The sequence below is a fragment of the Sander lucioperca genome, chromosome 10 (genome assembly GCF_008315115.2).
Source record: "Sander lucioperca isolate FBNREF2018 chromosome 10, SLUC_FBN_1.2, whole genome shotgun sequence".
NCBI lineage: Eukaryota > Metazoa > Chordata > Actinopteri > Perciformes > Percidae > Sander > Sander lucioperca.
In genome coordinates this window covers 8,137,612-8,199,631 of record NC_050182.1, presented here as the reverse complement: position 1 = coordinate 8,199,631, position 62,020 = coordinate 8,137,612, and the positions used below count along the sequence as shown (strand labels likewise).

The following is a 62,020-nucleotide window of genomic DNA, read 5'->3' as shown; positions in this document are numbered from 1 at the left end:
GACAGACAGAGAGAAAGAGAGAGAGAGAGAGAGAGAGAGAGAGAGAGAGAGAGGAAGGATTAGACAGACAGAGAGAAAGAGAGAGAGAGAGAGAGCTAGAGAGAGAGAGAGAGAGAGAGAGAGAGAGAGAGAGAGAGAGAGAGAGAGAGAGAGAGAGAGAGAGAGAGAGAGGAATAGACAGACAGAGAGAGACAGAGACAGGGAGGAACGGAGACAGAGACAGAGCGACAGAGAGAGAGACAGAGACAGACAGAGACAGACAGACAGAGAGAAACAAACAGACAGACAAAGAGACAGAGAGAGACAGAGACAGAGAGACAGACAGAGAGACAGAGACAGTCAGACAGAAGTGGAACACTAAAGCTGTAGACTAATGTTCATATTACTGCCTGTAGTATTCAAGTCAACTGTCTGTGAAAGGGTTGTCATGGTAACGTATGAGCAGTGAAAACCCCCTTTGAAGTCTGTGATGAGATCTCTTTGATCTTTAATCAGGTTAACGACCGTGTCACCTGCTGAAACTGTCAGCTGGCCACACTGGAGCTGTTCAAAGACACAGAGCAAGCTCTCAAATAAAGCCTCAGACTGCTAAAACGATAAGGGCTACCGGTGAAATGATGTAATCGTGATCACCACAAGACCTTTGTGAACGTATTGATATAAAATTTATGTTGATAAACTTAAAAATGTGGGCATATCAGCGATTTAAAAAAGTGTTTCGCTCTGCGTTTCGCTGGGAAATGTGGAGGACGTTTAAAATGGCCGTGAATGGAGGCAGATGTGGAACTCAAAATGTTATACCGCAGCAATAAACACTCAGAGGTCTTCTGTTGAAATGACATTTCAGAAAACGATTTCCAAATGTAAATGTGTTTTTTTTCTCCTTTTTTTAATATAATATATAAATTTTCAGCAGTTTTATGGAAAACATGTCACATGAATACGAAATATTGAATGTGTGACCCTGTTATGAAAAGTAAAATAAATATTTAAAACTTCTGATTCTGTTTCATGACACGTTCTTTGTCACTTCTTCAAGGTTTTTGGAGCTGCTTTAAACGTTTTGCCATATTTTTTGACATTTCTATCTCTAACCTTTTTTTATATTTCTTTCACTTTTTACAACTTTTTCATCCGTTCTTGCTGATTTTTTCGTTGCTTTTTGAAGAAGCCTGAGGTTAAATGTAGTTTTTGACATTTTCAACATTTTTTCCACAGTTCTGACTGCTTTTTCCGTTGTTTTTGTCATTTTTTTTATCCTTTTCACATTCCTGCACATCCTGAAGACGCTTGAAGTTAAATGTAATGTAACATATATAACTGTGACGTAACGTAGTGTAACATTTCATTTGTTTTTCTGTATAATCTTAGTAATGAAGTGTGTTATGATGTGATATTCCAGGTATCTCTCCTGCTGCTGACTCTAGAACTCATCTCTCTCCTGTCATTCAGGTAAATATACTTTACATTATTATTCTCTCTTTAACACATTTAAACTCTGGATGTTTATATCTGCAATCATTCAGAACTTATTCTGGCTGCATCAGGACTTTATGGATTTCTTCTGCAGAAAGATTTAGATTAATAATCCTGTGTGCAGTTATTCTGAGCTGTAGAAACTCCTGATGTCACTTAACAAGTTCTTACATCATCAGACAGTCAGGAGACATTTATAAAACTAAAGACATATATATATGATCATATAAAGAGATGTTAGATATGTCAGAGTAAAGTCTCTACCAGCTTTTCTAACTCTGTATTCTCCAGATCAACATGAAGATCTCTATCTTTGCTGGTGTTCTGCTGATCTCTGCTGCTCTGATCTCTGTGGACGGACAAAGTTGGGCTCAGTTTCAAATTAAGCATATCAACGCTGGGATGACTGCTGGCCAGTGTTCCACGGTGATAGCAGCCAGAAGAATCGTGCAACCACCCACACAAGTGAACCAAGGATTCAGCTGCAAGACTTTAAATACCTTCATCACAGGGAATGTGAACGCCGTCCGAGCCATCTGTGCTGCAGGAGGAGGAACGCCACATGGCAACAACGGTATGACAATTAGCACAGCTAGTTTCCCAATTATTGACTGTAACCTGGTGAATCAGAATCCACCTGCCGTTCCCTACAACTGTCAGTACAAAGGTGTAGCTCTTGACAACAGAAGAATTATAGTCAGATGTGAGAACGGAGAACCTGTTCACTTTCATGGAAGTCAGTAATCTGTTACTACCTGATGAACCAGAGTAATCTGTTACTACCTGATGAATCAGAGTAATCTGTTACTACCTGATGAATCAGAGTAATCTATTACTACCTGATGAATCAGAGTAATCTATTACTACCTGATGAATAAATCCTGTTGAATAAAACAGTTCAACTCTTAACAACGTGTGGTCTCGTGTTTATTATTATTATTATTATTATTATTATTATTATTATTATTATTATGAGGAGCTATGAGCTGATTCATGACTCAGCACTTTCTCACATTAAAGCAGCTCAACGTGTTTTACAGTCTGACAGTCTCAGCTAAACACTAACGAGACATACAGCAGATTAATATGATCATATGAATAGAATAAAAACTATAAAATAGAATAAAAGCAGAACATTTCCATCAGAATATGTTAGAAACACTGAGGAGCTGAACTGGTTGGAGGCTGAAATGTGTGAGGAGAAGGTGAAGAGGTGAGGAAAGGGTTAAATAAGATGGAGCTACATTAGGTCATCCTGCAGAGATTAATGTTACTGGAGACTAACAGCAGCTAATGTTAGGGTTAAATAAGATGGAGCTACATTAGGTCATCCTGCAGAGATTAATGTTACTGGAGACTAACAGCAGCTAATGTTAGGGTTAAATAAGATGGAGCTACATTAGGTCATCCTGCAGAGATTAATGTTACTGGAGACTAACAGCAGCTAATGTTAGGGTTAAATAAGATGGAGCTACATTAGGTCATCCTGCAGAGATTAATGTTACTGGAGACTAACAGCAGCTAATGTGGTGACAAAAGTTAGGATTTACATTCTACTGTCTTGTTAATATTAATACTGCTCGCTAGGGGTGTAGCAAAAAAATCTATTCATATTTTATTTATTTTTTCTGTTTTGTAATGGCGTGTATACCATAGCTGCCAACACTCCCGTTTTTCCCGGTTTCTCTCGTCTTTTAGCCCTATCTCCTGGACCCCCCCCCCCACCCCTCCCGTAATTTGCAGCACGGCCCAAACTCCTTCATAAATAATCAGTGTTGGGAATAACGCGTTACAAAAGTAACGCAATTACAGTAATGTATTCCTTTTTGCTGTACCGCAGTAATATAACGCATTACTAATTAAATTTCGGTAATATTATACTCGTTACAATCTCAGTAACGCGAGTTACAACGCATTTTAACGCAACATTTAGTGGTGCATTGTTTTTTTTAAGAATTCACCAACACCGCGACACATTTCTTCACAGGAAAAAAAAAAAGCTGTATTATTTTCCTGTCGCTGTATTCGATGGTTGAGATGACTGCAGAGACAGATACATTTGCGAGATGGATATTATTTTCAGGAGTTATTACGCTGCGTTGAAGTGAGCTGTCCTGTTTCTGTTCCCGTGGTCAGAACCAGAACCAGAGACGGTACGGACAGCATGTATGTCCCAACAGGTGACGGTACGTCAGCATGTATGTCCCAACAGGTGACGGTACGGACAGCATGTATGTCCCAACAGGTGACGGTACGTCAGCATGTATGTCCCAACAGGTGACGGTACGTCAGCATGTATGTCCCAACAGGTGACGGTACGTCAGCATGTATGTCCCAACAGGTGACGGTACGTCAGCGGCTGACAGATATAAACATGTCGGGAATTAATGCTGAGGCTTGCTACACGTAAATATCATTACATTTTATCAGCCGTGGAGAGTAACTATGCCTGTAGTGGAATGGCTCCGAATGACGACCAAAAGCGCTTGTCTTTTACTGTGACCATTTACTGTTCAATATGTTACAGTTTTACAAACAACAAAGTGAACAACTTGAGCCTGACGGACATGTTGCTTCTCAGTAAGCTAGCAAGAGTAGCTACACAACAGACAACTTCCGTGTAGCCTACTTCAAAATAAAAGCACTTCCTGTGAGGGTTCGCAGTAAAACTAAATTACTGTTAAATAAGGTTGTGTAGGCTACCTTTTCACAAATCAGCTGTAAATCAAGTACTGTAAATAATGTTAATAGTGAGTTTTAATCACACTATAATTGAACATTTCCTTTACAGTGTTTTAACCTAAACAACATGAATTTCTTATTGAAGTGCTATAAACAAACATTTTACAACAATGCCGTACTTTTGAGTATTTTCATTTTCTCCTACTTGTCTATTATATGTTTTACTTATCTATTTTGTATAGCTTTAGTTACTTTGCATATTTATATTAATTATACAAAATATGAATAATCTATGATGTATTAAAGTGGATAAAGACGAGACTTTATTGATCCCGTGGTGAAATTCACAAGCTAGCTGCCAAATCAAACTTCCCCTGTTATTTTGGTGAAAGTAACTCAAAAGTAGTGTAACGCATTACAATTCAGAGACAGTAATATTGTAATATAACTAATTACTCTCAAATGACAGCAACTAGTAATCTATAATGTATTACATTTTGGAAGTAACTTGCCCAACACTGTAAATAATCAGACCAATATGTTTGACTAATGTTGACCAGTTGCCAGATCTGGTATGAAACGCATCCTATTCACACAATCCACCATATACAATGTTCAACCTGTTAGTCCTGGCAACCTATAACCCTCAACCTGGCAACCTATAACCCTCAACCTGGCAACCTCTAACCCTCAACCTGGCAACCTATAACCCTGCATATAACAATTTACACCATGCAGAGATAGGAGCCGCAGAGATGCCTCACTCTGTCTGATAGAGCAGGAAATAAAAACAGCAAACGTAGTGACGATTATAAACAGAGATAGGAGTGTAGAGAGGATGGTCACTCTGTTGTAGATATAAAAACAGAGATAGGAGTGTAGAGAGGATGGTCACTCTGTTGTAGATATAAAAACAGAGATAGGAGTGTAGAGAGGATGGTCACTCTGTTGTAGATATAAAAACAGAGATAGGAGTGTAGAGAGGATGGTCACTCTGTTGTAGATATGAAAACAGAGATAGGAGTGTAGAGAGGATGGTCACTCTGTTGTAGATATAAAAACAGAGATAGGAGTGAAGAGAGGATGGTCACTCTGTTGTAGATATAAAAACAGAGATAGGAGAGTTCATTTCATTTCTTGAAGAACTTCTTGTTGAGGAGGAAGATGAGCAGGTTGACGTTGATTTTGGCTTTGTCGAACATCTTCATCACGGCCACGCCTTCATACTGCAGCTGCAGCAGATCCTAAAAACATCTCACACACACACACACACACACACACACACACACACACACACACACACACACACACACACACACAGAGACACACACACACACACACACACACAGAGACACACACACACGTTACACACACAAACTCACACACACACACTCACCGGCAATTTCCACTGGATGCGGAACGTCTCCGTAACGTCAACGGAGTCATTAGGTTTCCATTAAAGTCAATGTGTGTATAATGTGTGTATTATGTGTATAATGTGTGTATTGTGTGTATAATGTGTGTATTTCCACTGACTGCAGAACGTCTGCGTCCCGACTCCGTCCCAGCTCCGGCGGTCCCAGCCCTCCGGAGCAGATACCAGAGCTTCTATTGTTGACGGACGACGGAGAGCTCCGCAGCAATTCAGCACAATTCAGATAGTGGGGAAAGGAAGTCGAGCACAGAAACAAAATAAAACATCCGGTAACTTTTCAAAGTAAAATCCACCCTGCTCACGGCGGATCATATTTCCCTTCACTACACCTTGAAAACACAGCTCAGAGTAGTTTCCCCTCTACTCCTCTGGATGGAAACTAACTGGTGGTGGTTTTGTGGTTCTGTTAATAGAAACTACATCCTGTTATATCGCGAGAACATACGTGAATTCGCAAATCACAAATCTGGACCTGGTGGGTATTGATGGACGGCGGAGCACGCAGCCGTTCAGCAGCGGAGCCGGTCCGCAGACGTTCTGCATCCTGTGGAAATCCACAGTAAAAGTGTGAAAACAACTTCTTAACTTGAATGTATCGTGTGTGGTGTGTGTCTCTATGTGTCTGTGTGTGTGTACAGTACGTGTGCGTGTGTGTTTGTTTTAATGTGTGTGCTGATTTTAATGTAAAGAACTTTAAGCACAAAAACTTGACTTTGACATTAAGAATAATAACTCCTGATGTAAAGGTCTGTGCTAGCTGCTAGTGAAAGCTAACGCTATACCTGCTATAGAAACCGCCTCAGTATTGTGTTTCATAATATAAAATAGTATATGTTTTAATTTAAAAAAGTATTTTTCAAAGTTAATGCTTCTCTATTCTTGCAGTTAATCATTTACAGTAAGCTGCATCAGAATAAAGTGTGAAAACATCTTAAAGTGTGAAAACAACAACATCTTAACTTCCTCTTTTTGGTTTTTCAGCATCAGTCTTTGTCCGTCAGTAACGTGAGTATTTAAATTAGGATCAGTGGGTGTAACAGCTGAACCTGTAGCTGAATGTTTACCGTATATGGAGATGATATTCAGCTGTTTGTTTCAGAGACAACCTCTCTCTGTGGGAGGATATAAGACTGCAGATTATTTCATTTCTCTGTCTGAACATTCTTCAGATTTGCATGGTGTCAGAGTTCTGCTCTTCTTCATCTTCTTCATCTTCTTCATCTTCTTCATCTTCAGACTTTGTGCAGTTTAGATTTTAACATTCAATCCTTTCTACTGAAAAGAAGTCGACCAAAGGACAGCAGCTCCTTCTCACCTGATCTTTCTCCACCAACTCTACGGTAAGCGAACACTAAAGACTCTGGCTCCTAACATTAGTCTTTATCACGTTTTGTTTCCGATGTCTTCGTCATCTTATTTGTTGACTTTTTAGTCACTTTTTGCCACTTTTTCTGACGTATTTTTCAAGGTTTGTCATTTCTGTTGTTTGTCACTCTTCGACATTTTTGTCGACGTTTTTGTTGCATTTTTGACACGTGTTCTAAAGACCCTTGAAGTTAACTGTGATATCTCATAGAATTATGTTCTATTCTTGACCCTTTTGACACTTTTTTCGGCACATTTCTGACCTTTTTGACATTTTTTCTCGCTGCTTTTTGACAGTTTTGTCACCACTTTTTTAGTTAACTATGATGTAACAGTTAACTGTGATGTAACGTAGTTAACTGTGATGTAATGTAGTTAACTGTGATGTAACGTAGTTAACTGTGATGTAATGTAGTTAACTGTGATGTAACGTAGTTAACTGTGATGTAACGTAGTTAACTGTGATGTAACGTAGTTAACTGTGATGTAACGTAGTTAACTGTGATGTAATGTAGTTAACTGTGATGTAATGTAGTTAACTGTGATGTAACGTAGTTAACTGTGATGTAATGTAGTTAACTGTGATGTAACGTAGTTAACTGTGATGTAACGTAGTTAACTGTGATGTCCATCCATCCATCCATCTTCGTCCGCTTATCCGGTCTCGGGTCGCGGGGTAGCAGCTCCAGCAGGGGACCCCAAACTTCCCTTTCCCGAGCCACATTAACCAGCTCCGACTGGGGGATCCCGAGGCGTTCCCAGGCCAGGTTGGAGATATAATCCCTCCACCTAGTCCTGGGTCTTCCCCGAGGCCTCCTCCCAGCTGGACGTGCCTGGAACACCTCCCTAGGGAGGCGCCCAGGGGGCATCCTTACCAGATGCCCGAACCACCTCAACTGGCTCCTTTCGACGCAAAGGAGCAGCGGCTCTACTCCGAGCTCCTCACGGATGACTGAGCTTCTCACCCTATCTCTAAGGGAGACACCAGCCACCCTCCTGAGGAAACCCATTTCGGCCGCTTGTACCCTGGATCTGGTTCTCTCGGTCATGACCCAACCTTCATGACCATAGGTGAGGGTAGGAACGAAAACTGACCGGTAGATTGAGAGCTTTGCCTTCTGGCTCAGCTCTCTTTTCGTCACAACGGTGCGATAAATTGAGTGTAATACCGCACCCGCTGCGCCGATTCTCCGACCAATCTCCCGCTCCATTGTTCCCTCACTCGCGAACAAGACCCCAAGGTACTTGAACTCCTTCACTTGGGGTAAAGACTCATTCCCTACCTGGAGAAGGCACTCCATCGGTTTCCTGCTGAGAACCATGGCCTCCGATTTAGAGGTGCTGATCCTCATCCCAGCCGCTTCACACTCGGCTGCAAACCGATCCAGTGAGTGCTGAAGGTCACAGGCCGACGATGCCATCAGGACCACATCATCTGCAAAAAGCAGCGATGAGATCCCCAGCTCACCAAACTGCAACCCCTCTCCACCCCGACTACGCCTCGATATCCTGTCCATAAATACTACAAACTGTAACTGTGATGTAACATAGTTAACTGTGATGTAACATAGTTAACTGTGATGTAACATAGTTAACTGTGATGTAATGTAGTTAACTGTGATGTAACGTAGTTAACTGTGATGTAATGTAGTTAACTGTGATGTAACATAGTTAACTGTGATGTAATGTAGTTAACTGTGATGTAATGAAGTGTTTTATGATGTGATATTCCAGGTATCTCTCCTGCTGCTGACTCTAGAACTCATCTCTCTCCTGTCATTCAGGTAAATATAATTTATATTATTATTCTCTCTTTAACACATTTAAACTTCTGATTCAGTTTCAGCCGCGAGGACAAAAACTCAAAAGTTAGTTTATATTTTCCCTTTATTGTTTGGTTCGTCTGTCTAACTTCATCTCGCTGCATCAGAACTTTATGGATTTCTTCTACAGAAAGAAATCTGCTGAACCTGTATATGAAATATATTTAAGCCTGTGTGCAGGTATTGTGTGCACACTATAATGGTAATAAATATAATCTTTTTGGGATTTTATGAGCTCTGCAGAACTCCAAAGAAATTAGACATTTATCAAACTAAAAACAAATGTTACATATGAAGTCCATAGATTTCTTTAATTTTAAATGAAAAAACAAATCGGATAATTCTGTTTAAATAAGTTTAAAAATGAATAAAAATACTTTTTTTATGCTTTTTCGACACTTTTTTTAAGATAATATTTTGGGCTTTTGTTGTGACATCTTTAGACAGGAAAGAGAAGAGGGGGGGGGGGGGACACGCAGCACAGAAAGAAATGCTTTTTCTGTCTCTAAGACGTTCAAACTTCTCTTCTTGATGTAGATTCTGTCTCAGCTTTGAGGATGATGATTTCTAGAACTTTTTGATGCTTTTCTCTGAACTTTTTTTTACCCTTCTGACTCTTCAAACTTGGAGCAGCTGTGGCTCAGTGGTAGAGGGGTCGCCTGCCAATCAGAAGGCTGGTGGTTCGATCCCTGGTCCTGCAGTCCCATGTCAAAGTGTCCTCGGGCCAGACCCTGAACCCTGAGTTGCCCCCCCGATGCTGCTCCATCAGAGTGTAAATGTGTGTGAGAGTTTATCTGATGAGCAGGTGGCTCCTTGTACAGCAGCCTCGGCCTCAGTGTATGAATGGTTCCTGTACTATGTTAAAGAGCTTTGAGTAGTCGTTAAGACTAGAAAAGAGCTTTATAAACACAGTCCATTTACTTCAGGGGCTCCTTTCTTAGCAACTTGTTTGACCCTTTTTCAACATTAACTGTATTTGTTAGATATATATATTTATAATATAAAGAGATGTTAGATATGTCAGAGTAAAGTCTCTAACAGCTTTTATATGATAATATAAAGAGATGTTAGATATGTCAGAGTAAAGTCTCTACCAGCTTTTCTAACTCTGTATTCTCCAGATCAACATGAAGATCTCTATCTTTGCTGGTGTTCTGCTGATCTCTGCTGCTCTGATCTCTGTGAAGAGAGTACAGCAGCAGAGAAAAGAATCTGCAGTTGAAAAGTTTGAAAGACAGCATATCAAAGTGGACATGAACAATAACGGCTGCACCGAGGCGATGAGGAATAAAAGATTCAAGGAGAAAAATGGCAACTGTAAGCCGACAAATACCTTCATCAAAGCGGATCTCACCGTGTCTGTGGGAGTGACGGAAGGAACATTGGTGGTAATTATTATAAAAGCAATAAAAACACATTTAATGTTGTTGTGTGCTCAGGAGCTAATGGTAAATATCCCTGTGTGTACAATAGTTCAGCAATCAACAACGTGTACATTGTAACTGAATGTGATGGAAACAGGGAACCTGTTCACTTTGTCAGATTTGAGAAGTCAGGTTTAACCACCTGATAGATCAGAGTAATCTATTACTACCTGATAGATCAGAGTAATCTATTACTACCTGATAGATCAGAGTAATCTATTACTACCTGATAGATCAGAGTAATCTGTTACTACCTGATAGATCAGAGTAATCTATTACTACCTGATGGATCAGAGTAATCTGTTACTACCTGATAGATCAGAGTAATCTATTACTACCTGATGAATCAGAGTAATCTGTTACTACCTGATGGATCAGAGTAATCTGTTACTACCTGATGAATCAGAGTAATCTATTACTACCTGATGAATCAGAGTAATCTATTACTACCTGATGAATCAGAGTAATCTATTACTACCTGATGAATCAGAGTAATCTATTACTACCTGATGAATAAAACCCATGTGACAGTTTAACTCTGGGTCTGTTTTAATGTCGTCATGTTCACTCATTCATAAAGAAAAACCACACATCCAAACTGCTAAATCCCTCATATATCCTGCAGAATGAAGCACTGCAACCAAAACTACATATATCAAACTTCTGCACCAAATGGCTCACACTTCATTCATATTACCAGATGTTTGTCTAACCAACTACACACTGTTGGGCAAAATGAAAAGCACTCTCATCTTTAGTGTGCATCGCCATAATACTGAAATAGTTCAAATTGTAGAAAGTTCTTCAAATTGTTCACAGGCACAAAAATATTTGCAGATACACACACATGCTGTTGAACAAGTCAGAGCAATATACTCACAGCAGATATATTTACATTGGACTGAACAAAATATGCTCACAAAAAAAAAAAAAATGAAAAAGAAAATTGCAGAAAAAATTTGCAAAAAAAAAGAAATGTGCTCACCTGTGGTCTTTTCATGGTGTTTACTTCCTAAAGCCCAGTTTCTGTCTGTACCAAGGTCTACTTCACTAAAACAGGAACCCTGTAAAACGGTGATCCTGTTGACTATGAAACAAGTTGAAGACATTTAAACTTCTCTGATCAAACAGAGAGGAACTTCTGTCTTCTGTTCAATAAAATAAAACACATTTGACTCACATTATTTACACATTATATTCTAAAAGTTTCTATTATTACATCTGTGAAGCTGCAGGATAGAAATACTTTAATATACAGAAACCTGATGTTGGTATTCTCAGAAAAAGATAAAGATCCTTTGAGATTGTTGGATGCACACTGTAAAAGGTTAATGCTGAGTCTCCCAAATCAGTTTTTAGTCTCTCAAACATGGAGATTTCCTGCTTTCTTCTAATTTATAATAAAATAAATATATTTTGGTTTTGGACAAAACAAGATGTAAACATTACACACTTCACAATAGCCTTTTTGGACATTTTTCAGTTTTTATGACATTTTATAGAAAATGTTCTGCAGATTAATCAATTCTTACCGGCTTCTTTTTAAGCTTAAAGTGAAATTCAGATTTCTGAGTTTAAACTTTTTGTTTAAATATACAAATGAGGCATTATCTAACGCTAAGTTTTGGTGAATTCAGGAGAAATCTACAGACACGAACAGACAGAGTGTAGTAACATGAATGTTTCCTAAAGAAGACATGTTATGGAAGATTAATAAAGGTAAAGATGATGTTTCTGTCTGTTAGTGTCTCTCCTTAAAAACAGCAGCATCATAAACATCAACCATTTAGAGATCAGAGCTGAAGATGAAGAGATTATTTTAGTTTGTGCTCCACTTGTGTTCAGTCTGTTCTTGTTTCTGACAGAATATAAACTGTGAAGAGAGTCAGGGCTCCATCTGGTGGAACAATCATCAACTCATCCTCACACATACACATTTATCTCTCTTCATTGGTCCCTTTTTGGTGAATGGTTTCCAGAGAGATCAGGGGGGTCAAACTCATCTTAACTAGGGGCAACACTGGAAACTGAGAATCCCATCGAGGGACACGTAGAGTTCATTAACATGCTTTTATTTAATCAAAAAGTCTTTGACTGTATTACTGCAAGTCTCAGTCTTCTCACCTACAGTTTGGTCGACATAAAGCCATAGGTAAAGTTTAGCAAATCTATCTGAACAAAGATTAGATGTTTAAAGCCGACTCCCAGCAACCTGTTTCACACCCTGAATATCAAACTCTGCTTCTGGGGTCGGTCTTTCAGTCATTTAGTGTCTACTTTCAGACATTTAGTGTCTACTTTCAGTCATTTAGTGTCTACTTTCAGATATTTAGTGTCTACTTTCAGACATTTAGTGTCTACTTTCAGACATTTAGTGTCTACTTTCAGACATTTAGTGTCTACTTTCAGTCATTTAGTGTCTACTTTCAGACATTTAGTGTCTACTTTCAGTCATTTAGTGTCTACTTTCATTCATTTAGTGTCTACTTTCAGTCATTTAGTGTCTATTTTCAGACATTTAGTGTCTACTTTCAGTCATTTAGTGTCTACTTTCAGACATTTAGTGTCTACTTTCAGTCATTTAGTGTCTACTTTCAGATATTTAGTGTCTACTTTCAGTCATTTAGTGTCTACTTTCAGACATTTAGTGTCTACTTTCAGTCATTTAGTGTCTACTTTCAGTCATTTAGTGTCTACTTTCAGACATTTAGTGTCTACTTTCAGTCATTTAGTGTCTATTTTCAGACATTTAGTGAAGCATTGATCTCTAGCATCCAAACAGGACATTGAACTCTGAAGAACAGGCAGCAATGTCCTCCTCAAAGAAGTCTTTGCTGCAAAGATGGTTTAAAGAGTCTTTGCTTGCTGCTAGCCGTTAGCTTAGCAGAGTTCATGGACAGGTTGTTCTGTTCCTGCCTGGTTTTAGGAAACAGGAACTTCAGTTGCACATTCTGATAAGATTTGATCAGATCCACAGGAGAGTGACTGTGTTGATATTGTTCCTCCATATGAAAGATTGTTGAGAAAAACTTTCAGCTGCATTACATCACACTGTCAACGTCTTTCTTCTCACATGTTGTAGGTGAGAATTTATACAATAAAAATCTGCTTGTTCTCATGAAAAAAAGTTTCGAAAAGCTAAGACGATTTAAGGTCTTTAATTCATATGATTTACATGTTTTTTTGTGCTGTTTGCACCACATTGACGGCTGCTGTATAAGAGTGCAGCAGGCTGCGTAAGGAGGATTTTGGGAGGGGGGGCGGGGGACATAGAGGAATTTAAAGACAGAGAGCGGAGTTCACTTCCCGGGGAAAACTAAAGACTTTCAGCCATGAGATGTTTGTTCCTTAGGATTGTTTATATCCCAACCACGATATTTTTCATAATCTTAACTAGTCCTTTTGGTGCCTAAACTTAACTTTCGTCGCTGCATAACGCTCACTTTTTCTTGCCTAAACATAACAGTAATCTCCGCTGAAATGACTGGCAGCTGGCGGTGCTCTGTAGCCGGCTCACAGTCACCTATTCTATACTCTCTCACCTATTTGGCTTAAACAGCTAGCGCAAAGCTCTGTAGCTGATGTCACGTGACCAGTTGGCGGTCTCCTAGTTTTCGTATAATATCATATGTTTTAGCGTGCATAACTTTTCGTACGATATCATTCGAACCCGTTCATGAGAATACGTTTCTAACTGTTTAATGTAAAACACTTTGATTTGCCTTGTTACAGAAATGTAAGATATGAACAACCTCACAGTCCAGGGGTTAGACATACAGCCTAATGGCTTGGTTGACTAATTTGCAATTGGTGTATTTTGACTGAAAAACTAAAAATAAACTATTTACAAAGAGGATCTTTATTTTAAAACACAATGTTCTAGTTTTTCAGTTGATGAACGTTAATAGAAAGAGACTATGACTCGAGAAATCGAGAAAATCACACCCCCATCCAGGGGTGGTGATATCATTAATAAACTCCTATGCAGGGAAGCGTTTTGGATACATAGACTCGGCACTTTAGAACCTCTAGGTTTAAATGAAGAATTTTATTTAACTTGCTTTCTCTATTGTCAAAGGATGTTAAAGTAAAGTATTTAAAATGAATATACTTTCATTCCCATAGTATTGTGAACATTTTATGTTTGTTATCTATCAACATTGTTTTTAATCACTTTTGACCTGTTTGTGGGCATTTGCCCTTTAATGACTGATTAATGAGTGTAACACCTGGGTTGAGATGGGTGTATCTTCAGGTAGCCAACGCCCCTCTTACGCACAATCACACCTGTTGATGATTATTATTAAGGGCTTCTCTGCCCATTCTCTCCAAGGACTCTGATGAAGATGTAATCCTACATTGAAACGTTACTGTTATGCACCTTAAGAAATAAAACTATCAAGTAAGAAGACATCTGTGTTGCGCTGGCAATTTTTTGTTACATTAGACGACGAATCGAGTCGGGCAGCAAGACCCTCTTCTGAGACGCTCCCGGTATGGTACGGCACGTGGTGGAGGACGGAACAAAACCAGAACGCAGCGCAGATGTGCCTGGTGGAGAATCAGAGTAAGATGTATACAGCTTTGTTTGGGTATATGTGTACATATACACCATGTGATTTGGCATTGTTAGTACACTTCTACCTCAGCCTACTGCTCACAGAAACAAGCCATTTTGCATATTTTGCTGAAATAGACACCTGTGTGCAGTGGTGCCATGCCGACCATCTCATTCAACCATTTCTAAAACTGAGGAAATGGTCGTGCCATGAGTCAGAGGGTATCAGAGGTCATACGTGATGAACCAATCAGGTCTGCTCCTACAGGTACCTTGGCGTTCATTTAGACAACAACTTCAGCTGGAAGGCCGCATTGAAAGTGTTCTCATTTACAGCAGAGATTATACTTCTTACACACACTCAGGGTGAATCAAAGGGTTTATATTATACCAGGCTGTATTACAGAGCAGAGTCCGAAATGGGATGTCTGAAGGTATGGCCATTTCTAAAAACATCTCATTTAAAGCTTGCTTGTCAGGTGACTGCCATAAAGTTTGAGGAGAGGAATAGAAACCAGTCTATCCAGGCAATCACAGAGAATATGGTCTGATCTATCTTTGTTCTCCATGCCAAGAATGAGCTCTTATCCTCTGGAAGAAGATATAGGGTACCCCAATGTAAACTCCACCTTTGTTAAACTAGGCCTCACTGGGTCTGTTTTCTTTTTGTGCTTCTTCTACTGGAGTTTAAACATTGTTATTGGGAGATGCTGTTAACTTTTTCCATAGCCTCATGTATCCATGTGGCAGCAGATATAGGGTACCCCAATGTAAACTAGGCCTAATTGTGACCTACCTCAGTTAAAACGTTGTTGAGTGTTGTGTAATAGCTAGTTGTTATCACTGATTGTGAAAGATGTGAAATATATGTAAATTGTGGCTGTGATGATGTGGCTTCAGTATGGCCATATATCACTTTGTTGGGTGGCTTGTAGCTTGGAGGTAGAGAGGTCACCCCATAACCACAAAGTTGGCGGATCAATCTCCTGCTCCTCCGGCCACATGTCAAAGTGTCCCTGAGCAAGGCACTGAACCCTGAGTTTCTCCCTGGATGCTGTATGTATAGCTGTCCACTGCTCCTAATACCTAGGATGGCTTACATGCAGTAATAGTATTTCAGTAAGGAATACAATTTATAAGTTTATATTGGTAAGTGTATGAAAGCTCTATGATAGAATACTCTGTTGGTGAAATATGGTCAGTAGTTTACGGTAGCATTTTTATGTGACAAATTACGGACATGGCAGAAGACTTGTTGGAGCGTGTGAACACAGCATCCCTCTTTCATTCATTCATCCAGCTTATTACAGTCAGTTGTTTACCTGCAGCGTGGCTGTGTTTTAGCAGTAGAACAGGTGAGTTATTACCTGCAGCGTGGCTGTGTTTTAGCAGTAGAACAGGTGAGGTATTACCTGCAGCGTGGCTGTGTGTTAGCAGTAGAACAGGTGAGTTATTACCTGCAGCGTGGCTGTGTTTTAGCAGTAGAACAGGTGAGTTATTACCTGCAGCGTGGCTGTGTTTTAGCAGTAGAACAGGTGAGTTATTACCTGTTACATGCACATAATATTTCGATTTTTTGTTCTGTTTCCGAAAAGAGAATATTCCTCCAAGCTGTAGCCGTGTTTAACAGGATGTTTCCAGCGTGTTCCAGTGGTGGAGGACTTGTTGGTGTGTGTGAACACAGCGTCTCTCTTTCATTCCTTCAACCAGCTTCTAGAAGAGATTGCCTCATATCCAAAAACCTGTTGATATCTGAGTCTTTGATAATGTTTAAAAGTAGTTGTGTTTCTACTTCTTATCGGGTCCGTAGCCCTGCAAACTGTCAGCTGGTTGGTTTGTGTCCAGTAACCATAGCAACGCACAGAGCTGACCGTACGGTCACAAAACTGTCACAAACTGCAGTAAAAACCTACCCTGGAAATCCAGAGTTCTCACGAGAGTACAATTTGAATTTGCTCAGCGAGTCACTCTGGCATCGAGTAATGCTGCTAATTAACTATGCCCTTGTAGCCGAGCTGCACCAATCACATCGGTGTATCTGATATAGGCAGGCCAGAGGTGTATTGTTGTGATTGGTCATAGTGTTATCCAATTGCGTGCAGTGAGATTTGCAAATGCACGCTTGGTGCCGCCCATCGAGTTGGGCCATTTTCATTACTCGATGCCAGACCCTTAATCTTTCAGATGTGGGTCTGGATTTCCAGGCTAGTAAAAACCCAGACTGAGACGCAGATTCTAAATGTGCTGTAAACATGTTCAAAGAATGGTTGAAAAACCTGAATTATACCAGAATATCACATCTTAATCTGGAAAAAATGTCTCAGCACCAAAACTGGGGCACTACAATATGACAGACAGCAGTGTTTGTCAGATTAAAACAGACAGAATTTCAGACTGTGACGGCATTTAACTGCTACTGAAACCTACAAGTGGGTTAAGAAAAAGGTTTTCTTCTGAATATCCAACCAGAATATGCTGTCAACATGTATCACATTCAGAGTAATAGTGGAATATAAAGTGTATGTAAACATAGTGTAGCTGCTGAGTCACAACATCACAGCATGAATCTGATATTATCCTAACTTCTCTTCTGTATAAATGTGTACGTGTCTGAACCGGTGACCTGTAACCAGTGAACTGTTTATTCTAATATATCTGATTATTTGAGGAACAAAAAAAATTGTCTTTAGGGTAACGAAAGGCGAAAAAATTTCGGAAAAAGCAACAACTTTGTGAAAAAAAATCCAGAAGGCGACAGAAATGTTGAAATAAATTGTCTAAAAAAACCCTTGAAAGAGGCGACAAAATAAGCAACAAAAACATTTTAAAAAAGGATCTTAAATTTCAGAAAAAGCAACAAAAACGTCCAAAAAATGCAACAAAACTGTGGAAACAGCCTAGTTTTGATAATTGGGGGGGTTGTAACCGCCCCTCCCCCCTGTGAAGTTGAGACAGCTGCATTGAACGGGAACAAGCAGGACAAAGGTTGCAAAGAAACTCCTGCACACTGTCTTTACAAAAAAACAATGAATGTAGTAGTTTTGGTTGAAGAACATCTTTAGGCATGTATATCCTGACCTTTGACCTGCCTGTAACCAGTGAGTCAGGGGGAGACCGTCAGTGTAGCTGCTGACTCACAACAACACAGCAGTCTGATATTATCCTAACTTCTCTTCTGATGTGGGACCCTGTGTCCATTGGAATGGTCATGACATATTTTTGTCTCTAAACCAATAAATACTCTGTAATTGAATGATGTCAGCAATGCTGGTTACTGATTGGACCCTGATTATCCAATCACAATCATGTTATGACTTTGAGCACGTTCTGAGAGAGTGACAGACATCGGACAAGACAAGCATGGCGGAGTAAGAGTAAGTGCCCATTTTCAATCAAAAATATAAATTTATGTTCATGCTGGCCAAACAAATTTGCTGTCAGTATAATTTTAACTGTTACAAGTGATAATATTTGAAGTTATTTTGAAAATATATCATATAATTAATTTATAGGATTTTTTCAAAGTCCTAACGCTCACATGTTTAGTGTCAGTATATAAAGAAACAAAATATGGTGTCATAGTTTATTTATTCATGATTACAACATTTAAATATATATATTTTTTTGTACATAATGTTCTTGTAGAGCAGACCTGGGCATTGTACGGCCCACGGGCCACATCAGGCCTGTTGGGCAGCGAGAGGAAAAACCATGCCGCTGGGACAGCAAGGGTCTCTCACTTTGCCAGGCCTCCTCTACAGTCTGACAAAGAGATGGCCAAAAAGCCTCAAGGAAGCTGTGATGAAGTTGTAAGCTGTGATGGTAAGGTGGCACTGGTCAAACGGTATGACAACAGACCAGTTGTCATGGCCTCCAACTTCGTCGGTGTGGGCAGAATGAATGAAGTGCACAGGTGGGACAAAAAGAAGGCCCAATTTGTGATGGTGTCCCGTCCAGAGGTGTTTAAGCTGTACAATGAAGGAATGGGCAGCGTTGACCTGATTAATCAACTTGTCAGTCTGTACAGTACAGAAATTCGGTCAAAAAAGTGGACCCTGAGAATGATAACACATGCTTTTGACATGGCTGTGGTCAACAGTTGGTTGGAGTACAGGCTGGATGCCAAGAAGGCCAATATCCAGACCAAAGACATCCAGGATCTCATCCATTTCAAGATGAATGTGGCCCAGTGTCTGGTGAGAGTCCATAAAACAATGGCAGCAAAACATGCAAGACCCAGTATGTCTCCAGATTCACAGCGTGTCCCCCACAGACCAGCTCACAGACCAGTTCAGGATGTAAGGCCTCTATGTGAAGTTCAGTATGACATGGTTGACCACATGCCAAATTATGATGAAAAGAAAGAGGCTACCAGATGCAAGATGCTATACTGTACAGGAAAGACACGTCTCAAGACATATTTGTTCTCATTGGCCTTTGGTTGCTCTTAGAGGTTTTTAGCATTTTAATAACATATTGTACTGTATTTTCTTGCTTTTCTTGCTATTTTATTTTTATTTGTGTTATTTTATGACTCCTTCATTTTGCTTTGTTTTTAGTAGTTGTGCTGTGCACTTCAATTTGTACAGCACTTTGGTCAACTTTGGCTGTTTTAAACATGCTATATAAATAAACTCGACTTGACGTGACTTGACTTTGTGACAAGTGCAACATCCACTTCTGCTTTGTGCCACACCGAAACTAATTCAAGGCTGCTCATCGAAAATGAGTATACATGAAAACATCCACAAGCTGATGTCTTCTCAAGTTCAAGTTCCAGTTCCATTCCAAGTAAACGTGCTATCAGTTCATTAGCCTACTATAAAAAGTATGGTTATGTGTTTGAAGTTCCACGATAGTTTACTGAAGGAAAAACTGATTTTTTTTTCAGGTAATCTTATCTACAATCAGACATCTATTGTGTTCATGTGCATGTTCAGATTGCGTCATTTCTCTATCTTCTTGCAGGCTCTGGGTTTTCCTGGTGATGACCTCACTGCTGTTCCCTACCCATGCTGAGATACCCCTATCAAGTTCATGTGCATGTTCAGAACTGTACACAGACTCAAAACCATACAAACATCCAGTTCCAGATGTTTAGGTCATACCTGATTGATTACTATGTGGAAAAACTCAGCCTTATTTTCTTAAGTTTTTATGACATTTTACGCCCATCTCGTCGTGGCGTCCATTGGAATGGACATGAAAAAATACTATTAAAAACATGAGTTACCAAAAATGTGTTTTTTTCCACTTTGTTTTTATGTTGGAGAGGAGTCAGAATCAGTTAAAAAAGAAATGCGGGTCTGAAGGGGTTAAATGTGTACGTGTCTGAACCTTTGACCACCCTGTAACCAGTGAACTGTTTATTCTAATGTTGGTATTTGATCAGTGGGGGTGTAACGTCTGAACCTGTAGCTGAATGTTTACCGTATATGGAGATGATATTCAGCTGTTTGTTTCAGAGACAACCCCTCTCTGTTGGAGGATATAAGACTGAGAAATTATTTCATTTCTCTGTCTGAACATTCTTCAGATTTGCATCGTGTCAGAGTTCTGCTCTTCTTCATCTTCTTCATCTTCAGACTTTGTGCAGTTTAGATTTGACATTTCTACATTTTTGGACCTTCGTACCTGAAACTTTCTCCACCAACTCTGCGGTAAGACGAACTCTGACTCTTCCAACTTTTAGTATTTCATCAACTTCTTCAACATTTTTTTTACGATTGTTTTGTTGTTTTTTTCCCAAAATTTTTGTCACTTATTTAACATTTTGGTGGCATTTTTAAATTCTTTTTCAATTTTTGTTGTTGGTTTTTGGACAATTTTTAAAACGTTTTTAACCTTTTCCCCAACATGTCACTTTGTTTATTTATTTTTTGGGGCACTTTTTTGTTGACAATTTCTGTTACAAACATAAAAAAATAGAATTTATACTCATGTTTTTCTTTTCAACATTTTAGGCACTTTTTTCCGACTTTTTTGTTGTTGTTTTTTGTTTTATGGAGAACAAAAAAAAAACTTGTCGTTAGGGTTACAAAAGGCTAAAAAATGTCGGAAAAAGCAACAACAACTTCGAAAAAAAAACTCCAGAAGGCGACAGAAACGTTGAAATAAATTGTCCAAAAAAAACCTGAAATAAGCAACAAAAACATTTTAGAAAAAGATAAAAATATCAGAAAAAGCGACAAAAACTTCGGAAAAAGCCTAGTTCTGATAGTTGGGGGTTTGTAACCCCCCCCCCCCATGAAGTTGAGACAGCTGCATTGAAGGGGAACAAGCAGGACAAAGGTTGCAAAAAAATTCACACACGCTGTCTAACTTACAAAAAAAAAATGAATGTAATACTTTTGGTTGTAGAACATCTTCAGGCTTTTATAGTTACGCAGTGTTTCTTTGCAAACTAAAGTCTCTACCAGCTTTTATATGATAATATAAAGAGATGTTAGATATGTCAGAGTAAAGTCTCTAACAGCTTTTATATGATAATATAAAGAGATGTTAGATATGTCAGAGTAAAGTCTCTAACAGCTTTTATATGATAATATAAAGAGATGTTAGATATGTCAGAGTAAAGTCTCTAACAGCTTTTCTAACTCTGTATTCTCCAGATCAACATGAAGATCTCTATCTTTGCTGATGTTCTGCTGATCTCTGCTGCTCTGATCTCTGTGGACGGACAAAGTTGGACTCAGTTTTTAAATAAGCATATCAAAGATTGGATGACTGCTGGCCAATGTTCCACGGTGATAGCAGCCAGAAGAATCGTGCAACCACCCACACAAGTGAACCCAAGAATCAGCTGCAAGACTTTCAATACCTTCATCAGCACAGATGATGTGAACGCCGTCCGAGCCATCTGTGGTAGAGGAGGAATGCCACATGGCAACAACGGTATGAGAATTAGCACAGCTAGTTTCCCAGTTGTTGACTGTAACCTGGTGTTTCAGAATCCACCTGCCGTTCCCCCCCACTGTCAGTACAAAGGTGTAGCTCGTAACAACAGAAGAATTATAGTCAGATGTGAGAACGGAGAACCTGTTCACTTTCATGGAAGTCAGTAATCTGTTACTACCTGATGAACCAGAGTAATCTGTTACTACCTGATGAATCAGAGTAATCTGTTACTACCTGATGAATCAGAGTAATCTGTTACTACCTGATGAACCAGAGTAATCTGTTACTACCTGATGTATCAGAGTAATCTGTTACTACCTGATGAACCAGAATAATACATTACTACCTGATGTATCAGAGTAATCTGTTACTACCTGATGAACCAGAATAATACATTACTACCTGATGAATCAGAGTAATCTGTTACTACCTGATGAATCAGAGTAATCTGTTACTACCTGATGAATCAGAGTAATCTATTACTACCTGATCAATAAATCCTGTTGAATAAAACAGTTCAACTCTTAACAACGTGTGGTCTCGTGTTTATTATTATTATTATTATTATTATTATTATTATTATTATTATTATTATGAGGAGCTATCAGCTGATTCATGACTCAGCACTTTCTCACATTAAAGCAGCTCAACGTGTTTTACAGTCTGACAGTCTCAGCTAAACACTAACGAGACATACAGCAGATTAATATGATCATATGAATAGAATAAAAACTATAAAATAGAATAAAAGCAGAACATTTCCATCAGAATATGTTAGAAACACTGAGGAGCTGAACTGGTTGGAGGCTGAAATGTGTGAGGAGAAGGTGAAGAGGTGAGGAAAGGGTTAAATAAGATGGAGCTACATTAGGTCATCCTGCAGAGATTAATGTTACTGGAGACTAACAGCAGCTAATGTGGTGACAAAAGTTAGGATTTACATTCTACTGTCTTGTTAATATTAATACTGCTCGCTAGGGGTGTAGCAAAAAAATCTATTCATATTTTATTTATTTTTTCTGTTTTGTAATGGCGTGTATACCATAGCTGCCAACACTCCCGTGTTACCTGGGTTTCTCCCGTCTTTTAGCCCTATCTCCTGTATATTACTTATATTCAGTCTAAATTAGTATCTTTTGACTAAATACTTAAGTTTTAATGGAAACAAAAACAGGTAATATGACTGAAATCAGAGTAATGTACTAATAGTTGTGATAAAATGTACAGAAAATACATGAATGAATAAATAAAATGAGACATTTTGTGGTGTTACTTAAATACTGTGAATATTGCACAGAGTTTGGTTGGTGACTGATAAATCGTCCCTCTGAGATTTAGTGAAGTACAAGTAGAAGGTAGCAGAACATGGAAATACTCAAGTAAAGTACAAGTACCTTAAATGTGAGTAATTGTACTAAGTTAATTTCCACCTCCGGTTTTTGGGAAATCTTTCACATCAAATCTAATCTTATCAAAACCAACAGAGTTTGGTTGGTCACCAACCAAACTCTGTACAATATTCTGCTGATTTAAAGAAAGAATAAACATCTTTACCCAGCTGTCAGATGAATGTAGTGGAGTAAAAAGTACAATATTTTCTTTTGAGTACAAGTATCTCAAATTTAAGTAAATGTACTTAGTTAATTTCCACTTCCTTCAAACTATGAAGCCGTTCATTTAAAGAAAAAACAAGTTGTTTATTTACAATATTTTTATTTATTTATTACTGAAGGGGGCATGTGGCCCTTAGAGGGTCCACAGAGTCCCTTAGAGGGTCCTCAGAGTCACTACACGGGGTCCGGGGCCCTTAGAGGGTCCTCAGAGTCACTGCAGGGGGTCCGGGGCCCTTAGAGGGTCACTGCAGGATGTTGAAGACCCCTGGTTTAGACCACATGTGTTAAACTCCAGTTTGATGTTCAGGCTGTGAAACAGGTTGCTTGGAGTCAGCTGGGACTTTGAACAATGTTATTTTAGTTTTGCTTGATTTGCTAAACTGTCTGATGACAAAGAACTTGTTTAGGGCTTTATGTCGACCAAACTCTAGGTGAGAAGACTATACGAGACATGAAGTAATACAGTCAAAGATATTTGACTTTTTTGTGAATAAAATCCTGTTAATAAACTCTCCATGTCTGTCTCTGGATGTGATTCTCAGTTCCCAGTGTTGGCCCTCAGTGACAGTGAGTTTGACCCCCCTGGTTTAGACATTATAGTGTTATATCTACCGTATGTATGCATGGACTGCTGTCAGCCAGTAACTCCAAACGTATACAGGCGGGGATCAAGACCTGAAAACTGTGAAGGCGGGTTTGCATTTACACCCCAGATTTGGGGATAATAACATGTAAGAGACTTGTCTCGTGTCTTGTGTTTTCTCTCTTAATGAAGAGAGATAAATGTGTATCTGTGAGGATGAGTTGAGGATTGTTCCACCAGATGGAGCCCTGACTCTCTTCACAGTTTATATTCTGTCAGAAACAAGAACAGACTGAACACAAGTGGAGCAGAAACTAAAATAATCTCTTCATCTTCAGCTCTGATCTCTAAATGGTTGATGTTTATGATGTTTTTAATGTCTCCTGCTTGTTCATGGTTGTGTGTTACCAGTTCTCTGTGTCCTCTCTGTTTAGTTTTAGTTCTATCCTTGTTCATGGTTGTGTGTTACCAGTTCTCTGTGTCCTCTCTGTTTAGTTGTAGTTCTATCCTTGTTCATGGTTGTGTGTTACCAGTTCTCTGTGTCCTCTCTGTTTAGTTGTAGTTCTATCCTTGTGGATGTTTCATGCTTCAGTTTCCTCTTTTACTTTGTAGTGTCTGTTGTTCTTGTGTCATGTCTTGTTCTACTTCCTGTCTTGTGTGTTTTCCCTCCTCTGTGATTGGCTGCTGTGTCCTGATGTGTCTCACCTGTTCATCAGCCCTCATGTCACCTGTCCCTCATTACCTCGTCTATTTAGTTTCTGTCCATCCTGTGTCTGGTGTCAGATCTTTGTCTGTTCTCCCTACGTCTCTCTGCTCCTTGTGTTCTGATTCCCTAGTCTTCAGATTTCTGTTGGTGGTTGTTGAACTCCTTTAGCTTCCTGCCTCAGGACTCCCGTTGTTATAACCGTCTTCTTTAATAAATCTTCTAAATCTTCCACTAAATCCTCCTTTCTGCATGTTTTGGGTCCAAGCCTGCGTCCCTAGACGTGACAGTGCTCTGCTCTGAAGCCGGGCTAATAGACAGAAAGACCTTCAGTTTGTCATTAATCAGAGATTGTAGGACCTGGGACAGACATGGCAGTTTGGACATTGGTCTAAAGTTGTTGAAATTGTTTTTATCACCTCCCGTTTGTAAGGATACAACACGCGCTGTTTTCCAAATGCTGGGAACTATACCAGAGGAAATTGAAAATATGACTTTTTTGCTCTGAGAGAAAATGTCCTGAGAGCTTAAATAAGACAAAGGGTCCAAATTGTCTCCAGTACATTTCCTGGGATGGATGGTAAGCAGAGCATCTGTAACTACACTAGCAGAGACAGGATGGAGGGTGAATGTCTGGCTGTGAGGAACAGTGAATTCATTGTCATCAGTTGGAAGGTTTCTAATTCCCCATTCTTTAAAAGGTGACCAGCAGCTTCATGGAGTTGGTACAGTGTGGAGACTCTGCCTTCTAGTTTCATGATTCTTTCAGCGAACCGTGCACAGTCAACACAACCGGACGGGGAAGAGAGGGAGCCATGGGTTGTACGTTAACTGTGGTGTCTGGGGAGCAGCGAGAGGAAGAGAGGAGGCCAGCACAAAGGTCCAGAGATGCCCAACAAGGTAAGGACAAGAAGAGGGCAAATGCAGCCATCAGGGAAGCCCCTGGCCCTAAGGCCTGGATATATTAGCTGCAGCCATCTTACCTACCCGTAGTTAAAAGCCAGTATATCTGGGCCTTCACACGCAGGGTCTCCGATTACAGAGCCAGCAGCGTTTATCAGGTTGTAGCCCGGTGGCCTCTCAGGAAAGACACAAAGCAGGAAAACTTACCGGCCAGGCCCAACAAGTGGGCCGGATGAGGAGATACAGCTTCAGACTGTTGTTGTCTGCAGCGTTGCACTGAGGTCTTCCAATCAGATGGTCCTGGATGGTCCCAGATCCAGGTTTAAAACTAAAGGTGGCCGAGCCTTTTCACCTGCTGCTCCAAACCTCTGGAATAGTTTACATATTCATATAAGAACTGCTCGGACCGCTAATAAGTTCTAGTCCTTGCTTCAGACAGAGGACTATTCCTTTTTCAGTTCAAGTTGAGCTTTGACACCTTGAGCTTTTTCTACTGTTGGTTATATTGTATTGTGTATTGTTTGTGTATATTATTAATTTTGGTTTTTTTAGCTTGTTAAGCACTTTGGTCAACTATGGTTGGTTTTAAACGTGCTAAATTAATTCATTAAACAACTAATAGATGAAGAAAGCAGAATTTGGACTGAGCAAGACCAGCGAGCCATCATGACATCAGTGTCATCATGTAGTTCCTCTGATGAAGTCAATGATTTCTCACACAAATTAACACGCAATCAGCAGCAGTAGTTTGGTCTTGTGAATAATTAGTTTGAGACTTGATTAAGAAAAGTTATAATGTGCTACACAATAACATTATCACATTATATTCTAAGTGTAATGAAAAATCCATAAAGAGAAAAAAGATATGAGAGAGTGAACACGCAAATTATGTTGCTTATGTTTAAAAAATAAATTCTGAATAATAATTTAATTTACTTGTTGTTCGTAGTTCCATCCATCCAGCTGCTTTTGGTATTTCTTCAGGATGTCAGCTGACCTATCTGCAAAAACCAAATGATAATGAAATAAATAGATATTTTAAACTAATACAATACTAATATATTATCACTAAAGACATTGTTAAAACTAAAACTAAAAGTATGGAGTAGTGAATGAGTAAAAACATACATATACAACGTTATATAAGTTCTTATTGTCTCTTGTTGTGAACATGCTGAACCTGACCCCATCTGAAAGCAGCACTACCATCATCAATGTTGGCATTGTGAGATCATAAATGATGTGACATCATCAGTGACATCACAGAACATTATCTTGAGAGTTTCTAACTAGGACCTGTTACTCCCATCAGGTTGTTTTTTAACAATGCCACGCAGACGCAGACACGCTGCTCGCCCCGTTGGTAGACGTAGGAGGACTCGCAGGTCCTCCCATGTCCACAGACGGAGGAGAGTTGTCAGACGCAGACGCTAGGCAACGCTAATAAACATGTAGTCTTAGGGCCCATCAAGTGTAATGATCTCATTCTTTTTTAAAGGTGTGTGGGTTCAATTATCAACACATGAGTCATCACAGGAAGTGGTGACATTGATAGTGGGAAATAATGTCCTATGCATATTCTTTCATGTCTTATATGATAGTAGTTGTTATTCTGGATTCATGGTAATGGGCTGTATGTGCAAGTGAAGACTAGTGAGAAAGGATGACAGCTGGACATTTGTGTATGAGATGCCAATTGTTACGTGTGTGTGTGTGTGTGTGTGTGTGTGTGTGTGTGTGTGTGTGTGTTTCTCTGCTGTCTTGTGTCCTGACCCAGGTACCACCCTCTCCATCTGATTGCGATCAGGTGGATTGATGTAAAGCTGCAGGGATGAAGGCAGACGGGCGGTGGGCCATATAGCCGAGCAGAGTTGTGTTGCTGTCGGTCGTGAATCAGAGCTGGGGGGTGCTCTGGGTCGGGTCATTTACGGTTAAATAGTGTTGCTGGCTGGATTGGTATTTTGTTTAGTTTTACTTCCTTTCTTTCAGGGTGGTAGTTTTGTGTTAACATTGGATTTATTTACGTAATAATAAATAGTTTAATCGTACAATTATTTGTTTCCTTTCCTCCTTTAAACACCCGGCTTATTAATAATTGTTGCTCCCCTTTTCCCCTGGACACTACAACGGGGGACGTAACACCAATACTGCCTCAAATTGATCAGTTGACCTCTGACCTCAGACTACAGTAGATAGATGAGATGGACACCACCCTGCTGTGGTAGAAACAGGCTGTGGCAGCGTAACGTCTTCACTATATGAGAACAACGTTGGTATGTTCAAGAGATGTCATGAATATCTGTTTGTTCTGTATTCTAGAGAGAGAGAGAGAGAGAGAGAGAGAGAGACAGAGAGACAGAGAGAGAGAGAGAGAGAGAGAGACAGAGAGAGAGACAGAGAGAGAGACAGAGAGACAGAGAGAGAGAGAGAGAGAGAGACAGAGAGAGAGAGAGAGAGAGAGACAGAGAGAGAGAGAGAGAGAGAGACAGAGAGAGAGACAGAGACAGAGAGAGAGACAGAGAGAGAGACAGAGAGAGAGAGAGAGAGAGAGAGAGAGACAGAGAGAGAGAGAGACAGAGAGAGAGAGAGAGAGAGAGAGAGAGACAGAGAGAGAGAGACAGAGAGAGAGAGAGAGAGAGACAGAGAGAGAGAGACAGAGAGAGAGAGAGAGACAGAGAGAGAGAGACAGAGAGAGAGAGAGAGAGACAGAGAGAGAGAGAGAGAGACAGAGACAGAGAGAGAGAGAGAGAGAGAGAGAGACAGAGAGACAGAGAGAGAGAGAGACAGAGACAGAGAGAGACAGAGAGAGAGAGAGAGAGACAGAGACAGAGAGAGAGAGAGAGAGAGAGAGAGAGAGAGACAGAGATTGATTTTTACAAAACCTTTATTTTCAGAAAAACGTTTTCTTTTCTACCAGAACATCATACTTGTTTTTAAATGCACAAAAAAATAAATAAAACCACATTTAAAAATAACAATCTCATAAAAACACAGAATGAAAGATGAGCTCCTCGTCCTTCACAGAGCACAGAGCCGTGGAGAAACACCACTGGTCTAAAAACTGCTGCATGTCCTTCATCAGAGAGAGGAACCTGAAGTCCACTCTCACTCTGGCCTTCACCAGAGACACATACAGCTTCGTCAGCTCTAGTCCACTCACACTTTTAATCTGGTTTTTCCTACTTTTATAAATTGACATTTTTGCCTGACCCACAATAAAATTCAACATTTTCCACTTATTTGCATTTTTCTTTCTGTAGCCAGCACCAAAAATAAAAGCAGTCTCACTAAAAACCTCTCCACAATCTAAAAACACAGTTTTTAAAATGTTAAAAAGAGGTTTCAGCCTGTAACAGTCCAGATAGCAGTGACTAATGGTCTCAGGGTGGAGACAGAATGGACACGTGGAGGACACGGTGGGATTAATCTTAGACAGAAACACATTCACAGCCAGAGCCCCGTGGAGGATCCTCCACTGCAGGTCTCCTGACCTCTTGTTTAGGGGAGGCTTGTACAAGACTCTCCACACTGGTTTCCTGTCTTTCAACAGTCTGTCCTTCCACACCATGTCCTTCCTCACACTCAGCTTCTTGTTGTGGGTGGCCAGAACACAGTTCCTATACAGACCTTTCCCAGTCTGCATATGGAAATCAGCCACAGGTGGCGTATGATGTGCTAGTGAGTCAGTGTTGTTAATTAAAAAACCAATGTCTGGAAAAGGGTCTCCAGAAACGGGCATTTCTGTCCCATTAAAATAGTCCCGCAGCATCTCTGTCTCTCCTTTGTCCAGTCTGTTAATCCACTCGTTCAGAATAGTTCTGGTGTGGCGAGCCGACCTCAGACCCAGCAGAGAGGCCACTGCCTCGGTGTTCAGGAAGCCAGGACCTGCAGCCTCCACGATCCCCTTCAACGTAGTCACTCCAGCCCTCATCAGCCTCTCCGTGAGTCCAGGTCTGCTGCCATCCTTGAGATCCAGCCGGGCCCCCCACACCAGAGGCTCCTCCAGGAGCCAGAACAGAGATACTGCAGGTTCTAGTCTGGTCCATTTAAAACGTGTCCATGCTTTAAAAAGTCCTTGGTAAAAAGAAGGCAAGTCACACAAAGAAATAAAACCACAGTCCACTAAAAACAAAGAAGCATCAAGACCCAGACCTGCAACCCCCCTTAAAATGGTGCTGGCTACTGGCCTCCAGACGACATCATCAGTTCCATATAAAAACCTCTGTATAAACTGTAATCTAAAAGCATCAGTCCGGCTCTCCAAGTCCACTAAACCCTGCCCTCCCTCCTCTTTTGGCAGATATAAAACACATTTGGGAACCCAGTGCATCATGTCCCAAAAAAACTTTAAAATAATCGACTGTATGGTTTTTAACAGACCAGCAGGGGGCTCCATACATTTTAACTTGTGCTAGAGGCTGGATGCTACCAAGTTGTTAATGATGAGCACCCTGCCTCTGTAGGACATATGGGGAAGCAACCACCTCCATTTTCCCAACTTCCCCTCCACCTTCTCAATCACTCCTTCCCAGTTCCTATCCGTGGATCTCTGGTCCCCCAGATAAACCCCCAGGTACTTTAAACCCCCCCTCTTCCAGGTCAACCCACCAGGAAGCTGAGGGAGGCCTCCAGCCCAGCTCCCCACTGCCAGGGCCTCACTTTTGGCCCAGTTGACTTTGGCAGCAGAAATTTCCTTAAAAGTCTGAACAATGCTTCCTAAACAATCTACATCTTGTTGGTTTTTAATAAAAACTATGATGTCGTCTGCGTAGGCCGATACAGTAAAATGTGTATTAAAACCAGGTAAAAACAGGCCATTGATGCCAGAGCGGACATTATGCAGCATGGGTTCAATGGATAAGGCGTATAACATCCCTGACATCGAGCAGCCTTGTCTTATCCCCCTGGTTACTGTGAAGGGTTTACACAACCCACCATTAATCTTCAGCACACTCTCAATGTTCTCATACATTACCTTTATCTTGGCGATGAAACCAGGGCTGAGGCCGAACCTCTCCAGAACTTTCCACAGGTAACGGTGCTCAACCCGGTCAAACGCCTTTTCCTGGTCCAAAGAAACCAGACCAGTGTCTACACCCAATGAACCAGAGACTGCCAAAATATCCCGAATCAACGACACATTGTCAATAATAGACCTGCCGGGCACACAGTAGGTTTGGGCCTTGTGGATGACCCGGTCCAACACCAGCTTCAGCCTGGATGCCAGGACTTTGGACAGCATCTTGTAATCTGCACACAGCAGAGAGACTGGCCTCCAGTTCTTAATGTCCTGCAAGTCCCCTTTTTTAGGGAGGAGAGTCAGCACTGCCCTTCTGCAACTCTGCGGTAACGAGCAGCCATCAAAACTTTCCATAAAAACATCTAAAATGTCTGTTTTCATTATGTCCCAGAAAGTTTTGTAAAACTCTGGAGGGAGACCATCAATCCCAGGGGCCTTTCCCCCCTGCATGCCTTGTAGAGCTCTAAAAACCTCTTCCTCCGTCAGGGGCCCCTCTAGCTCCTCATTGTCGTCCCCAGAAACCGTGGGCAGGTCTCTGCAGAACCTGGTGAAAGACTCGTTGTCCTCTGTGTACTCTGTGCTGTAGAGATCAGAGTAGAAGTCCACGGCTCTCTCTCGGATCTGGGAAGCTGTCGTTAAAAGCTGTCCTCCTGCTGATCTCAGAGCATGAATCATCCTGCTCTGCCCATTCTTCTTCTCCAAACTAAAAAAGAACTTAGTTGGAGAGTCCATTAAAACAGCAGTCTGAAAACGGGACCGGATCAATGCCCCCTGTGCTCTCATGCCCAGCAGGTCTGCCAAGACGGCTTTTTTAGACTTGAGGTCTTCAAAACAGCCTCGATTTCCTGTGGAGTCTGCAGAACTCTGCAGGTCCACTATAGTTATCTCCAGATCGTTCATAGACTTGGCAATGTCTCGAGAAACATTGAGAGTGTACTGCTGACAAAGCTGCCTGATTTCAACCTTACCAATGTCCCACCACTGCCTCAGTGAACTAAAATCTCTCCTTCTGTCTCTAAAAACTTTCCAAAAAAAAATAAAAACATCCCTAAAATGTGCATCTAAAAGCAAAGCCGTGTTAAAATGCCAATACGCAGATCTGGGTTTTATATTGGCGATGTAAACATCACAATACACACATGAATGATCAGAAAAACCGACAGGCAATATAGTACACCCTTTAAAAACATTAAAATGGTGCTTAAAACAATAAAACCTGTCTAGCCTAGCCATAGTTAACCGGTTGTCTCTGCTGTGGACCCATGTGTACTGTCTCTGCTGTGGACCCATGTGTACTGTCTCTGCTGTGCATGGCGGTCTCTCCATACATCTGAGAGACTATGTGTCTCCATCAGCCGCTGCATGGCTCTTTTAGAAGCAGCATGTGGTTCATTATGATTCCGATCCAAATCATCATCATGTGTACAGTTAAAATCTCCTCCCAAAAATAAAAACTCCTCTGGTTCACACTCACTTAAAACCGTACTGAGCTCATCTAAAAAAAGAACTCTATCAGGTCCTGAGTTTGGAGCGTATACATTTATAAAAACCAGATTAAAAACTTCATACTGGGCTCTGACTACTAAGAGTCGGCCCTTTATTCTTTCGTCTACAGTATGAGACTTTGGTAGAAAGTTTCTTGCAAATAGGACTGCCACTCCTCCGCTGATGCTGCTAAGATGACTTAAAACCACCTCCCCATCCCATTCCCTCCTCCAGTCGCTCTCATTTAAAGTCTCACTGTGCGTTTCTTGCAACATTGCAATATCAACTCCTTTAAGTTTTAAAAACTCAAAAAGGCAAGCCCTCTTCTTCACATCTCTGCCACCATTTATATTAAGAGTGGAGATTTTAAAATTATTCATCATGTCAGATGTGAGGAAAGACACACAAAAAAACGACACAAAAATTAAGACCAACAACAAACGGACGGTCTTACATTCTCTCACTTTCTCCATCATTTAAAAGCTCTAGTTTGATCCTCAGAACCAGTTTCTTTAAACGGAAAAACTCCGGTAGAGTGAAGCCTCCCTCACCTCTCAGATTCATCTGAGATCGTATTGAGATCAGTAAAACACTTTTGCTCTCAAAATAGTCTTCAAGGTTTATGTTTTTACTATTTTTAGTTTTCTGGAGGAACTGTCTTATTTGTTGTACCTGGTACAGTTCTCCTTGTACTGACCCCACAGAGACCTGGGAGTCAGTCAGAGGCTGACTGAGTGCAGTACAGTCCTCTTCTTCCTCATCTTCCTCAATATCTAACTCCTCCACCTCTCCCTCCTCCACCTCTCCCTCCTCCACCTCCCCTTCTTCCTCCTCTCTCACTGCCATTTTTTTGGCCTGAGAGCCCCTATTCCTGAGGTCCTCTTTTTTTTTCCTTTTCCTTGCAGACAAATTTAGAACTTTGTCATTTTCATCCAAAACAACCTCCTCCCTCCTCTCTGCGTCAGCTGCTGCGACTGCAGGGACAGGTAGCTCAGCCTCAGCTGATTCCTCCATCTCACCTGTCTGCTCCCTACACACATCCTCACCCAATTTTTTTTCTTTTTCCATTTCTTCACCCACACCACTTTTCACTGCCTCACACACACTTCCCTCACCCTCCCCTCCCACTTCATTCACACAAACACCCAGTGTATTTACATTACTCACCCCGTGTGTCTGGTCGGGCACGGCATCATCACGCCGCTGTGCAGCGCGCGGAGTGGTCATCGGCCGCTCGGACGCGGCCGCCGGCCCCGGCTCACCCGGTTCCCCCGGGGGAGCGGGGGCTCCCGGACCGGGAGGATTCGGATCACCTCGTCTCGGGCAGGCCCTCACCGTGTGTCCCACCTCTCCACAACCGAAACATTTCATCTCTGATGACGTTGCAAAAATCACGTATTCATAATCATCTACTTTAACATGGAACCGGAGGTTTAACTCCTCGTTCCGATGGTTCAGTATCATATATAGCTGTCTGCGGTGAGACACGACGTGCTTCAGCAACGGAGATTTACATCCAGACAGGATCTTTTTAACGGGGGAGACTATCTTCCCGTGTCTGGACAACTCTCTGCTGAGGAAGCCATCAGAGATGAACGGTGGGACGTTGGACAGGACTACCTTGGTGGCCGGTTGTGTCAGTGGTAGCACCTGAACAAACATTTCTCTCACGGTGATGCCTGCCTCGATGACTTGGTTCACCTTGTCCTCTCGGTCCAGGAAGATGACCACGGCGCCGTTCATCCGAGCGGCCGACATAATACTACCGTGCCCGACCTTTTCCCCCACAGCTAAACTAATGTCCTCCACGCTGCACGGGAAACTAGGACAGATCTTAATGCCATGTTTCCTGGTGAGCGTGGAGAACCCCTCTCCATTCACCATGGCGGCTGCACACGCCGACCGGCGAGACGCCGGCAGGAGACAAATCCACCCAAATAAACCAAACTAACCACCAAAAAGTACTATAAATTAAATATAAAGTGACCTATACCATTAAACTAACCAAAACTAAATGAAATTATCAAAAACAACAAAAAGAAAAGTAAGAAAAACTACAAATACAGCAGCTCACTCACACACGCTCACACACTCAGCTCCGACTCAGAGAGAGAGAGAGACAGAGAGAGACAGAGACAGAGAGAGAGAGAGAGAGAGAGAGACAGAGAGAGAGAGAGAGAGAGAGAGAGAGAGAGAGAGAGAGACAGAGAGAGAGAGAGAGAGAGAGAGAGAGAGAGAGAGAGAGAGAGAGAGACAGAGAGAGACAGAGACAGAGAGAGAGACAGAGAGAGAGAGAGACAGAGAGACAGAGAGAGAGAGAGAGAGAGACAGAGAGAGAGACAGAGAGAGAGAGAGAGAGAGAGAGAGAGAGAGAGAGAGAGACAGCAGAGAAGAGAGAGAAGAGAGACAGAGCGAGTAGAGACAGAGAGGATGAGAGAGAGAAGACGTATATGGAGGGATATTAGATAGAGATTACATATAGAGAGACAGAGATACATAGAGAGATGAGATATATATCCGGAGAACAGGAGAGAGAGCTAAATTATCTCTCTATTCAAACACTATAGTAATTCCTCGATATATTAGTTCTCTATATCGCATGCTTACCTACGCTTCATCGTCTCTCCCTATCACCTCTCTCATCTACTCACCCTCTCTTCACCTCCTACTACTTATCTATACTCTACCTAATAATATTATATGCTGCTACATCTTTTAATAACTTTCTTATCTCTCATACCTAGATCTATTATAGCGCTATATAATATCTCTACTAAGTCCCCTCTTCTCTCCTACTGACTAGCTTCGTCTATCTACTATATCTCGCCCGCTCTTCATATCTCGATCTCCACAGACCCCTAACCTATCTATCTGCGCTATAGTAATACTATATTATATCGCTAGATATAACCTACTCATATCTACTTCATATCCGCGCGCCATCTTATCTATCAGCCGTATTCTAGCGCTCACATACCATATGCTATCTCTCATCGTACTTCTCTCTCGTCCCTACTTTGATACTCTCTACCAACACCCAGCTACAGCTCGCAATGCTCGAGACCCAGTTATGGCTTCTCTTCATCTCTCTCTTCGCTACTCGTATCGCCATCGCCCTCATCGCTTCCTCTTCGATCTCTCTCCCTCTCCCCCTCTCTGCTCTCTCCACCTCTCGTGCTATCTCTCGTCTCCCCGCTATCGCTCTGCTTCTCTCTCTCTCTCTCCCCCGCTCTCATATCAGCTCTCTTCCCATCTCCGCCTGCTCGTTAACTGTACGTCTCCCCCCCTGCACGCCTGCCTCCATCGTCCCTCCTCTGCCCTATCTCTCTCGCTTCCTCATCTTCTCTCGCTCTCGTCTCCCTTCTCCTCTACAGAGATTGATTTTGATTTTTACAAAACCTTTATTTTCAGAAAAACGTTTTCTTTTCTACCAGAACATCATACTTGTTTTTAAATGCACAAAAAAATAATAAAACCACATTTAAAAATAACATCTCATAAAACACAGAATGAAAGATGAGCTCCTCGTCCTTCACAGAGCACAGAGCCGTGGAGAAACACCACTGGTCTAAAAACTGCTGCATGTCCTTCATCAGAGAGAGGAACCTGAAGTCCACTCTCACTCTGGCCTTCACCAGAGACACATACAGCTTCGTCAGCTCTAGTCCACTCACACTTTTAATCTGGTTTTTCCTACTTTTATAAATTGACATTTTTGCCTGACCCACAATAAAATTCAACATTTTCCACTTATTTGCATTTTTCTTTCTGTAGCCAGCACCAAAATAAAAGCAGTCTCACTAAAAACCTCTCCACAATCTAAAAACACAGTTTTTTAAAATGTTAAAAGAGGTTTCAGCCTGTAACAGTCCAGATAGCAGTGACTAATGGTCTCAGGGTGGAGACAGAATGGACACGTGGAGGACACGGTGGGATTAATCTTAGACAGAAACACATTCACAGCCAGAGCCCCGTGGAGGATCCTCCACTGCAGGTCTCCTGACCTCTTGTTTAGGGGAGGCTTGTACAAGACTCTCCACACTGGTTTCCTGTCTTTCAACAGTCTGTCCTTCCACACCATGTCCTTCCTCTCACTCAGCTTCTTGTTGTGGGTGGCCAGAACACAGTTCCTATACAGACCTTTCCCAGTCTGCATATGGAAATCAGCCACACGTGGCGTATGATGTGCTAGTGAGTCAGTGTTGTTAATTAAAAACCATGTCTGGAAAAGGGTCTCCAGAAACGGGCATTTCTGTCCCATTAAATAGTCCCGCAGCATCTCTGTCTCTCCTTTGTCCAGTCTGTTAATCCACTCGTTCAGAATAGTTCTGGTGTGGCGAGCCGACCTCAGACCCAGCAGAGAGGCCACTGCCTCGGTGTTCAGGAAGCCAGGACCTGCAGCCTCCACGATCCCCTTCAACGTAGTCACTCCAGCCCTCATCAGCCCTCTCCGTGAGTCCAGGTCTGCTGCCATCCTTGAGATCCAGCCGGGCCCCCCCACACCAGAGGCTCCTCCAGGAGCCAGAACAGAGATGCTGCAGGTTCTAGTCTGGTCCATTTAAACGTGTCCATGCTTTAAAAAGTCCTTGGTAAAAAGAGGCAAGTCACACAAAGAAATAAAACCACAGTCCACTAAAAACAAAGAAGCATCAAGACCCAGACCTGCAACCCCCCCTTAAAATGGTGCTGGCTACTGGCCTCCAGACGACATCATCAGTTCCATATAAAAACCTCTGTATAAACTGTAATCTAAAAGCATCAGTCCGGCTCTCCAAGTCCACCAAACCCTGCCCCCCCCTCCTCTTTTGGCAGATATAAAATACATTTGGGAACCCAGTGCATCATGTCCCAAAAAAACTTTAAAATAATCGACTGTATGGTTTTTTAACAGACCAGCAGGGGGCTCCATACATTTTAACTTGTGCCAGAGGCTGGATGCTACCAAGTTGTTAATGATGAGCACCCTGCCTCTGTAGGACATATGGGGAAGCAACCACCTCCATTTTCCCCAACTTCCCCTCCACCTTCTCAATCACTCCTTCCCAGTTCCTATCCGTGGATCTCTGGTCCCCCAGATAAACCCCCAGGTACTTTAAACCCCCCCTCTTCCAGGTCAACCCACCAGGAAGCTGAGGGAGGCCTCCAGCCCCAGCTCCCCACTGCCAGGGCCTCACTTTTGGCCCAGTTGACTTTGGCAGCAGAAATTTCCTTAAAAGTCTGAACAATGCTTCCTAAACAATCTACATCTTGTTGGTTTTTAATAAAAACTATGATGTCGTCTGCGTAGGCCGATACAGTAAAATGTGTATTAAACCAGGTAAAAACAGGCCATTGATGCCAGAGCGGACATTATGCAGCATGGGTTCAATGGATAAGGCGTATAACATCCCTGACATCGAGCAGCCTTGTCTTATCCCCCTGGTTACTGTGAAGGGTTTACACAACCCACCATTAATCTTCAGCACACTCTCAATGTTCTCATACATTACCTTTATCTTGGCGATGAAACCAGGGCTGAGGCCGAACCTCTCCAGAACTTTCCACAGGTAACGGTGCTCAACCCGGTCAAACGCCTTTTCCTGGTCCAAAGAAACCAGACCAGTGTCTACACCCAATGAACCAGAGACTGCCAAAATATCCCGAATCAACGACACATTGTCAATAATAGACCTGCCGGGCACACAATAGGTTTTGGGCCTTGTGGATGACCCGGTCCAACACCAGCTTCAGCCTGGATGCCAGGACTTTGGACAGCATCTTGTAATCTGCACACAGCAGAGAGACTGGCCTCCAGTTCTTAATGTCCTGCAAGTCCCCTTTTTTAGGGAGGAGAGTCAGCACTGCCCTTCTGCAACTCTGCGGTAACGAGCAGCCATCAAAACTTTCCATAAAAACATCTAAAATGTCTGTTTTCATTATGTCCCAGAAAGTTTTGTAAAACTCTGGAGGGAGACCATCAATCCCAGGGCCTTTCCCCCCTGCATGCCTTGTAGAGCTCTAAAAACCTCTTCCTCCGTCAGGGGCCCCTCTAGCTCCTCATTGTCGTCCCCAGAAACCGTGGGCAGGTCTCTGCAGAACCTGGTGAAAGACTCGTTGTCCTCTGTGTACTCTGTGCTGTAGAGATCAGAGTAGAAGTCCACGGCTCTCTCTCGGATCTGGGAAGCTGTCGTTAAAGCTGTCCTCCTGCTGATCTCAGAGCATGAATCATCCTGCTCTGCCCATTCTTCTTCTCCAAACTAAAAAGAACTTAGTTGGAGAGTCCATTAAAACAGCAGTCTGAAACGGGACCGGATCAATGCCCCCTGTGCTCTCATGCCCAGCAGGTCTGCCAAGACGGCTTTTTTAGACTTGAGGTCTTCAAAACAGCCTCGATTTCCTGTGGAGTCTGCAGAACTCTGCAGGTCCACTATAGTTATCTCCAGATCGTTCATAGACTTGGCAATGTCTCGAGAAACATTGAGAGTGTACTGCTGACAAAGCTGCCTGATTTCAACCTTACCAATGTCCCACCACTGCCTCAGTGAACTAAAATCTCTCCTTCTGTCTCTAAAAACTTTCCAAAAAAAAATAAAAACATCCCTAAAATGTGCATCTAAAAGCAAAGCCGTGTTAAAATGCCAATACGCAGATCTGGGTTTTATATTGGCGATGTAAACATCACAATACACACATGAATGATCAGAAAAACCGACAGGCAATATAGTACAACCCTTTAAAAACATTAAAATGGTGCTTAAAACAATAAAACCTGTCTAGCCTAGCCATAGTTAACCGGTTGTCTCTGCTGTGGACCCATGTGTACTGTCTCTGCTGTGCATGGCGGTCTCTCCATACATCTGAGAGACTATGTGTCTCCATCAGCCGCTGCATGGCTCTTTTAGAAGCAGCATGTGGTTCGTTATGATTCCGATCCAAATCATCATCATGTGTACAGTTAAAATCCCCTCCCAAAAATAAAACTCCTCTGGTTCACACTCACTTAAAACCGTACTGAGCTCATTTAAAAAAGAACTCTATCAGGTCCTGAGTTTGGAGCGTATACATTTATAAAACCAGATTAAAAACTTCATACTGGGCTCTGACTACTAAGAGTCGGCCCTTTATTCTTTCGTCTACAGTATGAGACTTTGGTAGAAAGTTTCTTGCAAATAGGACTGCCACTCCTCCGCTGATGCTGCTAAGATGACTTAAAACCACCTCCCCATCCCATTCCCTCCTCCAGTCGCTCTCATTTAAAGTCTCACTGTGCGTTTCTTGCAACATTGCAATATCAACTCCTTTAAGTTTTAAAAACTCAAAAAGGCAAGCCCTCTTCTTCACATCTCTGCCACCATTTATATTAAGAGTGGAGATTTTAAAATTATTCATCATTTCAGATGTGAGGAAAGACACACAAAAAAACGACACAAAAATTAAGACCAACAACAAACGGACGGTCTTACATTCTCTCACTTTCTCCATCATTTAAAAGCTCTAGTTTGATCCTCAGAACCAGTTTCTTTAAACGAAAAACTCCGGTAGAGTGAAGCCTCCCTCACATCTCAGATTCATCTGAGATCGTATTGAGATCAGTAAAACACTTTTGCTCTCAAAATAGTCTTCAAGGTTTATGTTTTTACTATTTTTAGTTTTCTGGAGGAATTTTTTGTTGTATTTTTTGTACCTGGTACAGTTCTCCTTGTACTGACCCCACAGAGACCTGGGAGTCAGTCAGAGGCTGACTGAGTGCAGTACAGTCCTCTTCTTCCTCATCTTCCTCAATATCTAACTCCTCCACCTCTCCCTCCTCCACCTCTCCCTCCTCCACCTCCCCTTCTTCCTCCTCTCTCACTGCCATTTTTTTGGCCTGAGAGCCCCTATTCCTGAGGTCCTCTCCTTTTCCTTGCAGACAATTTAGAACTTTGTCATTTCATCCAAAACAACCTCCTCCCTCCTCTCCTGCGTCAGCTGCTGCGCCTGCAGGGACAGTAGCTCAGCCTCAGCTGATTCCTCCATCTCACCTGTCTTAATGGTAGGATAAAGCCCCCCGTCTGTTTTTCAGAGCCTGATGTTTTCGTCTTAAACTGGTTTTTTTATCGGCCAGCAGCCTGATAATCTTCTTTTGACGTTTCAGTTGTTTGTATTGAGAAGGCGATACAGGCAGATTCCCTTTTAACAGATTTAAAGCTACCTCACACAAGGCAGGCGAGCCGTGTTTCAAAATGTCTTTACGTGAGCGTTGCATCCCAGGTGAAAAAGAAATCTATTAAAATATACTTTAATAAAGTGTACTAAGAATATTTTCTACATTTTGTACTTTTTTCGTCAAATCCAAGTATAGTGTGTATTCAATTATGTATTAACTTCAACTTAACATATATTTGACTACACTTCAAGTGTAAATAGTATGCTAAAATGGAACAACTTTTTTCAAACTTCAAGTGCACTAAAATACACTAATGAAAATCTAGATTCATAAGCAATTAAGCACACTTACAGTACAATTGCATTATATCGCCATTCTAATGGAAATACACTTAAAAAGGCATTGCAGCTCAACTTATAGTTGTGTTTAAGTACATTTTGTATATATTGTTATCATACTTGTTACTATAAACTATGCTAATTTAGTATGCCTCTGTAATATTTCAAGTGATCTACAAATGCACTTCCTAACTATATTTAGTGCTTTTAAAATGTCCCACTATGACAATAATGGATTTGAAGTGAAGTTCAATAACAACCTAAACATCATAGACACATACTTTCAGTGCAATGTTATTATAGTGTTAGCAAGAAATGAATTGTGTTTGAAGTATACTTCTTCTGTACTTTTATCCCCATTTTGTTATACTTAAGCATAAATGTTGCTATTATACTACAAGTATATTATATTACAATTAATTTCAAGTGCATTACAACAACAGATTACAAATTGCATTTCAGAAAAGGATCTTTATTACTCACACAAAATATCCAACTCATTTGAATTAAATGTAATCAAAGCCTGTCTGTCATGGAATATTGCGCAAAAATCAGTGCAAATACCATAGGACACATGTATATATACCCCAAGCCATACACAACACAAAAGTCCAACATTACAAACTGGGGCAAACAAATCTGGAGCAGTAGTAAAGCCATTTCGAACCCCGTTTTACGCTTCCAGCTCACTTCTACCCAGGTTGAGCATTACCTGCTGAGTAAAGTTGAAAGTGTTTTTCATGCACATGGGGTAGTCCAGGTGCAGGGCGGCGTAGATCAACCCGAAACGGCTGTGTGTGTGAAACGAAAGGACACAAAAGGCCTGAGGCAGGTAGGCCAGTTCATCCATTACCACAGACCCTTCCAAGATGATCCCTACACTATACTAAAGGATGATACCAGTTTAGATTTTTTTTTTTTTAAATCAAATGCCATATTTGGATCTGTACAGTATATTGCAACACTTTGTCCCAAATAGGGAGTTTACCCACTTCCAGTCACAGTCGTGCTGAAAAGATGTAGAAAACTGCTCCCAGAAACTTTGTTGCTATGCAACAATTTTGTGAATCATATGACTCAGTACATTTCACCTTAATTGCTTTTTGTAAACTTTACTGTCACCGGTTGAAACTAACATTAAGTTAGTTGATTAACTGAGCAACCAGAATCTAACGTGCACTCAGAACTCCCATTTCAGTTAAAGAACCGAGAACATTTTCACAACTTCCAACTGGTGACAGTAAAGTAAAAAAACAAAGTGGGCAATGTAAAAGGATTCATACAACTTTAGTTATGGTGAGCAATTTTCTAAATCTTTTCAATAGAACTGGGACTGAAAGTGGGTAAGCTATCTTTGTTTGGCAATAAATAGAGACTTAACGGAGGCCCTTAAGGAGACACTGATTGCTGATCAAATCATTCTGAAAATTAGTAGCACTGTTCATTAATGGCTTAAAATGAGACAAATGAGCATGCACCTGCAACATTTACAAAAACATTATTAACTTACAGAGCATGTCTTGAAGAAGGCAGAAGAATCATCCGCCAAGATGACAGGCAGTCCCCGAAGACAAAGGCGCCTGACATGTGTTGGCTCAGTGGTCTGGAAGAGAATGGACACAAGAGTAAAACACATCTTGCTAAGGATAATCACGTGTATTTATCAAATAAATTCCAGAAATTCCCCACAATGTTTATGTACAAGAGGACAAAAGGGGAGGAAAAGGGAGAGGACAGAAAAGAATGGAGGGGAGATTTGATGGGAAGAAAAGGATAGAGCAGAGAAGAAACAAAAGACATAAAAAGAAAAGCGATGAACAGAGAGAGGAAAGAGAGGTAGTAGACTAATGTAGCTAGTCAAACCCACCTTTGTCTGACGTAAAGCTCAGCCAAAAGCTCGCTGGGCAGGCCTTTCTTTTTTCCTAAAGGAGGTCCATCAGCCTTGGAAAGAAACGGTCAAGTTCATCAAAGAAATTCTCTTGCAGACTTTTCCCCTCCACTCTGGCGAACTCGTAAAAAACCTGAAACAAAACATAACAAAAACGAACCTTTGAGAGGAGGTATAGCTGTATAATCAGTGATTGATAGCTCACTGCGTAGAGCTGCGGACTCGGGTGTTAGCTATTATTCTACTTGGGCGGGCCGCCCAAGTAGAATAATACTGAAACAGTTGAACTGGTTATGAACTGGTTAAAACGACGATTTAGGCAATTTAGCTGACATTAGCTAAGCCAGCAAACAGGTGGCTAACGTTGATGTCTGCCGAACTTGTTAAAACAACGTTTTTGACTAACGTTACTCACAAAAAGCCCCTCCTGTGAGAAAAGTAATTTAGCTAGCTAGCTAACGGATGGCTAAATTAATGTCTATTGACGTCAAACTGATTAACTTCGAATCCTCACAAACAGCCCCCCCCCCACCCCAACTGAAAAAAACTTTTAAACTGTAGCTAGCTAACGTTAGCAGGTGAAAAAAGGGTGCCGACCTAGTTAAAAAATAGCTTCCCACTACTCACCAACATCCCCTTGAATCCACACACAAATACGGAAACATGAAGTTGTCTGACTCCTCAGCAGCTAGCGATAGCTAAACAATGGACAACGGGAGGGCGAGATCGTTACTTAACGTTACTTACCGTCTCTTGCGAGTGTTAGCAGCAACTGGTCTGTCCGGCGGGCAGCAGCAAAGTGACCGCTTCTCAGCCAAAAGCGGATTGCGGCAAAGTAACGGCTCTCACGTTCCCATCGTGCATTGCATTAAACAGTGGAGCGTTGTCACATTGGCTCATGAGTAGGCCTACAGTTAGTAGCATAGACTGTAGTTAGTAGCTAGTAGTTGGTGTTTTTAGACATACGGAAACAACAAAAAAATGTGATTTCTCAGAAATTAAATTGAAATTTATGGAAACAACGACCCTAACATAACCATTAGTAACATTAGTAATATAATTTATTTATCCACAAACCTGTGCGTTTGTGTTAAATAAAAAATAACTTACTACTTAGCCTATCTATACCTATATCGCTGTTGTTACGTAAAATTCTAATGGGAAAAATAGCCTACTTTCAGATCTTGCGGCTTCATAGCAACTTATGTAGCCTAGCAAATTTAATACACTTCTATACAAAAATAAACTTCTATACAATTTAAAATACATTAACAACAAAGTACACTTTCAAAAAGTACATTTAAAAAATAATTTGATTACTGCTAAATTAGTATACTTACTTTTTGGACTCTGAAGTTGAACTTAATTACATCTACCCCAACCGTCAGACACCGCCCACCAAGAGTCTGGGTCTGCCGAGGTTTCTTCCTAAAAGGGAGTTTTTCCTCGCCACTGTCGCAATAGCCACTGCTAATGCTTGCTCTTGGGGAACTATTGGAATTGTTGGGGCTTTACAGAGTGTGGTCTAGACCTACTCTATCTGTAAAGTGTCTCGAGATAACTCTTGTTATGATTTGATACTATAAATAAAATTGAATTGAATTGAATTGAATCTATTTTGAAGTATACTTTTAAAAAGTACATATTAAATACTCTTTAAATAAAGCACAACAAGTAGAAGCATACTTGTTTTATACTTCATGTACTTTATTCATATTTCTAATACACTAAAGTATACTACTTTTTTACCTGGGATGATAAAGGGCTCTCAGTAACAGAGCGTTCCGTTTTATACGCTCTGACATAACGACGTCCTACTTTGTTTTTGCTATGTAAATCGTCGTCTGCTGGTGGGGAAGAAGTCCTGTACGCACTCTGTAACGTTGTGGGCATGAAGGCGTGAGGTCCAGGATTATATAACCGTGTGGCTCTTTTGTAGCATCTTCAAAACTTTCCAGGAAAAACTGTTTTTGTGAGGGAAACATCTGATGAGCTAGTATCCTAATCTGAAGCTGATCTCTGGGATTTTTAAATAGCACCAGATAATTACTGTTTAAACTTATGGTACGACTGTATCTACCTTTATGGAATACATTTTGGGTTAACATAAAAACACTCATATTTCGGTGATGTCTGTATTGATTTTCACCACCTCAGGATGATCAGATGCCTGAAATATGACGTCGTCTAGTATGACCAGATGTGATTGCTCAGGAGGAAACATACTTGCATCTTCAAAAGAATCAGGAAGACCTTGGACAAACTTGATTTTTTTATTCATTTTCTTCATTTCGTCATACATGGGTTGATAACTTGTATAAATCCAAACAATATTTTGAGGTATAATATCCATCACACACTCACATTTTTCCAGTACAGATTTCAGAAAATAAGTCTTGCCACATCCACTGGGACCAACTATCAGACACGAAAATGGAACCTTTAACCTCGGATCAAAATCAATCTGTTCCATCATGCTTCGTTAGTAACCAAAAGGTAGAGTTGTACCGTCAGGAAAAAGTTCTCTCTTGTCATAAACGACTCGAAACTTTTTCTGAAATGACGCGTTTTTCAACAGAAACCCTTTTTTATCGCGTTTAATATTCTGTTGAGGAGTCTCAAGGGACATTTCTTTAGAACCCCTGAGATAGCCCTCCACCAGCTCTGACACTCTATCAAAGTTGATTTGTTCGCAGCATTCGCGGGTCTGTGTTATGCCCTTCACCTTCATAACCACTTTTTTCTGATTCTTGGTCTGGTAAGCATAGCATTTTGGACCGGCTGCTACATATTCCTGAATTGTGTCCCCACCCAATTCATCCGTAAGATCCCCGAGAAGATTACCCAGCTCCAGAGGTGTCTCGCCGTCTTTCGTCACATATATCAGACTGTCTGTATCTGTATACAGAACGTTCTGCTGCAACTTTTCTAAATAACTGTACAGTTTTAGACGCCCATAAGCTGTAGTAAACGCTGCAATGAAAATGTTATTGGTTCGCCCGGGAGGCACGACTGTACGTTCATTGTGAGTCCACTGAATCAATGCTATGTCGTCCTCGCTGTTGTTTGTCGGTAAGAAAGACACGTGTCTTAGATTTTTGTCTAGGCGATTTGACGAAAATCTTTCGGTTCTTTGTACTCATTGCTTAAGGAATTTTTTAACGCATCAAACAATTTGTATATTTCACTTAAGTCAGCCATGCTGCTTGCGTCCCCGGCAATTTGTTTGTTTGCCGTTTTCTTCTTTGGCTAATACTTATTAGGCTCCTTATGCGTTCCGGAGCAAAGGTTCATAACTCGTTCATAACTAGTTTTTGCTGCCTGGCATATTTTCCTCTTTAGATGTAGGATAAACAAAGTACAAAATTACTTTTGGGGGTAGGAATAAGCGATCTCAATCAAGCTGTTGCCATATCACCGAAACCGGAAGCATCACCTCCAAAATAATCAATTCTCGTTTTTCCAGTATGTACATAATACATTACTAAATTAAAAAAAATGAATCTATCTATTGATGCAAACAGATGATTTTCATTCCTTCTTGTTTACCTAAAAAACTAGTATGTTATAAAATAAAATGAATTAAGGTGAAATATTTTTACTTTAAAGAAAATATTGATTTGTGTGAAATCATTCAAATTATCCCAACTGTAAATATTAAAAGTTTCTAGTTTCTGTATTGGTGTTTGATGCTAGTGTTTTTACTTTCAGTATGTTCTGAGTGCCGGTGTGTGTTGTCTAAATGAAGATTGTTCATAGTGTTTGGCTGCACTGGTGTTTAAATCCATTCATATATTTTCTTGTTCTTGTTTAATAAGCGGTGCTTTGCATTTGTAATTGGATAGATATACCCTACAATTTTCCTTATGAAAGTGAGAGAAGAATTGCTACATTTACAGCTTAACAAGGTTAACACAGGGTTAACAAATAAAACCAAAGTGTGTATATAGTGAGATGAAAGGCTACAGTGGGACATGTGGCTTTTAACCCTCAATGCTTTTTAGCTTGAGTGGTTCTGGTTGTGGTTGGAATTTATTTTCCTACGGGCATTTAATCTAACGACATATCCAATCTAAAGATAACTACTAAGCGAGAACGTATGTGGACATAAATGTATAGCTGTTGACATACCACTGGTGTCTGTGTGTGTGTGTGTGTGTGTGTGTGTGTGTGTGGGGGTGGGAGTGAGCCTGTGTGTGTGTGTGTGTGTGTGTGTGTGTGTGTGTGTGTGTGTGTGTGTGTGTGTGTGTGTGTGTGTGTGTGTGTGTGTAAGCGCTGCAGAGCTGAGGTCGACCTTTGACCTTCGTTGACTACTGCATGCTAGAGGCCCTTGCTCTGTCAAAGGGAGAGACTAGTCTACTCCAAGAGAGATCTTCCAACATTGATAGATGTTGTAGATATGAAAAAGACAGAACATTGTATAACAATAATAGAAATACAAAGTCGAACAATATCACATTTGGATATACGAATTCATGAATAAAATAGCAGTTTGCTTAGAGGGCCAAGCTTCCTATATCTTTTTCTTTTTCAACTATCTCTTATATTTTTCTTAAATCCTCTCTTTTCTAGTAAATAACAAGAACCTTGTTTGAGTCAGAGTTTTGATGTAATCATAGTTGCCGTTCCAACACCCTTCAGGGTCTTTTCAGTGTTACTTTTACAGGATAAAAAACTGTGGTCTTAAATTCTTAGTTTCTGCTCTTAAGAGATATATCATTTGTCGGTCATTCAAATACATACATACATAGTTGTCATTTGCATATTGCGTTGTATAATTAATTATTATAAATAATTGAGCTCAGGTTGAAATGCAGATAACATGAGACCAGAGTAAAATGCAAGGTAGTACTACTTACTTTTAACGTTGGTGTTTTACAAAGAAACAAATTTGGGTCGGGGTGCAAAGTTGAATCTCATCTTACATTTTTTTTTTTCTTTTCTTTTCTTTTTTAACACTGATCACATAAGGTTTAAAAATGTTTGTAATGTTTTTAATATAATTAGCTAAACTACTTGCTGCTATGTTATCTCTTTTAAATTGGCATCTTTCACCACATTAAACACAAACAATCTTTAAGCGAATGTGGTTATGGTAGTTACATTAAAATGATACAAAATCAGTTTTGTATTCATGAATTCAAATTCATGTTGAACATACCATATCTTGTCTGTGATAAGTCTCACAGACTGAATTGGGAAATTACGACGCAATGTCGCTAAAGCATAAATGCATCTGGTGAAGTCATATAACTTCAAGGTAGTACTACTTACTTTTAACGTTGGCGTTTTACAAAGAAAAAAATTGGGTTCAGGGTGCAAAGTTGAATCCTATCTTACATTTTTTACAGCTATTATAAGGATTGTGTACATCAAGGAGAATAAAATACAATTTTAACAGCTGTATTAATACAAAAATGTCACAAGCACATATAACGTTTGTATATTTAATATAATTTGCTTAACTATTTGCTGCTACGTTATCTTTTTTAAATTGACATCTTTCACCACATCAAACACAACCAATCTTTTAAGTCAATGTCAATGTTTGTCATTGTGAATTGTCAATGTCAATCACTACAAATCTGTTTTGCCAGTTAAATTAAAATGATACAAAATAAGTTTTGTATTCACAAGTTAAAATTCATATGCATGTGCGGGCGAACATTAGTGGTTCACATGCACAAGCGGCTACATGACAACATGAACTGTGTCTGTGTGTGAGTGTGTGTGTGTGTGTGTGTGTGTGTGTGTGTGTGTGTGTGTGTGTGTGTGTGAGTGTGTGTGTGTGTGTGTCTGTGTGTGTGCGTGTGTTTCATGTGTATAATGGTACACAAGCACAAGAAAGTTGTAGGAGTGTGTGTATGGATGAATATTATACTCTTTCCTACATTTTGTGTGTGACTAAGTTGAATAAATCACTCAAAATGCAAAGAAAGTAGTCTTATGTATGTTAAGTATGTAGTGTTCAAATGCCATGTGTGATTTTGTGTGATCTGATGAAAAATACCACATTTATGGTACAGGGAATGTTGATCTTTTTTTTTTTTTTTTTTTTTTGACTTCTCACTGGTTAGCTCATTTGAACTGAAAACGTAATTTCCGGTAGAGTGTTCGGGCATGGGAAGAATAGGTGTGGAGGGAAAAGGGGAGTGAACACAGATCCCCGGACCAGAAAGAAGAAAGGACCGCACTGGGGACATGTGGCTTTTAACCCTCAATGCTTTTTAGCTTGAGTGGTTCTGGTTGTGGTTGGAAATTATTTTCCTACGGGCATTTAATCTAATGACATATCCAATCTAAAGATAACTACTAAGCGAGAACGTATGTGGACATAAATGTATAGCTGTTGACATACCACTAGAGTGTGTGTGTGTGTGTGTGTGTGTGTGTGTGTGTGTGTGTGTGTGAAGTTTTTGGAGGTAAGAGACCTTGATAGAATTCAGAGAAAGAAAGGATTAAATGAAAATATATATTTTCAGCTTAATTAAGGCTTCAAAACATGTTCAGCAGAGCAGAGGTTAGCCTAGAGGCCCCTTGCTATGTCTCGCGTTTTCATGCAGCATATATGATATGATACTATTTCTAAAAGATAATAAGATAAAGCTGGTTAAAACGTAGCTGTTACGCATTAATGTCGAGTTGTACATAGCATAAAGGTGTTTAGGTAAAGACTGACCTGACTACTCACTATAGGAGAGAGATAATCATTGCAGTAATTTGTATTATACATCCTTGCAACTAACTAATGTTGCATAATTAACTGTTAATTTGTTTCTTGTATTAAGTACTTAAGACTAAAAAATGGGACTAGGAAACAGAAAAACAGAAAATAAAACACCATACATGTATGTATGTATGTAGAGCAGAGGTTGACCTTTGACCTTAGTTGCGGCAACTGTTGCCTATGGCTCGCATGACAGCAGCTCGTTTCATACAGCAGAACTGATGCTTATGAATCTGGGCCTGTTAAGAATGCAAACCACCGTCTACACTTGTGTAAAATAAACAGTGAAAGTTAAAGCTAGACAACCCGTCCGCTGGCTCTATATCACTCTGGCAGCAAGTGACAGAAGGGAAAGTTGCCTGTTGCATTGTGCATTCCATCAACAACTGGTTGGTAATTTTATCGAATGTCAGTCAACTTAAGCTACCCAGGTCTGAATTATATAGCACTAAAACTAGAATCAGCAGTTTGTCTCATAACTATTTTGACATTTCACATAAAGTAGTAGTATGGGGCTTTTATTTAAAGTTACATTAATGTCAAGTTGTACAAAGCATAAAGGTGTTTAGGTAAAGACTGACCTGACTACTCAATATAGGGGAGAGATAATCATTGCAGTAATTTGTATTATACATCCTTGCAACTAACTGATGTTGCATGATTAACTGTTAATTTGTTTCTTGTATTAAGTACTTAAGACTAAAAAATGGGTCAAGGAAACAGAAAAACAGAAAATAAAACAACTCTGTGTGTGTGTGTGTGTGTGTGTGTGTGTGTGTGTGTGTGTGTGTGTGTGTGTGTGTAAGCGCTGCAGAGCAGAGGTCGACCTTTGACCTTAGCTGACAACTGCATGCTAGAGGCCCTTGCTCTGTCAAAGGGAGAACTAGTCTACTCCAAGAGAGATCTTCCAACATTGATAGATGTTGTAGATATGAAAAAAGACAGAACATTGTATAACAATATTAGAAATACAAAGTCGAACAATATCACATTTGGATATACGAATTCATAAATAAAATAGCAGTTTGCTTAGAGGGCCAAGCTTCCTATATCTTTTTCTTTTTTAACTATTTCTTATAGTTTTCTTAAATCCTCTCTTTTCTAGTAAATAACAAGAACCTTGTTTGAGTTAGAGTTTTGATGTAATCATAGTTGCCGTTCCAACACCCTTCAGGGTCTTTTCAGTGATACTTTTACGGGATAAAAAATTGTGGTCTTAAATTCTTAGTTTCTGCTCTTAAGAGATGTATCATTTGTCGGTCATTCAAATGCATACATACATAGTTGTCAGTTGCATATTGCGTTGTATAATTAATTATTATAAATAATTGAGCTCAGGTTGAAATGCAGATAACATGAGACCAGAGTAAAATGCAAGGTAGTACTACTTACTTTTAACGTTGGTGTTTTACAAAGAATCAAATTTGGGTCGGGGTGCAAAGTATCTCATCTTACTTTTTTTTTTCTTTTCTTTTTTAACACTGATCACATAAGGTTTAAAAATGTTTGTAATGTTTTTAATATAATTAGCTAAACTACTTGCTGCTATGTTATCTTTTTTAAATCGGCATCTTTCAGCACATTAAACACAAACAATCTTTTAAGTGAATGTGGTTATGATAGTTACGTTAAAATGATACAAAATAAGTTTTGTATTCACAAGTTAAAATTCATATGCATGTGTGGGCGAACATTAGTGGTTCACATGCATAAGCGGCAACATGACAACATGTACTGTGTCTGTGTGCGTGTCTGTTTGTGTGTGTGTGTGTGTTTCGTGTGTGTGTGTGTGTGTGTGTGTGTGTGTGTGTGTGTGTGTGTGAGAGAGAGAGAGAGGGAGGGGTGAACAGAGAGAGAGAGGAAGGGAGGGGCGAGGGTGTGTGTGTGTGTATGTCTGTTTTTCGTGTATGTGTGTGTGTGTGTGTGTGTGTGTTTCATGTGTATAATGGTACACAAGCACAAGAAAGTTGTAGGAGTGTGTGTATGGATGAATATTATACTCTTTCCCACATTTTGACCATAAACAAAAAAAAAAAGTGTGACTAAGTTGAATAAATCACTCAAAATTCAAAGAAAGTAGTCTTATGTATGTTAAGTATGTTATGTGTTCAAATGCCATGTGTGATTTTGTGTGATCTGATGAAAAATACCATATTTATGGTACAGGGAATGTTGATGTGAAATGTTTTTTTTTTTTTTTTTTTTTTTTACTTCTCACTGGCTAGCTCATCCGAACTGAAAACGCAATTTCCGGTAGAGTGAACGGGCATGGGAAAAATAGGTGTGGAGGGATAAAGGGAGTGAACACAGATCCCCGGGCCAGAACGAAGCAGGCACAGCCAGATGAGTACGGAGCAGCGGAGGACGCAGGAGGGCAGAGGACAGTGTGTGTGAGAGAGAGAGGGAGGGTGAACCAGAGAGAGAGGAAGGTAGGGCGAGGGTGTGTGTGTGTGTGTGTGTGTGTGTGTGTGTGTGTGTGTGTGTGTGTGTGTGTGTGTGTGCGTGTGTGTCAGAGCAGAGGCTGACCCCTGACCTTAGACCCAGTAGACACAGAAACAGTTGCCACAGAAATGAGGCGCCTTCCTCCGGCTCGCGGGAGACAGCTGCTTTTGGTGAGCACTCAGTTCATACAGAAAGAGCTGCAGAAACAAGTTCTGAAAATATAGGGTTTAACATCCATAATCATTTCTCCTTTGCAATATTGTAATATTGTAATGTACTTGGAGCAGCAGAGGACACAGGGAACCAAAAATACGAACCAGAGCGATGCATGCACAGACCCGTCAACATTTTCTACAAAATGTAAAACCTAATTTGACCCAAGTTATTAGTTATTAAGCTGCTCCATTTCATATAATGATAACACGCTTTGTTGGACCAAGTATGACAATGTAACCGTTGGACAATATTTTTGTGGGATGTCAGCTTAAATAGTTTAATAGCTTTAATATTTTTTGTTTGCGGTTCATTCCTATATTATTAAAAGACATTGAATGCATTAACAATCGGATTTAACGATCTTAAACATAAACTAATACTATAACAAATACTGATAAAGATATTTAACTCATTCAAAACCATCATCTACGTATTTCCTGTCACCCTCATTTCTCATTGGCTCATTTTAAAAAAAATGCAATTTCCCGTATCACGCCCATTGGCTCATTTAAAAACACGCAATTTCCTGTCTCGATGCATTAATATGCAGTTTCCGGACTCCTCCCAGGAAACATCCGGTCTGAGGCACGCCCTCTTTCTAGAAGGTTCCGGAAGGATTGCGTCAGAAACACCTGTCGAACATCAATCAAAATTTTGACAGGTCGTGACCTCTTGACCTGGCTGTCATCAATCAAACTCGCATATTTGAGTGAAAGAAACCGCCTACTTATACTCTCTTAGGGGTATGAGGAATTGGTACTTGGAAAAGGTACTGGTTTGTGTTTTTGGTCTCAGTTGGCCTTGACCCACATTTGGACTTCACAAAACTACTTGTCAGATTCCATTCATGAGGTCCTGACTAATAGCCGTAGAATAAGTTAACAAGCCTAAGAGTTTACATTTGATGCCAACTTTTGATATTAGATGATGCAGAAACATTTTAGTTGGGAGTGGTCTGTGCATAATGGCCATGCGTGATTTAAGACAACACTACCCTGTCGAAATGTAAGCACTACACAAGTGAACATAGTGTACTACATGTAAGCGCACTCACGGAAGTTTATGAATTAAGATACACTACTAGTCTTAGATGTGGGAGGAGAGGAAATGTTGTTAAGTAGCCACAAGTTTCCATTAGATATAAGACATTCTGTAGATATGTGCAGACTGTAGGATTTGTCCACCAGGATTCCCATGACATATTCTTGCTCTGGCGACACCATTCTACCAGTAATGGATTAGCCTCTTTCTTCTGTGTGGCACTGTTGATAAGCCTGGGATTCTCCTTATTCTCCTCCCTCTGCTCTGCCTCCACCCCCCGCCCCCAACCAGCTCCCCATCCCTTCTGCTTTGTAGGTCTGAGCCTATCTGCTGCAGGGCTGAGGGAGTTGTAACAGTGGTGTCAGGGTGTCACTGATACCCGCTTTAATGCAGATAAGCTTTTGGACTGAGGAGACGAGACTGACAGGGAGAACTCCCCCACCCCACCACCACCTCCACTTCCTATTTTTCTCATCCAGTCCAGAACAGAGGCAAGGCCAGGCCTGATGGACATCTTCTAACCTTCTAACTCAACCTATAGCCCTCGTTCTTAAAGAAGGGGGGAATAACTAAATAAATGGGGAAAGGCATGTTGGTGGTTCCTTCTATAAATTGACACATTTACAGCTGAAACACAAAGCTGGTAAATGCACTTTCACATTAATACAATGCCAGTGACATTAAAAAGACAATTCTTAAAAAGAGAGTACCTTTTATTTTGTCTTATACATGTCTAATTTTAAGCATAACTAAAACACAAAATATTCACTAGCAGCACAGAATAATTAACATACTGATGATTTGCCCTTCTTTAACTTAGAAGTAGGACTGGATGTGTGAATTTGTCTAGTGGTATGGGCTAGACAAAATCCATCCTATCCATGCCCGCTTATCCTAAATGAAGGGTTAATCCTCTGAGGATACTTAGAAAACCAAGTTTTTGCTGATAGTGTTGGCATTCATCCTCTGCTGACATGACATCTTTAGGTTACCTGCATAATTCCAGTTCTCTGAGTAGCATGACTGAGACATCTTGCTACGGAATATTCCTCCTCACATATTCACAGAAGCACTTTTGCCATTATACCAGTCCAGAGTGGCTTACAGTCGTCATGCAGGCATAGAGACTGGGGGTGTAACACAAGCTACTATCTGTATCTGTATCTAAATATCTGTATTAATATCCGCATTTAGGTTATACCAGAAGAGGGTGTGGCCTATACCAAGAGAGGTATTAGATATGGTCCAATCTGCCTAATTGCTTTCATTAAACTGTTTTCTACTGCCATACTGCTAAGTGCTTTTTGTATCTGTTCAGATCTCATAATCTGTGCATATCTGCATGAAGTATTCATATTTTGGTGCACCCGCATTTGAGACTCCGGCTTTACATATGGCTGACCATCATTCAAATCAGCTCTCTTCACTTCAGAGGCAAAGTTATATTTTCCCTGCATACCAAGGCTAACTAGCTGAACTATCCTCAGACTGAAGGAGACATCTCCTTTACCGAGCACAAGCTTGCAAAAGATTCTGGGGGAATCTAGCATCACATATGGATCCTTCATCATATGTAGATTTTATGCTGCGCCTGTCTCTAGCACACCAGCTAATAGCTGCCAAGCTCCCACCATGGAGAAAGGAGATTCCAGTGCTCGTCTGTGTACCTTGAGGAACAAGATTTCTAGGAAATACACATACTAGGTCTGCTATGCATGCTTCTGATAGTAACTGATGGGCACTATCAGAAAGGTTACAGGGCCACACTAACATGGCATTCATCCTCTGTGGACCGTGCACATGCATTTTGAAGTAACCTTCATCCCTATCTGGTCAGACATTGTTAAGCTAATCTTGCTGCTGACCAACATTTTAACAAATTCAGATGTGAGTGATGACAAGCACTTTCTGTGGAAGCTCATGACTGTCTTCTTTTTTCTGTACATTGGTTAAGAGAAGAATGTAGCCTGACGCACTAGGTAGTATTGCCTCCATAAGCCTGCAGTTGAGAAAAACGTCAACCAACATAAACCACTATATTAACAATAAAATATTTAACAATAGACGGTAGAAGTTTTGCAGTTTGAGGATAAAGACGGGTTAAGGAAGACATCATCCTCATTGACAGACCTGATGTCAGTTGGCAGCAGTTTCTTCCATGGATGGTGGAAGAGCAGAGTAGTGCTTCTGTAAACAAACAACAAACCTCTGAACAGCAAAACCTGAATCTGACCCAAACCAGCAACAACACTTTGACACTAATGTTGGGTCCTGAACTCAGTACTTTTTTTGGGTATTGACCGAATTATGTCGGTACTACCGAGGACCGATTTACGTTAAATCAAACGTGCCAATTTCGGGACACAAGAGCGCAAAAGCGCAAACATATCTGTCCTCTCTGCATGTTGACAGAGAGTGGAACTCTGACTGACACACACACACAGAGCTGTGGTGGGAAGGAGAAAAACTGCTTTGACTCTGCAGTTTGTTAAAGTCACAGTGAGTCCCTGCAATGCCGGTAAAGAGGTTGCAGGTGACAGACAGCGTATATGATGGAGAGAAGAAAGCAATCCCGGTACGGTTAACGTTAGTGTTTACTATGCCCTATTGACTGACTGACAGGCTGGAGATTGTAAGGCAAGGCAACTTTATTTCTATAGCACATTTTAGCAACAAGGCAATTCAGAAGGCTTTACATAAAATATTAAAGAGCAGTTTAAAAAGAGATAGAAAATAAAAAAAAATAGAATAAGATACAAATACAAGAATAAAAGATACTGTGCAGTGTAAGAAATTAATAATTATTTGATTTAATAGGTTGTAGGGACGGGTTTGGGAGGGAGAGGGAGTTGTTTTATTTTGTGTGTTAAATGTTCTAAATGAATAACAAAATGTTCTAAGTAAATAGGATGAATAGGTTTGGAATTACAACTGAAATAATTTTTTTGTTATTACAGACAGAAAGTACAGAAAAAAGGTACCGTTGGGTACCGGAACTGAATTCCAGGTACCGGTCTCGGTAACAGAACGAAAGTGAACGGTACCCAACCCTAATTGATACGGACTTGAGATCAAAAATATTTTTGTTAAATGTAAAAAAAAAAAAAAAAACTATTACGCAAAATGTTTGACAAAGGTCTTTTTAAATTAAGAAAATAAACCAATTGTTTTGGTTTGGAAAAAAACACTAAAAACAAACTTAAAGGGGTGATAGAATGCAAAACCGATTTTACCTTGTCATAGTTAGTCATAGACAGTTTGGTGGGTAAAATAGGACATACATTGAACCTCAAAATTCCATTGACACCTCTTTCCTCTGCAAATCTCACAATTTGAAACTGCCTCTGAAAACGGGCAACTCAACGATCCACCGAGTTGACGTCAACTCGGTGGATCGTTGAGATAAGGCTCCTCCTTATTTGGCTCTAATCTCTATCTTTGTCACGCCCCAACATTTACATAGGCTACACCAGTGATCTGAGATCAGGTAGTCTTCTGAATAGGTCGCGCAGATCTCAGAAATTGTATACGTTGTTCATCGGCTATTTTATCACTAAATTCACTTCTGAGACTTTTTTATGCGAGAAATCAACTATGTAGAGGTCAAATATGGGCCGTTTTACGAAAATGTATAGCTAACTGCAAATTTTGTCCGACTGTGTATCGGAATTCAGCGGCCGGTGCTGCCTGGGTTACTGCCTCGCCGCCTGGCCTGTCGTCCTTCACAGACCTCGGTCCGCTGGGAGGTAGATGGAGCTCCGTCATGGCTGGCAGCCCGCGGTGCTCGATACCCGCGCAAAGTCACTGTTTCTGGGTTACTGGACTACCAAATGCCGCTGCCCTGACAGAGCTCCAGGGCCTGCCACCCCCCTCTTCCTGCTAAATGGCCAGTGTGTGTAAGTGAGAGCGCGGTCAGCGAGCTTGTTACGCCCGCAATCTCTTTCTGTCCTTTCTGTGTGGAGTTTGCACGTTCTCCCCGTGCTTGCATGGGTTTCCTCCAGGTGCTCTCTTCCCACCATAAAGACATGCATGCAACTGCAACTACAGTTGAAAATTAGCCGACCTGCTAACACTGGCGCGTTTACAGAAATGTTGATTAATGTGCATTGTCCTAATCAAATAAAAAAAGAAACGGTGACTTTCCCCTGTGTATGGAGCCCAGCAGGCTCCCGCTTTCTTGTCAGACTGTCTGGAGCTCCTGAAGTCAAACACGGCTTACCAAATGTAAACGTAAGCCGTATTCAAATATGGGCCGTTTATGAAAATTGATGGCTTTATATAGTTGATTTCTCGCATAAAAAAGTCTCAGAAGTGAATTTAATAACAAAATAGTAGACAAACAATGTATAACGTTGCAGTGTCTGAAATATGAGACCTGCTGTCTCGTCTCCAATGTATGTGTATGTGGTTCCTCAACCAATCAGCGCACAGCTCATCTAAATATTCATGAGCATTCCATATTTGGAAGAAAAGCTGTCGTTCCAAATAGAGACATTCCACAGGGATGCATTAGGATCAAAAGAATAGCACCTGGGACATTTTCAGCCCAACCAATGTTACATACCCTATTAGGAGACCTTAAGGAACAGTGTGAAATACAGTCTATCACCCCTTTAAGTGAAAAAAAATTAAGTGAGAAGATTTAGTATAGGAAAATAAAGTTTCTAGCATTATTGTTGCCATGTACAGTTAACAAGATAAATGTTCTGCCATGAAAAATTATCTAACAAGGTAAAAACATTGTCTTTTTGTTTTTAACTCATCACCTTCATGGTTCAAACTCCACTGCCATACATCACCACACAATGCCTGGCGATGTAATGAGGATGCCCCTATCAGCAGTCCTGTGTCTTCTGTCTTTGATTGTGTTTAATTTCTGTGTGGTAGCTTTGTGTGCTCTGCATTAAATCATCCTCTGTCAAAGGGCCTTCCAGGGGAGATAAGGGTGTAATGCAATATAGTATTCAGCAGAGCTCCAGGAGAGAAATCCATTTATTCTGTTGTGGGTGCTGTGCATGTACTTCACAATGTGCCCATGGCACCTTGTGAGTACTTTAATATTCGCTAAAATGACATAGTTAAAAAGTTCCATTAGGACTTTTCATTATTCCTTTCAGTGTTTAATTCTACAAGTTAATATATGAGAGGAAGTGCCATAACTCATCACTCTGTTTAAGCAGGTTAAAACATAATGTCAGGGCGTTTTTATAGTGGCCCTGAGGTACAAAATACAACATTGTACAAAACCCAATAACCAAAAAGAAAGCACAGCAAAACAGATCACATTTTACAAAATGCATTAAAGTGGACATATTATGCTTTTCCGTATTTTCTGTCATATCTACAGTGTTATGTCAGATATTCATGTTAAACATGGCCAAAACAATGAAAATAATGAGGTAAATGCTTTTAGAGAAATTCCCGTGAGCTAAAACGTTCAGATTTCCAACTGTTCTGAACTCTCCAGTTTCAACAGTTTTTCTACTCTTGGCTAAGTGTTACACAACTCTAAGTCGGCCTTCTATGATTGGTCATCAGCTCCAGGTAGGCAGGACTGGAGTGCTGTTGTTTTTTAAGCTACAGCATTAACATTGTTGCATGTTGGGTGCCTGGGTAGGCCTAGTGGTAGAGCGTGCAACATATAGAGGCTAAGTCCTCGACACAGAGGCCGCAGGTTTGGTTCTCTCTCCCCTTTCATGTCTAAGCTGTCACTAATAAAGGCCTCAATGCCAAAAAAAATATCTTTAAAAAGAAAAAAAAAAACATTGTTTCATGTAGCTACATGATAACGGCAGTAAAATATGTTATTGTGACTGCCAGTGTTGTTAAATTCTGCCCAATTCCAGGTCACATTACTCCTGAAACATTAACGGTTATGTAGTATTTGGTTTAAAGGAACACGCCGACTTATTGGGACTTTAGCTTATTCACCGTAACCCACAGAGTTAGATAAGTCGATACATACCCTTCTCATCTCCGTGCGTTTTTTTTTTTTTACATTTAAGCATGTAAACATGTTCTAGTACAAACACAAAATTCAAGTATTACCCTTGCCTTGATCAGGACTTCCTAGAGACCCCTGGCTGTGAGCCTTCACCCCAACCTGCTAGCAGGTTGTCTTCCCTCCAGACTGCTAGCAGTCAGCTACCTCTCCTGCCAGTTTGCAACCATCCTGCAACGTGGTCAGTGAGCACCCCCAACCACCAGCAGTCCATTGAGGGGACCCACCTGGCCATTTTTCCTGGGAACCATGGAGGCCGCAAGAGGGGACGTGGTGGACATGGTCCCTGATGCCATGCACAACCTCTCCTCACCCCGGAGCCTTCACTGGCCAGCTGGCCGGTTCCCGTGCTGTGCAGCAGCCCAGATTCCAAACTGTGCAGCGGCCCAGAGCCCGTGCTGTGCAGCGAGCATGATTCCGTGCTGTCCAGCGAGTCTGAGTCCAGAGTCTCTGCTGACCGGCCAACCTTCCAGAACCCATGCTGTCCGGCAAGCCTGAGCCTGAGCCGGAGTTCGGCGCCCCAGAGATTTTGCCGGTGTCTGGCGCCCCATAGATTTTGCCGTTTGGATTGCACTTTTAACTATTCTGACCTGTATGGCATTGAAATAGCCCGGGATACACACGTTGCTATGTCTGCTTTTCAAAATAAGATGGAATATAGAAATAAGATTCATTGGATAAGTATGAAACATGTTACCTGTGTTCTTTCTAATTAAGAAATCCCTCTAAATTGTGAGGGAAATGTATTCTTTGATTTGGGGTTGCAGGAAAGAAAAATTCAAGCATTTTTACTGTAATTTAGAAAATTTCCTAAATTAATGCCAGTTACTGTACATATAGTTTTTATATATTGTCTATGTGTTTGTAGCGTGAAGGGCCTACAAGTTGTAAAATGACAAATGAATTAACCCTGACTCTGACATTGTATTTCCTTCCTCAGTCTTTCCTATATTAAGGTGCTATAGTAATCAAGAGGGTGTTGTATGCATGTGTTGTGAACAGCACGGGCCACCAGTCTCTGTGTCCTTCTTCTCTGAGATGCTTTGTGGAAACCTGTCTCTCTTTCATAATGTGTTGCGGTGCAGCAAGTGGCCCTGTTAGATTGTGTTTAATAGTTTCCATGGAGGGTGAAAATAGCCTGTGGGCTCCCGTAGCATATGGCTGTCAGAAACATAACCTTTGAGTTGTCATGGTTACAGCACCAGCAAGTGTCACACCATTATTACTATTATTCGTGGGTGTTTTTTTAATGGGAAATAATAGTCATGGCAACACGTAGGCACTGACCTATAAGAGAAACAGTAATAGTTCCTGTCAGTAGAAGTCCTGCATACATCATATCATGGAAGTTTTTCTATCTGCTGCCTACTGAAGAATATACAGTATAACCATGCTGGCATTCATGCCCAGTGGGAATCTCTATGCATTTACCTGTACAATTGTTTTATGTCACGTCATAATTTAGCTTAGTTTTAGTGGCCGCCAGGCTGGGGTGGGTGGTGGCTTTTCTGTGTCACAGAGCTCAAAGCTGAAGTGAAACAGATAGGACAGGGTCAGTCTGAGGATGTGACTGCAGAAACAGGCTGCATGAGAGGATCAACGTTTCCTGAGCTAATTGACGTTTCTCCCTATCAAGTTATGTTACTGTTAAGTCCGCGTCTTTAATCTTTACCAAAAGATCTGTCAAGCGAGTGCCAATGCCGTCGGACGCTGCGCCGCCTGACGAGGGGTGAGGAGTGGGCGTCGGAGTCGGCAAGCGGGTAGACAGCGAGAGACAGTGAAAATTTCAAATAAAAATAAAACTTGTTTCGGGGACAATAAAACTACTCTGGGCTGAGTTTTCTTAGTAACCTTACCAAAAAAGCTCAGGATGCAGCAAATGTTGATATAATAAGAAAATGGCTGGTGGAGTTAAGACAAAAAAATAAAAATTTATTGAATGAATCAAATTTTAACATATGTGTAAGTGGCTTGTTGATCTTTACATTGGTAGTTCATTTCCTATCCTGGCCTGGGCTGGGACACACATTCATAGTTAACAGTATATTCAATCTTTAAAAAGATATTCAAAGTTAAAGAGAAGATAGCTGGCCATTAGTTTGAGCAGAACTCTTAAGGAGTAATGGGAAATGAAGGCACCTCCTGTAAGAGAGGTAAAGAAAGAGAAGGCAAGGAGGCGGACAGAGAGCATTACCCAGCATACAGAAGTAGGCGTACGTCTCTTGTTAACAAGCTGTCAGATCAAAGGTAAGAAGGACAAAGGCGTTTTCTATCCAAGCCTCATTCTTGCCTCCACTCACCGCTGCTCTTCCCTCTCTTTGACTTTCCCCAGTGAACGCAGCCTGCACTTCATCACACCACGCACTGTTTGACCGCTCTCAAAACTTGTACTGAATAAAGAAAGGGAGAAGAATGAAGAGATCCCAGGTATAAAACAGAAAGATGAAGGCTAAAGTAATACTTAATGTCTTTTTCAGAAAACTCTACGGCCTTTTATAGCAGTTTGCTGTTGTAAACACACAGAAAATTAGCTTTTCCTTTTGTGGGAAAGTGGCATAGTACAAAGAAAGTAAGGTATTACACAAATACACATATACAATAGTAGTGAAAGTAATCAAGGAAGTTTGTCACATGCACTGTTTTGTCTCTGAAGAGCTTACTGTCATCATGTTCACCACAGTCTCACGGCAGTTCGTGTAAATATCACGTTATTCTTAATCTATTGATACGTGTTCACGGAGACGTTTTTCTTGTTTTTTTTCTTGACGGCCGAAAAGGACGCTCCATAAGCCGGGAGGCGGCCCGCTGGGGACGCGCCACAATAACGGGGTGGCGGAGGTTGGGTTTCTTACGGGGAAAGGGCGCCTTGCACGGCGGGAGACGGTCACGGGGGACGGGGGACGCACCACAGTAACACGCGGGACAAAACACCACACGCGGGGACGCCATCCCCGGGAAACAAAGCGGCACGATCGCCGGGAAACAAAGCACCACACGTGGGACGCGATCCCCGCTCGCCCGGGTGAAAGTCCTGTGTGACCTATCCACCACCCCGACCAACCTCCCTACGCGGATTTTCGGCTTTTTATATTACTCCCTACCATTTTCGTGCTGTGGCTACGAAATATGTTTCGCATTGAAATACATTATTTCACATTTTCGTGCTGGCCACCACGTAAAAACCGACAAAAACGTCTCCGTGAACACGTATCAATAGATTAAAATACATTTCGTCACATTTACACGAACTGCCATGAGACCGGGCTGTCATGTTA

General features: G+C 40.9%; 1 protein-coding gene and 1 long non-coding RNA gene across 3 annotated transcripts; both read left to right on the top strand.

Annotated features, from left to right (window-relative positions):
* The first annotated feature begins 1,395 nt into the window (after nucleotides 1-1,395).
* Nucleotides 1,396-9,992, top strand: LOC116036677. 2 transcript variants are annotated; one of them, XR_004898562.1, is made up of 3 exons: nucleotides 1,396-1,452; nucleotides 8,693-8,742; nucleotides 9,903-9,992. It is a non-coding gene; the product is annotated as an uncharacterized LOC116036677 (long non-coding RNA). The 2 variants fall into 2 exon arrangements; XR_004101678.2 differs by lacking the exon at nucleotides 1,396-1,452 and adding an exon at nucleotides 6,833-6,933 and having other exon boundaries at nucleotides 9,903-9,991.
* A 10,191-nt stretch (nucleotides 9,993-20,183) lies between these two features.
* On the top strand, nucleotides 20,184-22,043 carry LOC116036675 (ribonuclease pancreatic-like). The gene is made up of 3 exons (XM_036006315.1): nucleotides 20,184-20,254; nucleotides 20,312-20,423; nucleotides 21,375-22,043. The coding sequence occupies exons 1-3, from the start codon at nucleotides 20,199-20,201 to the stop codon at nucleotides 21,825-21,827; spliced, it is 621 nt and encodes a 206-aa protein (XP_035862208.1). The 5' UTR covers nucleotides 20,184-20,198; the 3' UTR covers nucleotides 21,828-22,043.
* Nucleotides 22,044-62,020: the final 39,977 nt, after the last annotated feature.

Coding starts and splice junctions, on each gene's coding strand:
- LOC116036675 (XM_036006315.1), top strand. CDS start 20,199: ATGGAGATGATATTCAGCTGTTTGTTTCAGAGACAACCCCTCTCTGTT. Junction 20,255..20,311: donor CCCCTCTCTGTTGGAGGATA/TAAGACTGAGAA, acceptor ATTTGCATCGTG/TCAGAGTTCTGCTCTTCTTC. Junction 20,424..21,374: donor CTTTCTCCACCAACTCTGCG/GTAAGACGAACT, acceptor TGTATTCTCCAG/ATCAACATGAAGATCTCTAT.